Source organism: Mercenaria mercenaria, chromosome 16 (assembly GCF_021730395.1).
Source record: "Mercenaria mercenaria strain notata chromosome 16, MADL_Memer_1, whole genome shotgun sequence".
NCBI lineage: Eukaryota > Metazoa > Mollusca > Bivalvia > Venerida > Veneridae > Mercenaria > Mercenaria mercenaria.
Window position 1 is genome coordinate 29,043,442 of NC_069376.1, and position 66,559 is coordinate 29,110,000.

The 66,559-nt window shown below is 34.5% G+C and overlaps 1 protein-coding gene across 1 annotated transcript; it reads right to left on the reverse strand.

The window, feature by feature from the left end:
• Positions 1–3,133: 3,133 nt before the first annotated feature.
• On the reverse strand, positions 3,134–54,579 carry LOC128549565 (uncharacterized). The gene is made up of 19 exons (XM_053526513.1): positions 54,297–54,579; positions 46,809–46,869; positions 44,499–45,745; positions 43,756–43,849; positions 41,126–41,289; positions 35,682–35,828; positions 33,853–33,958; positions 32,338–32,376; positions 30,230–30,429; positions 24,732–24,891; positions 23,746–23,844; positions 22,997–23,268; positions 20,987–21,162; positions 19,859–20,048; positions 18,362–18,467; positions 16,156–16,206; positions 14,095–14,394; positions 12,888–13,033; positions 3,134–7,665 (listed from the first exon to the last, which is right to left on the reverse strand). Exons 2-19 carry the CDS (start codon positions 46,864–46,866, stop codon positions 7,492–7,494), a joined length of 3,729 nt encoding a protein of 1,242 aa, XP_053382488.1. The 5' UTR covers positions 46,867–46,869; positions 54,297–54,579; the 3' UTR covers positions 3,134–7,491.
• Between the last annotated feature and the right edge of the window lie 11,980 nt (positions 54,580–66,559).

Genomic DNA, 66,559 nt, shown 5'->3' on the forward strand with positions numbered 1-66,559 from the left:
TTCCATACAACAACAGGGAAAAAATATTCTCTCGGCCCCCTTACATACATTTTAAGTACAATTTTTTCGTTTTTTTCGTTTTTTTTTTAGCATGTCCCAAATCATTACATTTTTGTCTACCACTCAAAAGCAAGGGCATCAAAGTACAAGTAATCCCGGTACCGAACCTGGGGGTCCGTTTACTTTGAAAATCGAAATTTGACCCCCCATGAGAAACCAACATAGTGGGTTTTCGACCACATGGACCAGACCCCCTGCCATCCCCAGTCTGGTCAGGATCCATGCGTTCGTAACAGTTTCTCCAATTGCAATAGGCTTTTGAAACGAACACATGGGTCCTGACCAACGGGCGGATGCGCAGTTGGGCTGGGTCCCTCTGGCCCCAAAACCCCTTTTTGTTGGTTTTTTCATCAGGGTCATTTGACTGTGCGCGGGGCTTTAAAATGTCTTCGAATAGCGGAAATTTTGAATAACCATTCTAATATCGATTTTAGCTTATTTACCCCATTTTCAAAGGGAAAAAAAGTTTCTATAAAGGGCCCTTTATATATAACATTATACATTTATACTGAAATGTAGCTTTATAGAAAATTTATTCCATAAAAAAAAGAGTAAATTTTAACATAGCTAAAACATTCATAATGCTAAAGATAAAATACAAACAAATGTGTTTCAAAACCAGTTTTTTATATCAAAACCCAAAGGGTCATTAAAAGGGAAAAAATATCCCAATTTTATTTGGGGGTTCTATCTAAGACACCATGAAAACATCATTATTACTATTGGGGCCCCACTTCGGGGGAAGCAAGATTTTTCTATTTATTGCACGGCCTGGGGAACCATTTGTACTTCATTAGTACAGCAAAGGGAAAAATTAGTACTTCATTATATCAGCAAAGTGAAAAATTAAATAATTGTTATTGATATGAGCAACGGGGAAAAATTTTTTAATTGCCCTTCATTGCCAGGGGGAAAAATTATACTTGCGTTTTTTAGGCAGCATGGAGAAATATTAGTACTTGCATTGATAGTGCAGGAAAGGGGAAAAAATTTTATTTCTATTGATAGTGCAGCAAAATGAAACTTAGTACTTGTTTTTGATAGTGCAGCAAAAGGGGAAAAAAAAAGTAATTGCTATTCATAGTGCGCATAGGGGAAAAATTAATCTGCTATTGACATGCCAAAATGGGGGAAAAAAATTTGTACTTCGTTTGATATGCCAGCATGGGGAAATATTAGTACTTGTATTGATATGCAGCATGGGGGAAATTTTTGTACTTGGTTTTTATGGCGCAGGGGAAATATTGTAAATTTTCATTGATATGCAGATGGGGGGTATTAGTATTGCTACTGAAATGCGCTGGGGAAACATAGTACTTCGTTATAATTTCAGCAGGGGAAAATTAGTCTTTCTATTTTAAGTGCAGGAAGGGGAAACTTATACTTCCCATTTTAGTGCAGCAAAGGAAAATTAGTCTTGTTATGATAGTGCAGCAAAGGAAATATTATACTTTATCATCTGCGCATGGGGGGAAAAAAAATACTGGCTATGAAGTGAACATGGGAAACATTAGTATTCGTTTTATATGCACATGGGGGAAAATTAGTACTTCTATTATTGCAGCATGGGGAATATTATACTTGCTTTTATAAGGGTCAGGGGGGAAATTATACTTGCTCTGATAGGCAATGGGGGAAAAAATTAGTTTTGCTATTGATAGTGCAGCAAACTGAACATTATACTTGTTATTAATAGTGCAGCAGGGGGAAAATTAGACTTGTTATTATGGCCAAAGTGAAACATTAGACTTTTTTTGATAGGCGCAACAAAATTTAAAACTGTATTCAAGGCACAGGGGGGTATTTGTATGGCTATTGAAGGGCAACAGGGGGAAAAATTTGTAATTTCGTTTTATAGTGCAGCTGGGGGAAAAATTGTACTTGCGTTTAATGCAGCTGGGAAAAATTAGTACTTGGTTTGATATGCAGCATGGGGGAAAAATTTTTAATTGCTATGATATGCAGCATGGGAAAATTAGTACGCAAATGAAGTGCGCATGGGAACATTAGTATTGCGTTTGATATGCGCTGGGGAATATTAGATTCACTGAAGCACATGGGAAAATTAGTATTTGCTATGAATTTCAGCAGGGGGGAAAAATTTTATTGCTTTGATAGTGCACTGGGGAAACATTAGTACTTCAACGATATGCGCATGGGGAAACATTTTTACTTGGTTTTTAGTGCAGCTGGGGAAACATTTACTTGCTACGAGGTGCAGCAGGGAACATTTGTATTCTCCTGAAGTGCCATGGGAAATATTAGTATGCTTTGATGGCCTGGGAAAAAATTAGTATTGCTATTGATAAAACAGCAGCGGGAAACAATTTTTTGCCCTGATAGCATAGCATGGAAACAAAACTATTTTTAAAATTTATGACACAATGGGAAACCGATATTTGCATTGTTAGCAAAAATGGGGAAAAAATGATTATTTACTGCGATAGACAACAGGGGAAACAAGGTTTTTTTCTTTTTATACACAACAGGGGGAAAATGGTTATTTTTTTTGATTGCACACATGGAAACATGGTTATTTGCTTTTGATTGCCAGCATGGGGGGAAAAATGATTTTTGCTTTTTCTTCTATAGCACAATTTAAAGTATGTTTTTTTATTTTACAAACAGGAAAAAGAAAATTTGCTGCTGACAACACAGGGGAAAACCTGATTATTTGTGTGACGAGAACATGGGGAAACAGATTTTTTCGCTGATACACAAAATTGGGGGAAAATGTTATTGCTGCTGATTTCACAACATGGGGAAAATGGGGTTTTTGCTTTTGATACACAACAGGGGAAACATGGGGATTTGTTTGACTGCCACGGGGAAACTGGTTAGCTTTTTCTGCTGACCACAGCTGGGGAAAAAGCGATTTTTTTGCTGCGACAGCAAAACATAGGGAAACTGATTATTTTCTGCTGACGCACCGCATGGGAAAACCCATTTTTGCTGTGACAGCAAAAAATGGGAAAAATTATTTTCTGCTGAAGCACAACATGGGGAACATGATTATTTTTTGCCGATAGCACACAAGGGGCACACATCAATACGAAAAATGTTTATTTTTTTAGTTGATAGTACTGCACGGAAAAGCATGTTTATTTGCTGTCGATGATGATATACGAATTACATTTGTCACATTATTTGATATCACAGAGTTAAAACTTTATCACATAATTTCACAGAGATAACAATAAAAGACACAAGAAAGAACTTAATTGAAATTACCACAAGACACTGTGCAAACTGCCTGATATCTTGAAATAAAGGACAAAATAGCGTTACAATTAGTTCAAATTGTAAGTTATTTAAAGAAAAATTGTGCAAAGAATTAGCATAGACGAGATGTTCACCTATATAATCAGAGGCAGGTTTACTTTGATCCAGAATGCAATTGGTTTTGGTGAACCTCTTTTTCAACATAGTTATATTTAACACGGTCATGGCTATTACGGGACATATGTTGGTCCAGTCAATTTACTTTTAGTAATTTGCAGTCCCTTTGCCAAAAGCTGGGTCAATTCTGTAAACCAAAATAAGCATGTGTAGTCAAAAATGAAAATTATATGCGACTTTGCCAGAGACATAACCAATAGCTATTTTGTGTGCTGGTTTAGATATTAACATTGTTTCATACCAAACTTTATAATCTTTTATTACGCCTTAAATTATTCATCAGTTTCATAGAAAATCAACTTGATTCATTGTATGAAATCATGTCAAATATTTTTCTTGTCGTTTTAATCGCAACAATGATGAAGAAATGCTCCACTTAAAATAAACATTTAGCGGACGTCCTGGGCAGCTGTTAAAGAGATTTTTTGTTTGAAACAGTTGTTGACGTGCTGGGATTGATTGATGACAGTGCAGACTAGTTAGAACACCTAAAAAATAGAAAAAGTGTAGACTCCACACATCGCTTAACACGACAACAGCAAACAAGCTAAAACAAGCTAAACCTAAAAGCAAGCTTAGAAAACAGAGGAGAACATCTTTAATTAGTGTTTTTTTTTCATATCAAGGGCAATAAAGTTATTTGTAAAACAAATTTCATAAAGTGATAATTGAATTTTTATTTCTCTCATTTGCCTCAATCGCTTATTATGTGGACAGTGTTGATGTGTAAACATTTTAACCTACAAAAGTTTTACCAATGGGAAAAATCCTGTTTACTTGGAAACCAAGAGGCAAATATCGGTTCTTCCCAGGAAAGAGAGCTTCGCGTGTATCATTGCTTTACATCGGGAACATTAAAGAACCAGACTGTCTATTCGCAACGAGCTAGGCTAAGTTAGCCGTAAAGACCTGTATCTAAAAGGATTTATATCTCTCTGTTCTTGGGATCTTTGTCTCACTCTGTCCCTCTGGTCAGATCGTCCAGTATCTGTGATAGTAGAGGATGAACTCTGGGCTCTGAGCGGCAGCCTTTGCGCTATGTAAAGTGCCTTCGGACATTCTTATCAAGAAAATGGCCGTATAAAAATCTGGTAAAAACATATAATATAAATCCGAAAATGAAACTTAGTTCTGATAAGTTATTTCACAATATGAAATACAATGCACAGTCTGTATTAAAAGATAATTTGGAAGCATACAGAGCCTAATAATAACCTACTGGTTCGAGTCGTAAATTCGGCCACTTTTTGCGGGTTTTCATTAATATTTCTTTCGTTTTACAATTGATTTGTACAAAATTTCTACCATATGTGCTTTGATACAAGTAACATTGATTGTTATCATTAACGACCGTTTACGGTATGGTAAACAATACAACCGCGCTTAAAATAATAGACAGGTTAAGCCTCCACATTTTACCTTCTAGAGGTTGTAAATATTCGGCCACTTTTTAAACATAAAGTTGGTTGTATTTTCAACATTTTCTTCGAAATAAATCGATGCTACAGCCAAAATTGTTCTTTTTTCAACAAACTGCAATCAATTTTCAATAGCATAGCTCGTGGGAAATATCTGTCAACAGAAATTTAAAAAGCGTCTGTCATCCTTCTCACACCAGCATGACGTAGTTTAATTTTTACGTCACTGTTTGTCACACATTCTAGCATAAAACTGCTGTTCTTGTCACTTTTCGGGGGTGTTTCAACAGGAGAGTAAAGAGAATCTCTCGCTGACGTGCTATTATAACACCTTTCTATATATGCGTGTTCCGTGGAAAAGCATAAACGTATTACGGCCCCAAAACGGATAATTCATAAGGGAATGACGTCAACGTGAAAAAACAACGTAGCCAATGAAATTCAATGACGTTGAGGGACAATATATTCATTTTCTTGGTTTTAACGCGTTTAATGCTAGTTAGCGCATGTTATTTTTGTGTTATAAAGTTTAGATTTGAATTAACCCTTGCCGGGCCTCAGCATAAAACGAGAGCGTGAAATGACGTCACGAGACCCGCGAGACAAAATATTTGCTATTTAGAGTACACAAACTTTAGGGAAGGACAACTTTTTTTCTACTCACCTCAACTTAATGTTTTTTGCCGACTTTGTTGCTAACGCAAGTGCTTGTGATGACACAGATGCATTCTCAAGCATCTGGCTCGAAAAAAAGCTTTAAAGTGGGTGGCCGAATATTTACGACGTACATACAGATCGACCTGGCCGAGTTTACGACTCGAACCAGTACTCGAATTTATTGACTATATCCATGAGAGGTAATGAAATATGCAACACCTTAAAACCAGCATACGTGTGTAACGTTCACCAAAATTTCTAGAACTTTTGTTTAATTGAAAACCAGTGTGACGAAGTCTTCTCTGGGGTTATTTTATGATGGTAAAGACTTGTGTAGAATGTAAAAACATTCGACCAAGTAACAAATGAGAAACCAGCTTAAATATGCAAAATTTTCACTGAAATTTTATGTTTTAAAAATGACATGATTTTGTTAACGTTATGGGAACTGCTTTGTAAAGGCAAATTATAAATTACACAATTTTTTTCAATATGTGTATGTGGTTGAAAAACATTTTTGCTCTGCAGCTTATGAGACTCATTTGGGCAAGAAAAACTTTTGTTAAATTGACGTTGACGAAAGTGTGACAACAACAAATTAAAATGTAAACACAAAGTACGTGCAGACTAAATGCAAACACTTACAATGCAAAAAGCTCTTGCATACTAAAATATTACCAAAACTCCCACACTCATACTAAAACACTTGCTATACTTTAAGCACTCGTGTACTAGATCACCGGAAGTACTGAAAAACACATACCAAAACTAAGCGTTACGTCTTTAAAATACATTTCAAAATATTAGTAGTTTTAATCCAAAAATGTACATGAGCTCAACTCAACAGCTGACCACTCATGATTATTATAATAATTTTCATTATTATTTTTTTCTTCTCAAGAATGTCGAGAATGAATTAATTATAATAAAGATTATCATATTAGGCTTGCTCAAGAACGTTCCAAATGACTTAATCATAATAACAATCAATGTCTCTGTTTTACTCAAGATCGTTCCAAATGAATTAATCATAATAATAATCAATGTCTCTGTTTTGCTCAAGAACGTTCCGAATGAATTAATCATAAAAACAGTTACCATAACAGATTTGCTCAAGATCGTTCCAAATGAATTAATCATAATAACAATTAAGACATAGGCTTTGCTCAAGACCGTTCCAAATGAATTAATCGTGTTATTAGTAACAATTATTATATCAATTTTCCATCAATCGTAATAACAATTATCGTATCAGTTTTGCCCAAGAACGCTCAAAACGAATTACTTATAATAACAGTTATTATATTAGTTTTGCTCAAGAACGTTACAAAGGACTAATCATACAGTTTCTGGTTACCGAAATGATGGGTTACAGGTATACAATCAAAACTAAAAGCATTCCATTATTCCATGCGTCATTGAATAAAAATGGTAAAAAGGTTATTTAAAACATCGTCCCCTTAGACTGGCAAACAAGGAAATACTCGTTCAGGTTGTATACAAACGTATATTGGGTTGGTTATCTGATGTATTAAATAGAGTAGAAACGACGAATAGAGCCTTTATAATTTTACTTTAAAATGTTGCTCAAAACAAACAGAAAACCAAATTTGTGATTGAAACCGAGCTAAGGTATATCTGACTTCGACATAAATGTATGAACGAGACATTCAGCATTCTCTTTCCCGTTTCTTTGGTAGTCATTTATCGGGTTCGATATTGCCACAAACACAACAATTTTACAATATCATTACAATATAAGTTCATAGCACAACAAAATAAGATCTCGTTATTGACAAATTTATCAATAGTCTCAAAATGTAAAACATGGAAAAAAAAACAACAACAAAACTCACAAATATCACAAAACTAAATCAGTTGAATCAGCTAATATTGCATTATCAAATTAACATCGCCGTAAAGTAAGGTTCAGATTGTATTGACAGAAAGACGGACGTCAGGGCTGGAACACCTGCCGTAGATTTCCCATCAACATTCTGATGTCACGTGCTAGAGTTGTGAGATCTAGTAAGACCATGGTACACATCATTGCTACCAGGAATACCACGCCAACAATCCCGACGGCGGCGGCTTCTGTTCTGCCGTCTTTGGCGCTGCTTTTTGAGCGAATCTATACTCGAAAATGATAAAATCATTAAATAAGTATAGAACTGCATGAGGCAATACTCGAAAACTAGGAGTTAAAAGGGATTGTAAAAATAAAAAGTGACACAAGCCTATACTCGAAAATGATAAAATGATTAAATGAGCCGTGCCATGAGAAAACCAACATAGTGGGTGTGCGACCAGCATGGATCCAGACCAGCCTGCGCATCCGCGCAGTCTGGTCAGGATCCATGCTGTTCGCTAACAGTTTCTTCAATTCCAATAGGCTTTAAAAGCGAACAGCATGGAGCCTGACCAGACTGCGCGGATGCGCAGGCTGGTCTGGATCCATGCTGGTCGCAAACCCACTATGTTGATTTTCTCATGGCACGGCTCAAATTAATATGAAACAGCATGAGGCCATACTCGAAAATTAAGAGTTTAAAGAGATGTTATTAATAAAACGTGGCACTAGCCTATTCTTAAATATGATCAAATGATTAAATTAATATAAAATTGCATGAAACCATACTCGAAAACTAAGAGTTTAAAGAGATGCAGACACAAGCCTATACTCGAAATCGATAAATCATTAAATCAATATAAAATTGCACGAGCCAATACTCGAAAATTAAGATCTTAAAGAGATGAAACAAAAAGAAGTGACACAAACCTATACTCGGAAATAAAGAGTTCAAAGTGATCAATCTACGGAACTGTGACACGAACTTGTACCCGAAAGAATATTAAGCTAAAATAGATGGTCATGGTGATCCTTGATGGCTCAGATCTGGTAGAGAATCGCCAAAGAAAAAATGTTGCCTTACATTGTAAGCAGACATGCAAGACTGAACCACAAGGACTGGAACATTTGGTTATGGTTCATTTGATGTGAAAGTATTTTAGTTTTCAGTTTTTGAATACAAGGCCCCTAAAGGCATCTGCATGGCACAATAACAGTTTCTACAAAACAAGTCTCGAAACAGTTCAAACATATTTCAAATAATAATAATTCTATCTGAGCGTGACTAGACATGGGTAAATAAAAACTAAATATAAGTAAAATTTAATGTGAAGTTGAGCCGTGCCATGAGAAAACCAACATAGTGGGTTTGCGACCAGCATGGATCCTGACCAGACTGCGCGGGTGTACACACTCAAAAATATAATAAAACTCTTCCCCTACAGAGTGTTAAGCGTTGGTCGCTGGATTATGGCAAGAGTACTTTTTCCGGCGAAAATATTTTTCTTTCCAAAATTCGATGAAAGTGGGTGCTGAGAAAGTGACGGACAAATACTTTTGCACCTGGGTATAAGTTCCAATGCTCCTAATAATGTGTGGTTTGTTCTATTCGTCTTTAAAGAGTATACAGTAGTAAATAAAGTTACTTCATGTTCTAGATAGATTTAACAATCTGTAACACATAGCCAGGACAATTTTAAAAGAAAATGACTAGCCTAATGTTCTTAAATGATCTATCAACCACAAAAAAACACCAAGAAAAGTAGGTAAGAGGTCATGTATCTTCTAAGAGAGATTTGATTGTCTTATAGGTCAACACTTGTGGATATGAACACATGAGGAGTACTAAGGTATGATTATATTTCTATAAATGCAAAAAACAAAATCTTTTTGTATAGGTACATAATGAAATAAAAACAGGAACTGGCTTACATAAAATTTGAAAATGCCAGTTTATATATAATAACTGATAACCTGTGAGAAACAGTGGCTTTATCTAATGGTAGCAGCTTCATTTATGTAATAACAGTAGCTTTACTGCATGAAAAGGACCAAGTTTCAGCTGGACAAAATCATTTTCAAGGCTTTATGGCACTTCCACTAATGCGAGTTACTGCGGCAATTATTCTCAAAAATTGTTGTCGCGACTTTAAAGTTTTAACCATTTCTTCTTGTTTGAGCTTCTTTTGACCTATTTTTTTACTCCAGTTGGCAAGCAAAGAACACACCTATAGGCACTGTTAAATATACAAACTCCCAACTTGAGAGCTGTTACACATAGCCAGACCAAATTTTAAAAATAACTAGAACTGTCACAGGAGTGACTCATACCTCCACCATACGGTCTTGTCACAGAAGAATGGCAACCATAACAAATCTTAAAAATACTTTGGAGTACTTCATCCTGGGCTTCCACATATAAGTAATACTAGTATAATACTAGTATAGTTATACCAGTAAATATATTAAATCTCTAATATTAGAGATACACTAAAAGTGTATACAAAAATGTGTCTAACCGACCCATGTTACCACAGAAAAATGTTTTTATTTTTTACAAAGGACTTATAATAAAAAACTTAGAAAAATACCTAAAATATTGAAAATCTAAAAATAGGATTTCTAAAAATAGACTAATTCCTGGAATTTAAGGGGAAGAAACTCAGTACAAAAGTTAAAAAAAGGTTACTTCCCTTTAGCTCTAAGCCAATCAGAATGAGATATAGTGAAAATACATCAAAATTAACCTTAAATTCTAAGTAAAAGGGGACACAATTCAAGAAAAATTAGTGTCAGAGTTATGCACCTTGTGTCACATGATGTGGGTGATGAGGTGGAACATCTATTTTAAGTCTGAATCAAATCCATTCAGTAGTAACTGAGATATAGTGAAAATACATCAAAATTAACCTTAAATTCTAAGTAAAAAGGGGCATAATTCATGAAAAATTGGTGACGGAGTTATGCACCTTGTGTCACATGATGTGGGTGATGAGGTGGAACATCTATTTTAAGTTTGAATCAAATCTATTTTGTAATGATTGAGATATAGTGAAATTACATCAAAATCAACCTTAAATTTAAAGTAAAAGGGGACATAATTCATAAAAAATTTATGTCAGAGTTAAGCACCTTATGTCACATCATCTGGGTGATGAGGTGAAACAACTATTTTAAGTTTTAATCAAATCCATTTAGTAATAACTGAAATATAGTGAAAATACAACAAAATTAACCTAAACTTCTAAGTAAAAGGGGACATAATTCATGAAAACTTGGTGTCAGAGTTATGCACCTTGTGTCACATGACGTGGGTGATGAGGTGGAACATTTATTTTAAGTTTGAATCAAATCCATTCAGTAGTAACTGAGATATAGTGAAAATACATCAAAATCAACCTTAAATTCTAAGTAAAAAGGGGCATAATTCATTAAAAATGGTGTCAGAGTTATGCTACTTGGGTCACATGATTTGGGTGATGAGGTGGAACATCTATTTTAAGTTTGAATCAAATCCATTTAGTAATAACTGAGATATAGTGAAAATACAACAAAATTAACCTTAAACTCTAAGTAAAAGGGGACATAATTCATGAAAACTTGGTGTCAAGAGTTATGCACCTTGTGTCACATGATGTGGGTGATAAGGTGGAACATGCATTTTAAGTTTGAATCAAATCCATTTGGTAATAACTGAGATAATAGATTTCGGGACGCGACGGACGGGACGCGACGGGACGCGACAAAACTGACTCCTATATACCCCGCTCAAACATGTTTGGTGGGGGTATAATTACTAGCCTTATGTTCATAAAAATGACCTATAAACCACAAAAACACACCCGCAATAAGAAGGGGTCAATTATCTTTTAAGAGAGACTTTTGTCTGCCAAGTCAACACTACGGAATTTCTTTCAAACTGATAGCTAAAATAAGGGTATGAACACAGTTGCAATCAGGTTTGTTTATACATTTGTATTTCTATAAATGCAAAATATATCCTTGAAAATGTACCAAGGTATCAAGTATACATGTAGGTCCATAACGTTATAAAAACAGGAACTAGTTTACATTAAACATGAAAATGCCACTTCAACTGGGGAAAAAATGAGGATTATTTCTTTCAGCCATTATCCGAAGTGCTGCCTGATTACCATTTTAGTACTATTACACCTAAAATAAGAGTAAGGCTTTCCTATAGCTGTAACGGAAAACAAAGAACATATCCGATTTTTGTAAATATGGCCGTTTACATTAATATGTTGAAAAAAAAAATTGTGCAATGACGAGGTTTTCATAATTTGCATTACACTAATGGTTATATTTACAGTATAATTACTGTTTATGAGGTGAGGGACCTCCAGAATATAGCAAAAATTAAAACCCTCTCGGAAGTTTCTGCTTTTACAGTAGTTCAAATAAACCTTTTTATAAAGTTACAGTTATCCACTCAAAGAGACAGTGTTGACATTTTCTAAAGTCTCGTTCACTCACTGTTTTACATTGAAATAAACATGATAACAGTGTGTGCACCATTTAACATTGTGTAGAGACTTACCCTAAGCCTTCTTTACACAAGGGAAACAATCTATTTATATAGTGGAATTGTTGAGTGAACACCGTTTGTTAATCCTAATCCTGTACCTATTAGATCAGTGCAAAGGAAAAGTAACCTGTCTATGTTAAATGCCATGCATGATAACACAGTTATGCATCTATCAGTCCTGAAATTGATTTCTTTTATTTTGTCATATTTCTAGATATTTTCCCATACTTTGACGTATATGTATGGTTAGTTGAGATTGTTCTCTTTCCAGCAGTAGCCTTACCAACATGTTTCACCTTGTGAAATTCTGTGGATTTGACTCTTTTAAAAAAACCGTCTGTTTGTTGACAAATTTCATCACAGAAAATGTCCCACTTTTCCCAGGGCAATCAATTATTTGATCTTTACATAGTTTTGTATTCAAGTTGTTAATCAAAGTGGCAAGTATGCATGCTTTTTCCATGCCTAGAGGTAAAAAGTGCATAGTTTGCATGAGGTTCTAGGTCAATAGCCACCTAAGCCTATCATAGAGTCTAAGCGGAGTTGTCTCCATTTTTCCAAATATTTTACCCGGGATCATTTTTTTTTCAGCTCAAATAACTCTTTTTCATGAAATGATATTTTAATAATTGTTTGTCCTTGTATTTTGAGGCAGGTAACTACACATATATCTAATATAGAAAGCTCCTACTTGAAGTTTGTATTTTTAGTTACAATGCCTTCATTGTGTTTCTCATAAAGCCTTTAAGTTATTCAAAACATGAATAGATACACTAAAAGTTCTTCGAAATCTATAAGAAATAGTAACTTTCATTTCAGATTATGGTTTAATACAGTTTGAGACACACTGAGTTACTAAACTATTACTTTTTTCGCTTTCTATCTGAACTTTTAACTGGCATAAAGAAAACGAAAAAAATCACCCAGAACACAGAGGAAGAAAAATATTTAATCATACCACTGCGCTTAGCGTGTTTTTGGTCACTTTGAGTTTTTCTTGAATCTCGATAACAACAGCCTTTAGTTCCTCTGCTGTGTAGTTTTTCGGCGGGTTGACCCAGCCACAGGGACACACACAGTCAGTTGAACACGTCTCTACTGGAGCTTGAAATAAAACAGTAAACAGTATTCTTTTTCTGTAATCTTTAAAGATACTCAACGACCATCTTTCACTTACTGAGTACTCTAGATATCTACTTGAAATGTAGAAACTACTCAAAACTTAATGTTTTATGAACAAAGGAATCTGTATTCAGATTCCTTAATTTCACTTCAAACCCCCCATTTTTACGCTCTTTTTTGACAGCTGTTTTTAACTTTTTGTTATATTTTCTGGCCCTTTGGAATCATAGAGTACATTGGTTTCTAGGTTTCAACCGTTTTAGAATTCCGCTTAAGCCGGTGCTATGGCGGCATGAGGGGTGTTGCATATTCCATTACCTCTCATTAATAGACTCAATCACACCGTGTCTGTTATTACTAGTATGTTGCTAACTTGCATTCTCTGCTTTCAAAGGATCTTGTCACATATTTTGTTTACTAAATATATGCATTAAGTGTGTATGTAGGGCTACATTCATAATCAAACTTATAGAGTTTTCTTGCGAGACGTAGGATATAAAAAGTTCAATTAAGATGAAAGGTATGGTGGCATATTTCTGCCAACCATATTTCCTCCATTTAATTGTGTCGTTGACTTTCTTTCAAATGCTACTTGTTCAGCTTTACATGTAGCAAGCGGAGGGAATATGTCTGTTATCTATATACGTATTTAATATGTTCGGACCTCCCGTCTTAAAAAAGTCTATTTTTAGCTTTCTGACTAACAGGTTGCCGCTTATTTATTGCAGTCGTGGATACTTAAAGCAGTTTTGTTCTGTTAAAATAATTATATGATTAAAAGGATTTTTCCCACTTGCCAGACAATAACTGGATATGGGACATTTTTGAAAAAAAAACGGCACGGTAAAAGTTGTTTAAAATTTGCAACACAGTACGAACCATGGTCAACTTTAAGAATATACCAAAAGCAAATGTTGTTGCTGTTTGTATATATGGTATCGTATTACTACAGAGGATTCCGTATTTTAAGAATGCCATGTGACTATTCTAAATAAACCAATCAAATCTTTTGAGACATATTTATTTTGTTTTGTACAACAAACCTGCCGCTATACCAGACTCCCCAGGGGCTCCAGTTGTTGTAGGCGTTTCTGGTAATACAACACTGTCTCCAGCATTTGCCATAGGTTGGTATGATGGAGCAGATCCAAGGGGTATTATTGCATTCGGATGTGACGCTGGAGGGCTCATACCATTCGCCATACCATTATCAATAGTGATACTGCTCTCTTCACCGTCAGCTGGACTACTTCCGGATCCACTTCCGGTTCCGGTACCTGTGTTGGATGGACAGGTTATCGTCGATGTAGTTAGAGAGAGATTTATGGCTGACGAACTTGGTGCTGAAAAATATATAAAATGCGAAATAAAGGGCTGGGAAGTGCATATTCTATCTGGCAAATTTACATGTATTTCTTTTTGCACAATATAGCGAAAAATGTAATCATTATCTCAGTTCATATTGAGATATACATTCTGGCTTTGAGAAAGATTTTTTTTTTCATTTATGTAATCACGGCGAAACATATAAATCTACATGGACAGTTACAATATTTGCACCAACTCACAACATTTAGCCTGTACATAAGCTCCAAGTCTTAAAACACACTGAATACAATTGCTGAAACAGCTTTTGTACATGTTTTTTAAGTAAAAGAAACAGCCAGTGAAGTGAAATTTTCGTCACTGAGATACCAATATTGAAGGACTTTCTTTATGATGAAGATTTCTCTTTATAGCCTCTATCCGACTTTTTTTATTACTTTTTAGGCAGAGCTATAAATAGACCAGCTTCTTAATAATCTGAAATTTCACAAATATTGCGCATGCGTATATTCTTCATGATATAAGTCTTAGAAAATAATGTGTGTGATTGGTAGAAAAGGAACGATAACGTGCCACAGTTTTTTTTACACTTGTTTCTTAGCAATGAAAATAAAGTTTGCATTACGGATGATTTGTAAAAAAAAAGCAAATGCAAAAAAAAAAAGATATATGTGCCGTGCCATGAGAAAACCAACATAGTGGGTTTGCGACCAGCATGGATCCAGACCAGCCTGCGCATCCGCGCAGTCTGGTCAGGATCCATGCTGTTCGCTAACAGTTTCTCTAATTGCAATAGGCTTTGAAAGCGAACAGCATGGATCCTGACCAGACTGCGTGGATGCGCTGGCTGGTCTGGATCCATGCTGGTCGCAAACCCACTATGTTGGTTTTCTCATGGCGCGGCTCAATTATAATTTTATAAGCCCTTTTCAGAAAGAACTTTGTATCAATGAGGCAAAACATATTTTTGTATCTATTTGTGCATGTCCATAAAAAGCTGTACGAATGACAACATATACATACAAATGTACTTCGAAAATGAAAGATTTCTAAACTATCAATCTGACAACGATAATATATGATATTAAGCAACATATGAGCCGCGCCATGAGAAAACCAACATAGTGGGTTTGCGACCAGCATGGATCCAGACCAGCCTGCGCATCCGCGTAGTCTGGTCAGGATCCATGCTGTTCGCTAACGTTTTCTCTAATTGCAATACACTTTGAAAGCGAACAGCATGGATCCTGACCAGACTGCACGGATGCGCAGGCTGGTCTGGATCCATGCTGGTCGCAAACACACTATGTTGGTTTTCCCATGGCACGGCTCATGTATTCTTAAATATAAGGATATTCTGTATTCAGAGGATGTTTAATTGTTTCAGTGTAAGATCAAAAAAAATTCTGAGTGCACACCATATGCAATATTTTCATAATTAACGCAGTCACGAGTGATTCAAATGTAAAATTTGGTGTTCACAAATGAAATATATTTCGATCTTACATGAAAAACAAAGAAATTTCCTTTATATTGCATGTTTTGACAAAATTTACCAATTTTTCAATTTCTTACTAATGAAAAATATATTTGATCTATTAATCTTTGATATTTCGATAATTCACTGAAAAACATAAAAAGGCATGCTCACGTTTTGATCGTCTTTTTCGTAAAGAAAGCAGTAGAACGAAAGCAGTAAAGAAGAGCCGACTACATGTACAACGGTTTTTAAATAATGTTAATGTTACGACAAAATAAGCTACTAAATGAAGACTTACGAGTTGTTCCATTAGCGCAATCTTCGTTGAAACTTCCATCAATATCAGCATCTGAAAATTATGATTTGAGCCACACCATGAGAAAAGCAACATAGGTCGTTTGCGACCAGCATGGATCCAGACCAGCCTGCGCATTCGCGCAGTCTGGTCAGGATCCATGCTGTTCGCTTTCAAAGCCTTTTGCAATTAGCGAAACCGTATGCGATAGTATGTATAGTGGGTTTGCGACCAGCATGGATCCAGACCAGCCTGCGCATCCGCGCAGTCTGGTCAGGATCCATGCTGTTCGCTAACAGTTTCTCTAATTGCAATAGGCTTTGAAAGCGAACAGCATGGATCCTGACCAGACTGCGCAAATGCGCAGGCTGGTCTGGATCAATGCTGGTCGCAAACACACTATGTTGGTTTTCTCATGGCGCGGCTCATTTATTTAGATGAAGTGATTAACAATGTCTGCTGTTACTGGGTAACAACAGTGAGACGCATTGGTTTATGGAACGCCGTACTGACAATTTGATTTGTTCGATTATCGCTTATCTTTTATTTAGCGGAATAAGAAATTTGGATGTGCACTGTATGATCCATCTAATTTATGATAGTGATTTCTTTTCGGAAAATGCAGTTTTACTTTGCAAGATCCTGATGAAAACTATGTATCATTCCAAAGATCTCCGAGTGTGGTAGTAGGATCTTTTTATTCTTTGATTTTGTTTAAATACTGTAAGAATGTCGATTTTTGCATGTTGTGGCGAAAAATTATTTTACCCATTGTAAAAGTCGTACAAAAATTCATAATTTTACATTATTTTTTTTACAAGAAAAATATTGCTTTTATGCAAACTAAGAGGTCGTGAAAGTTTTATTACCACCCATCAACAATTAAAGCCAAAATAAAAATTACAAAATGTTTGGTATTCAAAATGGCCCAAATTTACAAAATCGTTTTTTCTTCTTATATGAATCATGTAATTAAAACATTTTGAAAATTGAAGCAATTCCTTTTACCACCGTTGGTATACTTTTTAATGATGTTTAAACTCAAAAGGGTATTGTCTTATATTCAAAGAATATTCAAAGGGAAAAAAACGCTGTTACAGAAAATGTGGACCGAACAACAGAAATCTAGTACAGATGTACCTGATATAGCTGAACATGAGTGGTAGAAACCTAAATGTAAATACGGAAATGAGCTCGTACTTGGCGGAAACACTCGTAAACACTCGTATTGTAATGATCGCATAATATTTGCCGACGCTATTTTTGGTGAACTGTATAATACGAAACTGTATGCATTTAGCATTGACCAGAACAACTTACGGACACTCCTTGAATTGTCGATTTTACGTCATATTTGCGTTTTGGGTGTAATGGCAGATGAGCAGGTGGCGTTTGGTGCAAAATATCTTGCAACACTCTCACCTCGGGTTCAGCTTAACAATTGTAAGGTTGGGTAGGCCGCAATCTGACTGAAGTACTTGATCTTCTAAACGAAGATCTGAGAACGACCCATTCACATACGTCTTCTGTATATTTTGGATTTCCAGCATTGCTATTTCTATTTTAACCAATGAGACGACTTGTTGGAATGTCAAAGAGTAAGAAAAATGTGCAGTTATTCCAGGGCTCGAACTCGGGACCCCTCGATTGCTAAGCAAGTGGCCGACCAACTGAGCTAACCGGCTATCTGACATATTACAACATAAGAATTGTAAATATCAAAAGACAAGGCTACAGGTAATTTGCTAAATTTTGTAAGTTAAGCTCCGATTGGCTAGCAAAAGGGTCGTCAGAACGAGGCTATGAATAGGTCGTTCTCAGATCCTATGCGTAGCGTAATAGGAGATGTACTTAAGTCAGATTGGGTAGGCCGTCACGCTAATATAATCATGATAACGATTCCCATGTACACAGTAACAGACTAATCACAGTCATGGCCCTGGTAATAAGTAAAACTGCTTTAGCCCTGCTCAATCGGCAAGACAATTACAAGCAGGAAACCAGTAAACCCGTCCCAGACATGGGTTAGTAGTGTTCTGCTCTTCTATGGAGGAGGTATGATTAGTAGTAATGGAGCAATCTTAGTCCAAGTCTAAGAGTTGAACTCCCTTACTCCCTCCTAGCGTTTATCAATATTTCCCGACAACAAACCTAACACGGACTACGTTTATAAACATTGTAAAGACTGACTTCATGTAGTGGGATTTACCTATTTCTCCTGGTATGATATCAGCTGTACATTGCTCTTCATCAGTCAGACCATCACAGTCGTTATCCTCTCCGTCGCCTGGTGTTCCTGGTGTTCTCACGCAAACCTGTTTATCAGTAAAAAAGGCCGTGAAAACACATAAGGCTCTGTTATCTTCTTGCACAACTGTGCAGGAGCAAACATACCTTGAAAAGTCATTTGGGGCATGTGTCATCTTGCGCATCTGTTTATCAGTAAATTGCTTTTAGGAGACATTAGAGACTGTACTATTTTACACATCTGTTTATCAGTAAATTGCTTTTAGGAGACATTAGAGACTGTACTATTTTACACATCTGTTTATCAGTAAATTGCTTTTAGGAGACATTAGAGACTGTACTATTTTACACATCTGTTTATCAGTAAATTGGTTTAAAAAGACATTCTAGCATGAAACTGCTGTTCCTGTCACTTTTCGGGGGTGTTTTAACAAGAGAGAAAATGTGTTAACAGCGAGATTCTCGCGCTCACGTGCTGTCATAACATTTTCTATAAATGCGCATTCCGTGGCAAAGCGTAAACGTATTACGGCCCCAAAATGGATAATTCAAATGGAAATAACGTCAACGCGAAAAAAAAAACTCAGATATTACCGCGCATTTCATTGAAATTTAATGACGTTGATGGATAATGTATTCATTTATTAGGTTTTTTTTTTCATTTTATGCTAGAACAGCGTTAGCGCATGTTCATTTCGTGTTATGACATCTTCAGAATTCCTCGGGATACGTTGGTACCCTCCCCCTACGGGCTCTGGCACCAACCAATCCCCCGGGATTCATCAGATGTAGAAGGATAACACGAAACAACATGCGTTTTCCCTACCATAGATGCTTTACACATCTGTATATCGGTACATAGTTATCAGTAATATAGTTTTAAAAAACATTAGGGACTGAGCTAATTTAAACATCTGTTTATCAGTAATTTAGTTTTAACAGACATTAGAGGTTATGTTATCTTGCCCACTAGTTTATCAATAAAAAAAAGACGTAATGAAAGCTTTAAAATAGCTATGGTAGATGCTACATTAGTGTGTATAAAGGTAAAATGTCCAAACTATTAGCTCGAGGTGTTTAAAAAAGCTCTTTGCCGTTTTGTGCATCTGGACTGAAAATTAAGGTCCCATACAAACAGTACGACTGTGTTTATGAAACGTCGTATTAAAGACACGACGCAATTGCTTATATATCCTGTTTTTATTCAGCAAGTGCATTTTGCAGTACAGGCAATACTGCATTAAGCATGAAGCTAAAAGAGCGACACAATTTTGCTATTTAAGGTAGGTTTTCGCTTAAGACAGCTTGAGACAGTTATAACACAAACCCAATCTGAGAAGCTGACCGACTTCTTAAGGCAAGTTTGCTGCTTAAGACATGTTACTGTTTAAACTAATACAACTGCATTCACATTACAAAACTAAATCTGTCAGATACCAAACCAGATATGAAGACAAACCTTGTTTATGTCGTTGTACAAAACATCACTTGCAACTATAAATTTTGTGCTGCCCGACGTCGCTTTTAATAACGTAAGAGAAAACGTGTTTTCTGCATAAGTTAGTGTTTGTACAACTAAGTCACCAAGTGTTCCTCCTTGGACTTGGCTCGTAACTGAATCACCATTTGCATTTACTGCCGAGCTATACCTTAAAACATAATAAACTATAGTTAAAGCAACTGATCATTGACAAACTGCACCCTATCTTGATTTTTTTTTGTCACAGCGACACAATCCTAGGTCATATAGGTTATATGTCGACTTTCCAGCTTTGATGGTGGAGGAAGATCCTAGGTGCCCCAATGTGCATTATATCGTCACAAGCGTGCACCGACCTTCCGTAAAGCCAGCCGGATGGCTTCCTCACATGAGGTTTACAACGCCCTGAGTGAGGCTCGAACATACATCTGTGAGGGGCAAGTGATTTAAAGGCATCGACCTTAACCACTGGGCCACGGAGGCCCTTACTCTATCTTGATGCATTAGTGTTTGCAAATTGATCCCTTGCAGATCTATATATTTAGTCTAGAGGAAGTTGCACGTAGCTTCAAAAGTTTTTTTTCCGAATTAGTAGTCACAGTAATTAACATTTGCAGATTTGAAATTGTGATAGGATTTTTGATGACGACTTAGTAAAGAAACAATTTAAAAGTAGCACCTTAGAATTTAAAGTAATGTTTAGGAAGAAACAAAGTTTTGAGGCGCTTTTGAAATGTTGAACACAATTAATATACATCACTATCATAAATTTCTAAAAGACACGCTTTCGCTTCTTTTGTTTCTCGAAATCTGATATAAAATTTACATTATACTTTGTGTAAATTAAGGTGAACTTTTATATCAGTACAAACAATGATTTTACTAATGTAAACTGAAAACTAATGTATGTTTTAACAGTCGCTGGCATTTTAAAATAACTATTCTTATTATAATTTGAGAGTTGCAGATTCCGTTGAAATATAAAAGTGTTTTTTTTTCTGCTAGTAAAAATACATACATGCACATTTGCTCACAGATGTAAGTGCTTAGCTATCATCAAATTTATAGTCTTTAAATACGACATAAATATGGAAATGATGCTCTTACGCAATTTCAAGTGGAATGGGAACGGGTAAACCCAGATCGCCAAGTTTTCCAGGAAAGAAATGTTTTGACTTGTACTGTTCTGCCGGTGGTATGACGACAACAGAAGCCCAGCTCAAATCCTTCGACCGTATTTGTAGATGTACTTGTATCGGTTTCGTTGATGAGATGTTGTACAGCTGCAATGTAATACAAAATTTTAGTGTTTTTGTGTCACTATTATTCAAGTCGCGTAACCACTGGAAAATGTTTTATTTCTGTTTCTTTTCTGTGATGTTATCCGGCTTACTTCAGACTACACTCTACATGTAGAAATAAAGACAGACGGGCAGTAAAAGTGTTAGGATCATTATTTTTATCCTGCATCATCGGCGCACGTTATTTTGTTTTCTCTCAACGTGACGTCATCAACCGTTGATAGGTTAGAGACCACCAACTGTTTTCTCATGGACTTCCATTATAATGTAAATTATAATATAATGGTGTGTACGACCTTCCGTAAATCGAAACAAGACTTTAGTATATCTAATAAAAACCATGTCATGAAACATTTTTCAATACATATCTAATCAATAATGTGGCAAATATTGTCAAAATGTGTAATAAAATACTCTTTACCACTTAAAAGGCTAGATTTTAAAGAATAACTAATTAACTTCTCTGGTTTATTTACATTACTCACTAAACTTTCCCAGGTATACGATTACTTTCCATGTACTTTTTTGAATTGGTGATCTCTGACCTTGATTTATGACTGTTGAACGTTCCGCGTCGGACGTTCCACTTTATTGACGGTTGCAGAGATGGAAATGAAGAAGGGTGACAACTTTTATGAAAGACGTTGATTCCTGCCAGGAAACGGGACAATTATTTGTGCCAAATTTATATCAAAATATATTCTGCTTTTTTATTTTATGGACGATGAACATTTTGTCAAAATTGAAAAAGAGCTATTGTCGCCTGTGTTTGTAAACTAAAACAAATGTTGCAAAGTTGGTCAGACTTTTTTCCTTCACTGGAATGTTTCATTACAACTGAATGCAAAAATATGGCGCCCTATTTAGGACATGTCGCGTCGGCGCGAAGCACATTTTATGATGTCGTCCTGGCGCGCGCGCAAACCTGTCAATACGAAGTTTTTAACGTTTTTAAGTCATCTAGGTGTATACACCACTGCGACAAAAACGAAGATACCAAGACAAAGAACGAAACAAGGAATATGGGAGTACGAAATATAATGTTTCTTGCGCCCGAGTCAAGAAGAAAAAATTATTTCGCTGTTTCACGTTGGTGTGTGTGACATTGATAAAGATTTCATAATAGGGTTTTGACGCATGAGCCAAGACATATTGAAATGTTTTTTATGTTGCGTTGGCGTGCCCGCGGCGTGTGTGGTACATACCGTTGTGTCGTCCTGGTGCGCGAGTCGTCGCGATACAACAGGTCATTTTATTTCGTTTTTGCATGCACGCCGACACGGTAGCATTTAGTTGATGGCGCACGAGCCAGCGCGAAATGTGCTACTCAAGCTGCGGGCAAGCATACGCAACATTACGAAACATTTCTTTTCGTCTTGGCGCAACGTGTATGGCATGCGACATTATAAAATGTCCTAAGTCAGCCACCATATAAAAAGGATGGTACTGCTAAGAACAAAACAGTTTACCTTTTATTTACCCATTATTTGAATGATTAGAATATAACATTCCGTTCATTAACTGCTCAAAGCGTTTTTCAATAAATGAAATTGAAGTTGGAAGATTTTGATCATGATGTTTTCTATTGACAGACAGGCGATGTCTACAATGCTAAGCAAAAGGCACCTCAAAATTATCTACAAAAGGGGCATAATGTAATCAAAGATGCAAGGGTTATGGAATCTGTGTTGTAATCTCAGCATTATGATGGCGAACACATGCATGAATTTCACGCGCTGACTACAAAGCCGACGACAACGTCAGCAGTTAGCACCCTTGACTTGCGCCACAGCCAGCAAATAATATCAAGACTCACCATATCCGGCACTACGTCTCGGGTGAATGTATTTCCCGTGAGTTCGACAGTATCTAGGTTGTCATAGTTTCCCCTTATAATAACGACGGTACTGTCTTCAGTTGCCACTAGACGTATTTCCGCTTCCTCAACTGCGCTGTCAAATGCTAATGGCGGAATATAGTGTAGTTCACCTAGTGTCTCACGCGGTGGCATCTGCGCCCTATTATCGTCTGCACCACAAAACACAGCTATTGGACGATTAGCTGTTAGCAACTTTTGATGTCCCAATGCTATAACGACACAATCAACATCACCTCGTGTAAAATGTGAATCTTTAATATAAATGCAACATTACATAAAGTTTGAAAAATGACATATATACCTTTTTACGATGCTATTGGTTGCCCTGATGTTTTGCCGGATGTTTTGATTTGAATGCGCATGCGCTTTTAACGTGTGGCAAAAGAACGCTCAACAACGTAAAACGTAAAACAACGGCAACACTTCATCAATATAACTAAATCATAAAATTGATAAAATAGTTGCAGTACTGTACATGAAATACAGTACGACCTCGTTCGGGCTTCTTTGACTAGTATAATGTGTGTGTGTGTGTGTGTGTGCGTGTGTGTATGTGTGTGTTATTTTAGTTCAAATGGTATTGCTCTGAAAGTGTTAAATTACCAAGACGTGGGAAAGAAAATGCCTGCCGTTGTATAGTGGTATATGCCCTTCGGAGGAGCTGTAAATAGAGACTGTACACTTACCTGTATTATACATATCTTTAGTAATATCAACAACGACAGGTACAGGTCCAACGTTCGATTCGGTGTTATCAGTAATTGCATAGCCACTGCAAACTGTTTCTGTAAAAAAGACAAATTGAATCTGATATGCAAGGAACCGATTGTTGCAGCCGTATACCCCAAGAAGAAAATTACTATGTACAGTATAATCTAATCTGTAACACCTGCCTTAGGTGTACACAACTCATTCTTAAGTAGTTGAATTTATTTTCATGATGGCTGATTAAGGATATTTCGTTATGTCGCGTTGGCGCGCATGCGACTTTTGAAGCGCATTCCACTGTGTCGTCCATATACAAGCAAAGGCAACAGAATGAAACATTTCATTTCGTCGTGACGTGTGCACCAACGCGCAACACAACAATTTTGCTTATCTCGCGCGCGCCAACACGAAGTAAAATGTTTGATTCTGTCGCTTTCTATGTTTTGTTATGTCCCGTTGTTAGTTTCGTTCTGTTGCGTTGGCGTGTGCACGAAAACGACACAAAGTTTCAAAATTTCGTTTTGGCGCGCGCGCCAGGACGACACAACGAAATTTGGTGCATAAACCGCGCGCACACCAAGGCGACATAACGAAATATCCGTAAATTAGCCAGCATATTCTTTTAACTTCTTGAATTAGACGGATTCCTTGCATTAGTATATACTAGTTTGTTGTCAGCAAATCTTTTTGAAGCTCAACATGTAGTTACAGTACTAACCATAATAAGGACACACCTAACAAACCATTTGAATCTGAATTCGAATGCTGCCTGCATTTGAATTCAATGTTCAGTAATTAACTGCCTTAATTTAATACGAGGAAAACGTCTGCTCTGCTGCAAATGTGGACACTGCACGCATCTTTCAGAATTGCTAAAAAAAGGTGTACATTATGCATATTAACTAAATTAAACATTTTTTAACGAAAAAAAAGTATACATGTTCGAACTATCAAAAACAGATACCAGAAAGGGGAGTGCTGAGGCCCTCAAGACTTTTGTCTAAAAACACGTGGTAGTTGGGTCCAAGTGTGTCCACCGGAAGTACTGAATGGCCCACTGTTTTGCTTGAAACAGTTGTGCGTATCACGTATACTGAAATTTCATCTGTAGCCTCAATTTTGACCTGCATAAATACACAATATTTATGTAACTGGAAAATGGGATGGACAGTACGATCAAGATGAAGAATTTTTGAATTTTTCCGTAGATAACTTTGAAAACGTGACCTTGCTAAATTAACCGGAAGTTTTCACACAAAAAAAGATAGTATACATAGAGGATATTACATGAGTGTCTTTTCATATTGAATTTAATACACGAGTTGAATAAAATAATAAAATGCGAGTCTCTGCCGAGCATTTTATCAATTTTATTCAACGAGTTTAATAAATTCAATGCGGAAAGTCACAACTGTAATATTCTTTTTATCACATGTTAGCCTTTACTGTCGAAACATTAAAAATTCTACTTTCTTTTTCTATATAAGCAAGTCAATTTGACCAACGTCTCCTTTACTACAAACGACGTCAACGTCAAAGCTTTATTACACTAGTGTATTATCGTTTTCAGTGTGTCCATACCACGTGAATTTGATGTCATTTTATGGCTAAGACGGCAAGCCAAATTCCGTCGATTCGATTCTTCAAAGAGGCGTAAGTTCTTTATTTTTTGATCAAATATGACCAAATAAAGCGCAGGCTAAGGAAAAAAGTGAGTACTTCACTCACAAGTAAACGGTTTTATCAACAGATGAACAGTTTTGGCCTGAAAACGGGAAAACTGTTTTATTTAGAGAAAATGAGCATGGTAAGACGGCAAGCAAGAGCCCTTTTTGACAGAAAACGGATGATTGTACACATCAGAGATGTCGCGCGTATTACCGATTCACAGGTATTTAATAACGGCTCTGCGGGAGGCCTTAATTGACAAACATGTAGCATAATTATTTAAAAACATCTTTAAAAAATCCAAAATATGCTAAGACAGCAAGTCCGCTAAGCCGGCAAGTCATTTTTATTAGATATATCTGGTTGCACCAACTTACGTAATTCAACACGTCCGTGGTTACAGGCTATCCATCCTTCTATCGATCCGTCCGTCAGTAACATTTTTACTATTTTTCATCAATGCTTGTAAAATAAAATAGAGAAAAGTGGAAACTTTACAGATCGCCCAACACGACAAAAACAAAAATGTTGCAGGCTCGGTTTGATTGAGCCTATTCATGGACGGTAGTAGAAATGCATGCTACCGCCCACGCCCTCTAGCCCCGGGTTGAGCAGAACTCAACATTTACACATGCTAAAAGTACAATAGGCAATTTAGAGACATCCACAGGTGTATTCAAACGGCAATGAACATGGAAGTTCAGTGACATTCATTGACCATCTTTCATTTTCTCCTTGAATCACTAGTGCTGGGCAAAAGAGATATGAACGGTTTATCCTCACTGTTTTCTCATTAAGTCAAAACAATTATTTTAACTTTGGACCATACACCGTTTTTGGTGGAATTACACATTATCATTGAAGCTACCATATGCATCGCCGAATGAATACATCATCAGATGTTGCTAAATTGATTTTTAGGTTGAAACCACGAAGTGGTTGAGACTAACAATTACCGTATTCCAGAGCATGCAAAAATATCAGACTAACCATTTTCACTGAAAAACAGACTAATCCGCTATAAGGTTTTTGCCCGTTTTTTTTTCTCGGGCTAATCGACAGATATTCTTATTGATGTTTTCTGAACATTGTTCTACAGTCGGTTGATATTTTCATACATATGTAAATACAGTAAGGTTAAAGAATGCGTCATTTCGTATTAAAATTATGTTTTCAAGTCTGTTGATCCATCGAGCATGATTAAGTTGAAAAGCGAACGTGTATTTCTTTAAAACAATTTAGAAAATCCGCAGACGTGACCGAAGCGCATGAAACTATGCCGTGAAAAAATAGTTCAAAACGTATAAGAAAGACTTCTCTAGTTTAGCCTTAAATTAATACATATTGCACTCGACAGTAAACAAAAAGCATATGATCTGAATCATTCATTTTTCTAGTTGTATAGGATATAGATCTGCATGCGATTCTTTCTACCTGTCCTGATTCGAATGACAAGGGAGATCACTCTATAGGAGTAAGCTAAATGATAAACTGCTTTATTTAATTTAAAAATAGATTTTTTTGTACAGCTTTTATAACGACCGATTCATATTATTTATTATTTAACATTTTACTTTATCATTTTAATATCTCTGTAAGGCTGATACAAAACTGAATCAAAATATTTGTTTAAGATTTCCTTTTTATAAATAATTATATCTGTAGTATATTAATTGCTACAGTGCTCCACTGTAACATAGGAAGCTACACGTTACAGGTTAAAGCCCTGCATCGCGGCTATTCAAATTCTTTTGTGTGTATGCAACTCATGATTACAATAGGTAACAGTTAACGGCCACGCGCCAACCTTTAGCACTCAAAACCACAGGTATTTCATATAGAATTTCATATACAATAGACTCTATTTTGACAGACGTCACTGTTCATAGTCAGGATTTTCATGCTTTTTCAGTGACAATCCAAGCTTTAAGGAAAATGGTCGTGCTGCAAGTACACGTCTGGTTAACTTAACTATTTGTTTCGATATTAAATGAAATAACCTATATTAATACTTACAAGATAAATAATTGACATTCCTTGCAAATCCTGAATACATTTAGATGTTAGGGATACTTTACTATGACTTTTAACAACATTACATCACTTCCGGATTATGATAATTGTTATTGAATTGAAAAATTTACATGAAAGTTGTCATTTTGATAAACGTTAATAAAACAGAGTAAAAGCTACAGAGTTTTTTTTTAATAGATTATGAAGCAAAATAGAATCAAAACAGTACATAACGAGAATTTATAGTCTGTTAAAAATCTCATCAGAGTTAATGTTACTTGTAATTTGACTTTCCGACTCAATTAATAATCTTATCTTAGAATATCAAATGTTGGTGTTTGCCTGATGTGAAGTTTCTATGTATGTGTTCCCGATAAATGAAACTGTTTGATTTCTTTTAAGCAAAATTGAATCAATGCATATCAACGGAGCATTTGCGTCTTCTCCCGATTGTTTTCATGTGTATGGTTCTTTTTCTCAAAACTGCACGGAAGTCGAAACAGCAGGATCTTGTGGTAGATACAGGTCTAGTTTCCAGTTTGGCGGACCCCACTGACTTCTACTGTTGTTGTAGAATTTAATGTTTTGGTGTCACGATTACTTAAGTCGTGACATCAGTACATTTTATTTCTAGGCTCGGCCAAACAAGAAGTTGATTTTGCAGAAATGTGTAGAATTATACAACCCTTTCTCCAAGAATTTTGAAAGTTGGTGTATTTGTGGGTGGTTCCAATACTCCCGCTTTCATAGCCTTGGGTATTGTTGAATTACCCCTTGGATATGGTGCCTGCTTTTTAATTTTGTCTTTTGACTGTTCTTGTGATACAAAGGCTCCATAACCTCAGATCCCCTTCCTAAATTCCAGTTTGTTTAGTTCTGTCCATTGTTTTCTCGTTTGGGGCAAACCCTTTATTTTATCTGGGAACCAAACGCCGCTCTTCATGGAATTACCGCCTCAACACGTGTATCATAGAAGGTTCCATGTTCATCATCGTTTGAATACATCTGCGGATGTCTCTAAATTGCTTTTTATACTTTTAGCATGTGTAAATGTTGAGTTCTGCTCTTTGATGTTTTCCTATAGTTTTGACAAGAAGTAGAATAATCTACTATTGGTAAACACCTAGCCTGGCTCCCTGGCTGCATGGTTATTTTTTATATAAATACAGGAAACATTTTGTTAGAAAATTTTAAGCCTCTAAAATAGCACAATTTTATCTGATGGCTGAACCATACAGCCTGGTGAAAGTTGGCCAATGTAACCCTAGATTAACCCTGTGAACTGTTAACTACTGAGAACCCTATCAATTGTAAAGTAATTAACTATCCAATGTAATGACAAGTTCTCCTTACCAATTTGATAAGGGTCATTTGAGAAAATATCAGTTGTTGTTATTTTCTAGAAGAGTATGATCTTGAGACCATCCATGATTCCGGCCAAAACTGTTCATCTGTTGATAAAACCGTTTACTTGGGAGTGAAGTACTCACTTTTTTCCTTAGCCTGCGCTTTATTTGGTCATATTTGATCAAGAAATAAAGAACTTACGCCACTTTGAAGAATCGAATCGACGGAATTTGGCTTGCCGTCTTAGCCATAAAATGACGTCAAAGTCTCGTGGTATGGGCACACTGGTTTTTATGTAATGACTTTATTACACTCCCGCGACGTCAAACATGTGATAAATGATATTCATTTTCTTTTTCACGCGTCTAACCGTAATGCGACGCTGTCGTCGCCGGTAGCTCTGATATTAAATGAGTATGTTATAACGATTTCTATCAAACAATGCGACAAGTTGTTATATAACATAAAGAGACCAAGTTTTAACTGAGGAAAACCTTGTATATGTATAATAATCAATTTTGAATTCATGGAGATAATTGCCAAAATTGTTTTTGGCCAAAGATATGTTTACTAGTTTTCGTATACATTATGACAAAAAAAGTTGGCTTTTATGAAAATAAGACACATTCATTGTTACACTATACTGCCGCTGTTAAAATGACACTTTTAACGAATACTGCCTTGTCAGTGGAAAACTATTTTTTGTGCTGAAAATGACATTGATATCTTCGTTGTTTTATTTTCGGCGGGTTGTTACACATATGGGCGCTAATATGCCATGGGAATGATGCACATTTTAGGTTTGTTTCTTGCAATCTGTGACAGAAAATGTCGAAAATCCCTGTTACCAAAATTTTATTTTAGGTCTTACAGTTTCTTTTTTTTTCAATCAAATTTATAACAACAAGTTTTACGACATTTTCTAGTTTCCTGAAAAAACTTTTTCCCAGTTATATTATATTGTCTTGTCCCATCGATTAGCTGACCTTCCCGCCCGCTTAGCTCAATAAGGAAAGCGCATGGAATTAAACCTAAAACAAGCATCTCTCAATAATATTGGGCATAGGCCTACTATTAGCGTTATGCGGTATCACAGGATTCATAATATGGTCTACAAATTTTATTGTTAAGAACTGAATGCTATTTTTGTGCAAGTATATATAGCCTAGTTTTAAACCATAAAAGGGCTTCTTGCAAATCCATAAATCGCACCGGAGATTCTAGGATGATTTTCAAGAAGTCACAACGTGGTTTATGTCTGTCTAAGTGCACACAAAAATATATATACGGAAAGGGCCAGCCTTGTTCTTATTACACCAATGTTGTTTATACGAAAACATTTTTATTTCTTCCTATATAAAACATGTAGTGAATGTAAATATATATAATATTATAGTATATGTTTATATATATAAAACTGATGCCATAACTTACCATAGAAGAAGTACCAAAATCAGTTTTCTTTGCATTCTCTGTTTGTAAAGCACCAACTGTTTTAGAAACAACACCGGTCTGATCACCACGAAGGTCAACCACAACAGGTGCGGTATTGGCATTCACGAGGAATATGCTATAAAATTGATCATTTGCACCAACTGGGACCACGAACTCCAACCCGAAATTGTCGTAACCACCTGCAGTTACATAATTCAAGCTAAATAGTGATTTCATTTTTGTATATTTATCAGCCAATGATAGCATTTACATGACAACTATGACTTTATTTCAAAATTGTCTCAAATTAGCAACAAGAGAGAAATTGATGTCGCTATAATCATTTTTTTTTCCAACTGATGCTCATGAACCAACATTGCGGTATATAACAACTGGTATATGACATGTCATGGAAAAAAAATCTTCAGATTTAAAAATGTCTAAAAGACTTACTTTTTTTATAGTTTAAACTCGTTTAAATTTGGTTAAACATTAATCTTAATACAACTTTGTTTTTATTTTGGTGATAAAATTGTAAAAAAAATAAATAAGCGCAGCGATACTTTCAAAACCCAGCAAAATTCACAAAAAAAGTCGAGAGTATGAAAAATCATTCCTAGACTGGTCACTTAATATGGGATGAAAATTCCCGAGACGGTAACGTCCGTACATAGTTATTCGTCTTTGTTGTCTGCATATACTGAGACAATTTTTTCGATGTTTTCCGGTTCCGGTTTATGTACAAAACGCAGACTGGTTGTCTGCAAGAACATCCGAGCACACCGAATCAGTCACAGAAATTCGTAAACCGCGCCAACATGATTCTTTTTCGTAATGAAAACTGTACATGCAACTTAAAATCACTTTCAAACAGTGAGAAAGTGTAAAGGCCGCCAAGTTTCTGCGTGGCGTGCAAAAAAAACAAACAAAAAATCCTAAAGCCAGTGCGAGAACGCGGTGAATGACGTCACCGTCACGGCTTCCCATAAATTTTGCAAAGTATGATATTTGCTGTAAAAGGTATGATGACACTAAATGTAAACTTCACTGTTTAGAGCGAAGTTTCACTTTCTTTTGAGTGTTGAATATTTCTTCGTAAGTAGATATTGTAATATATATCGTCATTGTAATATATATGTATTGATTTATTGAGGTGGCTTATTGACACACAAACAGAACAAGACCCGAAGGATGGTTTATATATTTAATATGTGTGTTGCATCCAAAGTATTAACTCACACTCTCTCTATAGAAATATGTATATATCTTACATACAGAAACAATAAAGAAATATGATATCATAGGCGGGGCTTAATCTATCTTGTAGACTTGCTTACTACAGATATATAAAAGATAAATCCCCATGCTAGGCAGTGCCTTAATTCATATTACCAAACGTATACTCGTATAGGCAGCCATTTTGAATGGGAACCACCGCATGGCAGGGAACCAGATTAGAAATGGCATCGACATGTCAACAATTCAAAGCACCACTCTACCAAATGCTCTGTTACCATGGTTACAAGTGATGATGCACTAATAAAGCTGATATATGCAAGGCCTGCATTGCTTTTCTCTAGTCCTTACCCTGCTCAATTTCCATAATGAACTTGTCCATCTTTCAATATGAACAGTACCATTAACTCTTAAAAGGGGTGCTTACCAAAAAGAGATTGAATAGATGGCGAACATTACAGTTCTTGATCAGACTGCACGGATGTGCAGGCTGATCATGACCTGCACTGTTCGCAAATGCAGGATCATTTCTTTATTCATTTTGTTGGGTTTAACGTCGCACCGACACAAATATAGGTCATATCGCGACTTTCCAGCTTTGATGGTGGAGGAAGACCCCAGGTGCCCCTCCGCGCATTATTTCATTACGAGCGGGCAACCTGGGTAGAACCATCGACTTTCCATAAGCCAGCTGGATTGTTTCCTCACATGAAGAATTTAACGCCTCAATTGAAGCTCGAACCCACATAGATGAGGGGCAAGTGATTTGAAATCAGCGACCGTAACCACTCGGCCACGGAGGCCCCTCAAATGCAGGATCAATCATGTCCAGCATGATAAAGGGTTAAAATCAAAAGAAGTGATTTGCATACCTCCACTTTTTATCTTGTTGCAATCCTTCTCCGGCAACTCTGAAATTGGTAGATAAATGAGCCGCGCAACGAGAAAATCAACATAGTGGCTTTGCCACCAGCATGGATCCAGACCAACCTGCGCATCCGCACAATCTGGTCAAAATCCATGGTGTTCGCTTTCAAAGCCTAAGGCAATTAGAGAAACTGTTAGCGAACTGCATGGATCCTGACCAGACTGCGCGGATGCGCAGGCCGGTCTGGATCTATGCTGGTCGCAAACGCACTATGTTGGCTTTCTCATGGCACGGCTCAAATATTTATTTCAACAGTATATTCTGACACAAATATGTTGACAAATATTTTCAAAAATAAAATCGTCAAATAATTTTGACCATACTTATGGAATTTCATTCTTGTTGTTGCTAGTATATTCTTACTTATTACATACTCATTTTACAACTCCCGTTAAAATTTCAATGGAACCTGAAACGTCAATATGTTTTCATATTTACGATATTTTCAATAACATTTATATAGTAATATTAAGTATAGATGCGTATGTACTAAAAACAATTATTAGATTTGCATCGAGAAATATCCACTCGTTCTTTCGTGGAATAATATCGCGTAAAAGTCGCGCAGTATTTCCGCTGCAAAACTCATACATATTTCTCGACACAAATCAAACATATAAATACTTAAGGCCATTTTTTTTTATCGAACCTATAAATGGGTAATTTCACATGATACAACTGACTGTATCTCGCAAATAATTGAATAAATTGTTTAAGTCATAATTCAAAAGTATTTAAAAGTATTTATCCAATAACCTAAAGAAAGGTTATTCATTCATTTGAAACAAGTTTCCTATAAGTTTAAACAAATAATTAGTTGACGTCAAAATTTCTTAACACGAGGTTTCGTCAAATAAAATGAGGATTTCTATCACGGTCATGGAATTTGATTTCTTAATATTTTCGACCTAGACAGAATTTCTAAGAAGGTGATTTTATTTTCTCTAGCAGTGCTTGTTCTAAAGACAAAACATTTCAATGATCATGATGAACTGAATTCATTTCGGTAAAAAATATCGAGCATTTTTAATTTACCGAAATTCGAATGCACTAGGGTTTAAGTTTATTGTAGAGGGGGTGGGGTGGGGTTGGTATGTTAGTCCCAGTACTTTGTTTGGCGATTTTCTTTCGATTTGACTCCTAAACTGATTTATCTATGTATTTGTTTTGTTTTTCAACAGTATTTCAGATATGTAACGGCGGGCAGTTAACCTAACCAGTGTTCCTGGATTCTGTACCAGTACAAAACTGTTCTCCGCATGTAACTGCCATCTTCCCCAAATGATTCAGAGGTGGAGGACGAATGATATCAGACACAATGTCTGTTATCAAATCGTCACGGAAAACATACATGTACGCCCGCCGGTGATCGAACTCACGACCCCGAGATCCGTAGATCTGTGCTCTCCCTATTGAGCTAAGCGGGCCTGATGTGATTTAAACGTTAACATAAATTTACCTATGACAAACTGAGCAGTCTGTGAGAAAGCGGTTACAAACATCACATCATAATCGATCTCCCTGCCGGGAATTTCCATATAATGGTCTCCGTCGCTCTCTGTTTCCTGAAAAAAGAAAAACAATCAGTTTCTTTTACTTAACATATGAACTGCACCGCACATGTTGAGCTTTCTTAATAATAATTAGTATTCAAAATACAATGAAATGTTTATAGTACTAGGAGCTCTTCATCAAATATAAAAAAAAACATAACAAGATACAGAAATGCACACTGAAATGTTTACAGTACTCGCAAATCAATGTAATACCAGTGTGCAAAAGTGCCTAACGTAAATAAAGTATCCAGGATACAAAGAAATGTCTTTATCTTGTATTTAAATCAAGAAACAATGGAATGTCCAAAATAATAAAACCGTGTGCATGAGTGCCTGAATCAAAATCTTTATATAATGAAAACTTCAAGACACTATAAAATGTTTAAAGTACTCACAAATCTGTGCGTAGTATCGTATCCCCATAGGTTGTGCTCAATGTTATTGTGAATAAAGACTATGAAATGTTTAAAGTACTCACAAATCTGTGCGTAGTATCGTATCCCCATAGGTTGTGCTCAATGTTATTGTGAATAAAGACTATGAAATGTTTAAAGTACTCACAAATCTGTGCGTAGTATCGTATCCCCATAGGTTGTGCTCAATGTTATTGTGAATAAACACTATGAAACGTATAAAGTACTCACAAATCTGTGCGTAGTATCCCCGTTGGTAGTGCTCCCTGTTACTGTGTATGAAGACACTATGAAATGTTTAAAGTACTCACAAATCTGTGCGTAGTATCGTATCCCCATAGGTTGTGCTCAATGTTATTGTGAATAAAGACTATGAAATGTTTAAAGTACTCACAAATCTGTGCGTAGTATCCCCATTGGTTGTACTTCATGTTATTGTGTGTGAAGACACTATGAAATGTTTAATGTACTCACAAATCTGTGCGTAGTGTCGCCATTTGTTGTGCGCAATGTTATTGTGTATGAAGAAACTATGAAATTTTTAAAGTACTCATAAATCTGTGCGTAGTATCGTATCCCCAATGGTTGTGCGCAATGCTATTGTGTATGAAGACGGTATGAAACGTTTAAAGTACTCACAAATCTGTGCGTAGTATCCCCATTGGTAGTGCTGCCTGTTACTGTTGGTGGACGGATAGCTCAGTGGTTTGCACACTGGCCTTCCAATCCTGAGGTCGGGGGTTTGATCCCCGGCAGCTACTCGGGAATTTTCAGAAACGCTTTTCAGTGTTTCCCACCCAACTAGAGGTGTACTGGTCAGGAACCCAGGCAACCCTTGCGTGTATCAGTGCTATACACTGGACACGTTAAAGAACCAGGCTGTCTATTCGCAACGAGCTAGGCTAAGTTAGCCGGACAAGCCTGTATCTGATTTCTGATCTCTCTGTCGTGGGGGCTTTGTCTCACTCTGTCCCTCTGGTCAGATCGCTCTGTGTCTACTAGTAGAGGATGAATTATGCGCCCTGTGTGGCTGCATTTGAACTATGTAAAGCGCCTTTGAACGTGAAATTGATCATGAAAAGGGCGCTATATAAATCTGGTATAATAATAATAATAATTACTGTGTATGAAGACACTATGAAATGTTTAAAGTACTCACTAATCTGTGCGTAGTATCCCCGTTGTTTATGCTCCATGTTATTGTGTATGAAGAAACTATGAAATGTTTAAAGTACTCATAAATCTGTGCGTAGTAACCCAATTGGTTGTGCTCAATGTTATTGTGAATAAAGACACTATGACATATTTAAAGTACTCACAAATCTGTGCGTAGTATCCCCATTGGTTGTGCTCCATGTTATTTTGTATGATTGTTCAGCAGTACAGTTTGCAACAGCTATCGAAAGTGTTCCATTCTCATGACATTTTGGCGTGCACACTTGAAATATTACGTTTGTTGGCGTTATCTAAATAAATAAGGAAACTGCTTTATCTGGGGTGTTAGATTTGTGAAGTAATTACAGAAAAGGCCGTAGTCAAACCTTGATTTCGCAGGGGCATGCAGCAACAGCAACTTCCCAAAGTCACATATCTAAAGTTTCAGTATAAAGAAAATAAAAGACGAGTGTCGTTCCATATAAGATCTTTTTAATCATATGTTAGCTTTTTCTTCTTTCTTTAAATAAAATATATAAGGAAAATTCGACAAAGAGATTTTGTTACTAACTAACGAACTAACTAACTAGTACATAACTAGAGATGCTTTTGAGAAAAGCGCATGTTTCCCACAACTGCCCAATGAAAAATGACTGGTTTCTCTGGATGGTCCAGACGAGTGGATACAATTAGATGGTCTAGACAAATGGATCCAATCAGTAATTCAAGGGCCATAATTAAAAAGTGCCTAAGCGGATTTGACTAGTTATCGAACTTGGCCGAGATCTTATAGTCAAACACATTTTGTTCAAGTTTGGTGAAGATCCGATGAGAAATGTTCGACTTAGAGTGCGGAAAAGCTTAATTGTGGCAGACACACACATACACACAGACTGGAGTAAATCAATATGTCTCCCACACCACTGTGTGGTGGGAGACATAATTATGACATGACATTAGTTCACTTTTACGACTTATAACATGTCATAGCACATTTGTATTGAAATGTTATTTTCTACATTCTGCTAACGTATGAAGATGTTGTAGTGGCAATTTTCAAATACCCTTGGTAGTAAGCAAAGGTACCTTGTAAACTCATTATAATGTGGAACATTTATGCCAAGTAATTTTTAATTGTTTTTTGGATGGCGGAATATTTGAGCTGACATGAAACAAATCCTGTTAAAAACTGACCTCAAAGTGTGTGACATTGACCTTAACCCCAACGGTCTTAGAGTTAGCTTGATACGTTGCCTTATTAAACATTAATGGGGGACATTTGTGCCAAATTATATTCCATTGTAACAGTTATGGAACGAACACAAAACAGACAGGATATTGATAACCTTTGACCTCAAAGTGCGAGCCTGATGTTTAGACTAGGGTTCAGGGCTTTGCACATGACACACTGTTCTGTAATGATAAATTTTTGTGCCAAGTTCTTTGAATGTAAGTATGGCAAAGTTAATGACTTGACTAGAAAAATACACAATTTCAAAAATTTTAACCTCTAAGTGTGGCTTTGGCTTTTAAGGAAGTGGTCTGGGTGTTGGCTCGACACGTTGTCTCATTATGGAAAAACCATTTGTGCCAGATACTATTTATATCCCTTGTTAGATAGCAGACTTATGGAGCAGACACGAAACATACCATTATTAAATACAATTTTCACCTATAACCCCCACATGTGACCTTGACCTCAAGTTAGTGAAATGGGAGATGCGTATGTCGCATTATGTTGTTATAGGGAACATTTGTGTCAAGTGATAATTAAATTTCTTGATTGATAGTTGAGTTAAAGAAACTCTGTTGACCTCTGACCTCCAACAATAAACTTGTCCTTTAAGCTAGAGGTCTAGGGTTGCGTATGGCAAGGCGTATTGATTTTGGAAACATTTGGGCCAAGTTATATTAAAATCCCTTGATGGAGATGGCAGAGTAACGGACCAGACACATTTTTTTTTGACGGACTGCCATAACAGAATGACAGACGGACGGAATAAATGCAATCCTATAGTTCCCGAAACCGGTCTTTGGATCGGTAGGGGACTAATAACGTGAAATATGCACGTCTGTGTTAACGAATCGTAACGAAACGCTAAAAAAAACCCTCTAAAAAGGTTTGTTATGCCGGTGTGATTCTGACGACATCCACAAAATGATAAACTAGAATGTGTCTGTAGGACACAGGGCATGCCCCACTGGAACATTTGTCACAAATAAGGAGAAATAATTCAAATGTTTGCAGTCTTAATGGGGTAAAGCCTAAACAAACATTTCATGAAAAGGATTCATTATTCTAGGCCATATACTTTTTGAGCTATGAGCATCACAAACATAAAATCCACTATTTTGGTTATTTCAAGGGCCATAACTCTGTAATAAGCGCTAAGATTCTCAAGAAGAATGTCAAGTGTGCAAGGTAACATTATGATAAAGACTTTAGCAAGGTTTCATGAATTTACATCAAATACTTTTTCAGATAGGCACATAATTAGCTGAAAATGTGCATTGTTTTACTATTTCAGTCATAACTTTAAAAATAGGGAAAAAGAGCCAGCCAAAAAATAAAAGTTGTGCAAGTTTATATCATGATAAAGACTCATGCAAGTTTTCATCCATTTATATCTTATACTTTTTGAGCTAGGTGCATCGCAAGTAAAGGTGAAAATGTGTAGTTTTGACTATTTCAGGGGCCATAACTCTGAAAATAGGGGGCGGAGGCAGACAAAAATAGGAGGTGTACAAGTTCATATCATGATAAAGACTCATGTAAGGTTTAATCAATTTATATTAAATACTTTTTGAGTTAGGCGCGTCACAAGGTGAAAATGTGCATTTTTGACTATTTCAGGAAATAGGGGGCTGACCCAGATGAAAAATAAGAGGTGCGCAAGTTCATGTCATGACAAAAACTCATGCAAGGTTTAACAAGAGCCATGTCAGACATGGCTAATCCCCCCACCGGGCATATCATAATTGAAGGATGTGGTCCGCATCAGGGGTTTTAAGATGTGGAAGAAAGAATAAGTCAGTAGTGAGGTGGTTTACTGCTAAATTTTATTAATTTTCATGAAGAGTATAACTATGATGTTTTTCTATATGGCTACTGTAAAAAGAAGGAATGGAAAGCTAACAGGGAACAAGAGTGCCAGAATGTCACAATATATGCCCGTCAAAGCAAATTTCTTTACTCTAGCAGCTGTATTTGCAAATGGAATGTTAATTTTGTGGTTGTTTAGTAATCATTGTAAGTCTTTTGTTTTTTAAAGTCCACAAAAAAACTCCTTACTAGGTAGAGATACCTTATATATAATAAAATTAATAAAATACACCTAAAACTGGAGAGTAACATCTATGCTGTACCACAGAAAAGTGGTCTTGTTTTTTCCCTAGGGTCAATTATAAAAATGTTACAATATAAGTTATTTATAGTAACAACTAAGGGAAGTTAATCTTTATAAAAAAAAAAAAAAAAAAAAAAAAAAAAAAAAAAAAAAAATTGCAAGTCCACACAAAAATCTTTATCAGGAAGAGACTGGTCAAAATACACCTCAAAATTGGATTTAGCATGTTTGTTGTACTACAGAAAAGTGGTCTCGATTTTTCCCTACGACTTGTAATGAAAAAGTACAATAAAAGCTATTTAAAGTAACAACAAAGGGAAGTAATTCTAAAGAAGGGAACTGCGCATGACACTTCATCTCATGATGGTGTATAATTGTGCCAAGTTACATCAAAATCCCTCCATGCATGAAGAAGAAATGCTTCGGACAAAGTCATTCTTGTATCTGACCTTTGGCCTCTGTGACCTTGACCTTAGGCCTAGTGACCTGGATCTTGCGCACGACACTCCGTCTCGTGGTGGTAAACATTTGTGCCAAGTTATATCAAAATCCCTCAATGCATGAAGAAGAAATGCTCCGGACAAGGTTTTTATTCTTGTATCCTTTGACCTCTAAGTGTGACCTTGACCTTAGACCTAGGGACCTAGTTCTTGCGTATGACACTCCGCATCGTGGTGGTAAACATTTGTGCCAAGATATATCAAAATCCCTCCATGCATGAAGAAGATATGCTCCGGACAAAGTTCATTAAGAAAATATGATAAAGGGGAATAACTCAAAAAATAGGCAAGGTAGAGTTATTGTTCTTGCACACTGCACTTCCTCCCAATGTGTTCTATCAGTGTATGAAGTTTGAAGAAAATCCCTCCAGTACTTTTGGGGTTATGCTCCGGACAAAATGTTTTAAGAAAATATGATAAAGGGGAATAACTCAAAAAATAGGCAAGGTAGAGTTATTGTTCTTGCACACTGCACTTCCTCCCAATGTGTTCTATCAGTGTATGAAGTTTGAAGAAAATCCCTCCAGTACTTTTGGAGTTATGCTCCGGACAAATTTTTTTAAGAAAATAAGATAAAGGGGAATAACTCAAAAAATAGGCAAGGTAGAGTTATTGTTCTTGCACACTGCACTTCCTCCCAATGTGTTCTATCAGTGTATGAAGTTTGAAGAAAATCCCTCCAGTACTTTTGGAGTTATGCTCCGGACAAATATCGTTGCGGACGCACGCACGGACGGACGGACGGACAGACGGACGCACGGACGGAGAGCATTTCTAATATCCCCTTCACCTTTGGTGGGGGGATAAATTAATTTATATTAAAACCTTTTTGAGTTAGGCGCGTCACATGGTGAAAATGTGCATTTTTGACTATTTAAGGGGCCATACCTCTGGATATAGGGGGCTGACCCAGATGAAAAATAGGAGGTGCGCAAGTTCATATCATGTGAAAGACTAATGCAAGGTTTAATAAATTTATATTAAATACCTTTTGAGCTAGACGCGTCCAAGATGAACATGTGCATTTTTGACTATTTCAGGGGCCATAACTCTAAAAATAGGGGGCTGACCAAGATGAAAAATAGGAGTTGCGCAAGTTCATATTATGATAAAGACTCATGCAAGGTTTCATGGATCTACATCAAATACTTTTTGAACTGGGCGTGTCACAAGATGAAAATGTGCATTTTTGACTATTTCAGGGGCCATAACTCTTGAAATAGGGGGCGGAGCCAAACGAAAAATAGGAGGTGCGCAAGTTCATATCATGATAAAGACTCATGCAAGATTCCATCAATTTATATCAAATACGTTTTGAGCTAGGCGCGTCACGAACTTCGGACGGAAGCACGCACGCACGGACAAGACCAAATCTATACGCCCCCACCACTCATGAGGGTGGTGGGGGGCACAAAAACGCTTCGTCTCTGCTGCTATATACACATATTCATTTGTTTCAACACTGTTTGATTGAAAAGATACTTGATATCTTTTATGTGTCTCTTTTTGTGGTTCTTTTCGCCTTTTGCTGATGTATTACCGCAAATCATCTATTAATGTCGCATTTCGGCGTTGATGGTTTAAGGACAATGCCGGTTTTATTAACCCCAACGCAGTGATCTCCCTTGCCTCTCAATGAGAGCGCAGCGGCAAGGGAGATCACTGCGTAGGAGTTTGCGGCTTTATATGTGTAATTTATTATATTAGTGTGCAATGCGACTTATCAACCATTAAGCGAAATAAAGAAAAAATTAAACCTACTATAGCTGTGTACGATGTGATTGGCTCACTTGTAGTCTGAAGCGATACCACGACAATGTCGCAACTTGTAACTCTGAAATCAACGGGTGACGCTCCTTTGACATTTATTGATTTGAAAGTTGTCTCCCCTGTACTGGCGTTTTGCGTAGAAGTGAACTGAATGGCTGAAAACGTGAAATAGAAATTCTATGAAGTCGTAAGTTTACGCTGCAGCCTAATCCCAAGGTAATGTTTATTTGTGCTTATTCAGCGTGTTAACTTAGGAGTAAAGCTAACCGACCGGAATAAAAAAATATATATATCTGTACTAACAGGAGTTTTGACTACGAATAGCTGCACCTACATGCAATTTTAGACAATGGATAGCTCACTTACTCTCAAACATTTTTCAGGCCAAATAGCTGTACTCGCTGATATTTAAGACTATAAATAGATTCATTCACTGTTTCTTAAGACTGTGGATAGATTACTTTATTTCAAAGACAACGAATAGATTGACTGTCTATTAAGACTATGAACATATTATGCTGTAAATACATTCATTCCCCGACCATTTAAACTATGAATTGCTAAACTCACAGACATTCTAGACTATGTATAGTTATACATACAGTTACTTAAGACTATAAATAGATTCACTCCCAGACAATTTAAACTATGAAATCCTATATGTTCACACATTCTAGACGATGAATAGTTTTACTAACTGTCATTTAAGACTATAAATAGATTCACTCCCAGACAATTTAAGCTATGAATTGCTATATGTACACACATTCTAGACGATGAATAGTTTTACAAACTGTCATTTAAGACTATAAAAAGATTCACTCCCAGACAATTTAAGCTATGAATTGCTATATGCACAAACATTCTAGACGATGAATAGTTTTACTAACTGTCATTTAAGACTATAAATAGATTCACTCCCTGACAATTTAAACTATGAATTGCTATATGCACAAACATTCTAGACGATGAATAGTTTTACTAACTGTCATTTAAGACTATAAATAGATTCACTCCCTGACAATTTAAACTATGAATTGCTATATGCACAAACATTCTAGACGATGAATAGTTTTACTAACTGTCATTTAAGACTATAAATAGATTCACTCCCTGACAATTTAAGCTATGAATTGCTATATGCACAAACATTCTAGACGATGAATAGATTCACTCCCAGACAACTTAAACTGTGAATTGCTAAATGCACAAACATTGTAGACGATGAATTGTTTTACTAACTGTCATTAAAGACTATAAATAGATTCACTCCCAGACAATTTAAACTATGAATTGCTATATGTACACACATTCTAGACGATGAATAATTTTACTAACTGTCATTGAAGACTATAAATAGATTCACTCCCTGACAATTTAAACTATGAATTGCTATATGCACAAACATTCTAGACGATGAATAGTTTACTAACTGTCATTTAAGACTATAAATAGATTCACTCCCTGACAATTTAAACTATGAATTGCTATATGCACAAATATTCTAGACGATGAATAGTTTTACTAACTGTCATTTAAGACTATAAATAGATTCACTCCCAGACAATTTAAACTATGAATTGCTATATGCACAAACATTCTAGGCGACGATGAATAGTTTTACTAACTGTCATTTAAGACTATAAATAGATTCACTCCCTGACAATTTAAACTATGAATTGCTATATGCACAAATATTCTAGACGATGAATAGTTTTACTAACTGTCATTTAAGACTATAAATAGATTTACTCCCAGACAATTTAAACTATGAATTGCTATATGCACAAATATTCTAGACGATGAATAGTTTTACTAACTGTCATTTGAGATTATGAATAGATTCACTCCCACGAATTGCTAAACTTACAGACATTCTAGACTATGACTAGTTTCTCTTACCGGCAGTCTTAAACTATGAATTGCTAAACTCACAGACAGTCTAGACTATGTATAGTTTCACTTACTGTTCTTTAAGACAATGAATAGATTTTAAACTATGAATTGCTATACGCACAAACATTCAAGACGGTTTATAGTTTCACTAACTGTCATTTAAGATTAAGAATAGATTCACTCCCACGAATTGCTAAACTTACACACATTCTAGAGTATGACTAGTTTCTCTTACCGACAGTCTTTTAACTCTATAAATAATTCACTCCGAAACAAATTACGCTATGAATAGCTGCACTCCCAGATTATGTAGAATATGAAAAATAGCTTCACTTCAAGATCATAGTTTGACTTTCAGTTGTTTAAGACTATAACTTGATTCACTCTCAGATGATGATGACGATGAAAAGTTTCACTTACAGTCATTTTAAGACTTCGTATAGCTTTGCTCTTATACAATTTAGATGATGAATTTAGATACTTACTGTCGTTTAAGCATGTTAAGACTATGAATAGCTTATTTTGAAGATGATAAATGATGTAAAAACTGCATGCGCAGATGATGAAAACTATGAATATCTTCTTTGCTGACAAAATCAAATCTGTATTTTTCTTATCTTTTTTTCTGACATTTAAGTATATATAAATATCTTCTTTAACTTTGAATATATTAACATATAAGACTATTATTAGCCACATTTAAGACTATTATTAGCCATGCTTACCAATGTCCTCTTGTGTACAGGTGTCCTCGTCTATTTTACCATCGCAGTCATTGTCCACACCGTCGCCAGGTACAGGAGCAGTGGGAATACAATCCTGTAGGTCAAATTATAGGTCATTTACATTCATGTAGGTCAATATACAGGACATTGTTATCTAGAAACAATGCATGCTACTCTCCTAATCGAGTTTGTTACATATATTACTAACTGACATTGCTGATACCTCACAGGATATACTTTTTGACAGGAGTACTAGCATTTAAGGTTGTAGTTCCTTAAATGCGAAAATCGCATACGGAGAATTGCTACCCTAAATACTTAAGCATGATCAAATTTCAAGTATTAGAAAATTTTGAAGAGTAAACGAAATATTGATATATTAACTTTAAATCAAATAACTGGACACTCAGCGCTGTGTATTCGAATTTTTTTTCTGAGATCGATTTATTTCCAATTAGACTCCGTCAAGCGTACATGTCAAATGTTGCTGGTTTTACCGATGGTCCCCCGTGTCTTATATATTTTGCGGACGGTTTCTCGGGATTTCCATCCCAAATTAAAGGTATTTCGCCGTAAGGTAACTAAAAAACACAAAAAAACTTAAAAGTAACCAGATATGTATTGCCGAGACAAAGTATTACTAACCTAGAACCAACTGTATGTCTCGCGTTTCCTTTCAATTAATTTTCAAATATATTTGAAGCACTTGACAAAACAGACTCAATCATAAAAAGGTACTATACCTCATTTTCCCAATCCCATTTTGCAGCTAAAAGTACTGCCGATTTTCCATCGCAATATCCATAGGAGCTGCGATTTACTCCGTGTGACACTCTTTCCACACTTTCAGGAGACGCGAGTCCGATTTTTAGGACGCTGTAATCGGAACCTTCGATAGTTATCCAAGGACTACTAGCCGGCACGTTCCAAAGAAGTGATGTTTCAGTACCCGTTTCTGTTACCACATTTAAAACGCTCTGGTTCTCGGCTTTTTGTAAACAGTCAGAATACACCTCTTTGTCTGTCCACTGCATAATATGGGGAACCAGCACCATAGCTGGACTTCCGGTCACTATTGTCGTGTCATTGTAGATGTTTAGAGACATGACTTGGACAATAAGGATTGGTTTCGATGCATGTATACTGCTGTGCATCTCCCAGTCGATTCGCCACTCTACTGATTCTCCCTTACCAGAAATATCAAATGGTGAAAATCCGAGAATATGGACGGTTGTTTCTTCACTTTTAGTCACGATTTTGATGATGTCGCCCGCATCGTTTAGATAATTAGGGGCTACAACAAAGTCTGTTCCCCATTTGTTGACTGGAGGGATTTGTTCAATCATATAGGCTGCAGATCCGCTAGCAGAAGGAACGTCTCGTGCGCCAACAAAAACTGCTACTTCGTGGTCCGATGCTATGTATGTTCCTGATAAATCAGTTTTACTGTCACTACTCTCAATATGCAAAACCTCGTTCTCATTTAGACTGAATGGTATCGGTTCGCCAGGCGGCGCGTTGACCGGAAGTGGTACTCCATTACAAGTAAGTGCGGCTGGCGAAACTGGTCGAGGAAACACGATATTAACCGAAGTTTTATCGACAGTTCCCACCACAGCAAACTGACAGAAACCTCCTAATGAACAGTAAGTTATGACGTAATACTCTCTACCAAGGTGCTCGTCTGGAATTGCAAGAAAACCGTCCTCGAGGGTACCTGTTGTATCCGATTGATACACGTGCAAAATAAAGTCATCAGGCGACTCTACTTTGAAGCCAGCTGCGGAAATGCCAACTAAATCTGGAATAAGCCCAGGACAAGTTCCATTCGGAATTAACTTCATTATGTTAGTAGTACCTTCCTCTTCCCATATGCAGCCGACTTCGTTTGTTACAGTTGGCGTATCTGTTGCACCCTGGTAATGTAGCTCTCCAACTTTGGGTTGACTGCTATTCCGACCAAGAAAGGTCACGTGGTATACCATACAATCTGAAAACGTTGCAGACACTATTATTCATATAACTATAGTTATACAGTTCCTTAATAGTCAAACAACAAATCTGATAGACTGATAATCATGTCCTAAAAACGCATTTAATGTCTCTAGTTCAGCTTTTGTACTGTACTTTACTTTTTCCGACATCGTAACACTTAAATAACGCCAAACAAATATTTATATTTGCAAGAAGTCATACAAAATGGTCATATTACAAGATAATCATGTCAAAAATATTTCATATATTTTTCTTCTTTCGGATATTTGTTGTTTTTTTTTCATTTTCCAAGGGAAACTTCACGAAATGGTACATATGTCACTCACTCTATACCCCGCTTACGGATACACCGATCACATAAAGAGATGGTTTCGGACAATCCTTTGTAACGGATTCCGGGAACCTTTGTAACGGATTCCGGAGCAAAGTGTCACGGATTTCAGGACGATTATTTTAATTTACCGTTATCGAAAACGGAAATAACTTGTATTTTTCGTAGAACTGATATGAGCCGTGCCATGAGAAAACCAACGTAGTGGGTTTGCGACCAGCATGGATCCAGACCAGCCTGCGCAACCGCGCAGTCTGGTCAGGATCCATGCTGTTCGCTAACAGCTTCTCTAATTGCAATAGGCTTTGAAAGCGAACAGCATGGATCCTGACCAGACTGCGCGGATGCGCAGGCTGGTCTGGATCCATGCTGGTCGCAAAAACACTATGTTGGTTTTCTCATCGCAGAACTGATTTGTCAGTCAAATAACTTATTTTCGATAATTAAGTGTTATGTTGCCATAAAAAGTGATTATTGTAAATAAAACTAATGCCATTTTGTCTTTTAAATATTACGGATTTCATGACGACTCATTTTTTCCATGTAACGGATTTCTGTCTACAATTATCTTACCATTATATATGTGCAATTTGGACATTTTCTTTATTTGTAGTTACGATTAATGTTCGTTCCAGCACAGACATCGGTGTTTCAGAACTGAATACATAGCTTTTAATTACTTATCATATGTGCCTGCACACTCTGAACACCGTGAGTGTTAACTTACCTGTCATGTGAAGTCCAGCTGCCAACATCATGCCCATTACCAGCACAAGGCCAGCCATTTTCTGTAATGAGGAATACATGCATCATGTTTAAGGATTAAAAAAACTACAACAGTTACTATGAATTTTGTTACCAGCAGTACGGTCATTTTTTTTTCTGTAATAAAAAGGCACAGAAAAACGTGTCTGCATTTTAATAAAAAGTAAAAAAAAATATTAAAGGTCTTCGTCACTTACTAGAACACCAAAACAACTTTTACATGTGTATTTATCTCTATGAGACGATTTACTCTAAACTTTGAATTAGTGCATGCCAAAACGGAAGCGGAAGTTGAACACATAGCAAGGATTACTAGCCTTATGTTTTTAAATGACCTATGATTTAAACAACAAAAGAACACCAAGGAAAGTTGGGGGCATGTATCTTCTAAGAGAAGTTTTTTCTGTCTGACAGGTCAAAACTATGGAAGATCTTCCAAACTGACAGCTAAAATGTGGGTATGAACCTATGTGTGATTGGGTTCGTTTACATTTCTTTGAAAGCAAAAATATCCTTGAAAATGCTACCAAAATGTCAGGTATAGGTCTACAATGAAATAAAAACAGGACCTGGCTTACATAAAACATGAAAATGCCACTTTTGGCCTGACTATAGTAAAGGAACCAGCATGGGAATCATCTGGTCTAGCGTAATGGCGGACAGATTTTTGAACACTAATTTTTCACTTGGCATGGCCAGAGAGGACTAAATTAAAGCTGGTTTCTGTTTAAATTTCATTGTGGGTGTATTTTTGACATTTTGGTAGAAAAATTGGGAGAGGAGGTTGTATTTGGTGAAGTGGAACTCAGTATTAGTAGGAGTAGTACTTCCAGGTCACAGCAGTGTGATTTTGATGTGATTTTACAGTTAGCAAATGTGACAAGAGAAATCTCTCTTAGAAGATACACGACCATTACTTTTCTCTTCATTGTATGTCAGTTTTATCATAACTCTTTAAAATGAAGTTAAAATGGGTCTAGCTATGTTTGGTAGCTCATTAAAAAAATGTCAGTTTTATATAGAATATATAGGGAATACTAATTATGCTAGTTTAACCTTTAACTGGGAAAAATGGATGATCATTATCCGATTACCTATTTAGTACTGTTGTACTTTTATAAGTACATGTATATTTATTTATAACTTATATATTAATTTTGTTTATTTGTTAAACGTTTAAAAGTACCTATTTGAATGAGATCAGCTGAGCGCAGAAATTTTCGGATGCACATATGAACAGACAGTCATGTTTTTTATTGTTATAGTTAACTGATGCTGAAGGAGCAAATTTAATAATAAATGTGTCCCGTGTGGTGGCGGGTTGGTCTTTGAAGTTCGAAGTCGTCGATAATTTATGTTGTGTCTATAAAACATCAAATATTATGTGTTACGTAGATTGGCATTAATTGGTGCTAATTTGAGTTTACTAAGTTCTGGCCATTAATTTGAGCCGTGCCATGGGAAAACCAACATAGTGGCTTTGCGACTAGCATGGATCCAGACCAGCCTGCGCATCCGCGCAGTCTAGTCAGGATCCATGCTGTTCGCTAACGGTTTCTCTAATTACAATAGACTTTAAAAGCGAACAGCATGGATCCTGACCAGACTGCGCGGATGCGCAGGCTGGTCTGGATCCATGCTGGTCGCAAAGCCACTATGTTGGTTTTCCCATGACACGGCTAATTTGTCATTAGAAATTGGCATACTGAAGTTCAAGGCTACTAACGGGGATATAACGAGAAAACGACCGCATGACAACTAGACAAAAAAGCTAAAAACTGAATTGTTGAATTGTCGCGCATGAGAGTCGGCGCGGCGTTAAAATTACCATTTCATGTATTTCTTTTACAAGAAATAACGATTTTTAAAGGTCGCTGAACAAACAGAAATTTTCATCTACCAGTTACGCTCTCGTTATGTCTGAACTCCCGATGTGTGAGTTTGATGCGGGATGCGCACCGACTGAGATCCAGCTCAGTTTGAACTCACGCTATAAATTTCCTGATGTTTGGTTATGTTAAATATTTATTTGATGAAAAATTCAAAATCTGCCAACTATGAAAATATTTTGAAACGTACTTAAATATACTATTACTTTTTCAATTTAAGTTAATGAAACTATAAATATAGTTAAAACGTCCATTTTCAAAAAAAACTATTATCAAATTACTAATTAAAGTCAACATATAATATATCAATGTAGGCATTTTTGTGACAAATGAACTGTCTCATATGAGTTATCAGTTTGAAATTCAGAAATGGAAGCATAAAATAATATGTTTTAGATTTAAAATTCATGAAATTACATCCGACTGTCAAAAACATGATCTAAATTGTGATAAAACACCAAGATGCCAGAAATGTGCGTTTACTTGATGAATATCTACGGTGCCCCTAAAGTGACATGTTACACACTTTTTTTCCAGTTAGGTAATGTGAGACTTTTTTTTATTTCGTTTAAACGAAATGATTTCGTTTAAACGAAATAATCATTTCTTTTAAACGAAATAACTTATTTCGTTTAAACGAAATCATTTCGTTTAAACGAAATAAAAAAAAGTCTCACATTACCTAATTGGAAAAAAGTGTGTAACATGCCACTTTAGGGGCACCGTAAATATCAAATGAAAAAAAATGTAATTATACTGAAAGCAATTTGATATATAACTAATGAGCTATTTGAAACGCAAGTCATAAAACACATGGTGCATTTCTAATGAAGAATATTTACAATTTGAGATAGCACATATACAAGAGCCGTGACATTGTATTTTAGCTGTACGACTATAAACGTTGTCACTTGCAATGTTAGATTTTTACGTAAAATACTTTTTTCATAGTAGCTGATTTTACGAAATGTCACAAATCAGTCACCACAACTTTTAGCATATTTGTTCATACATAGTAAGCTTTTAACCCTTATCATGCTGGACACGATTGATTCTGTCTTTGCAACCAGTGTAGATAATGATCAGCCTGCACATCCGTGCAGTCTGATCATGATCTGCACTGTTCGCCATTCAGTCAGTATTTTTTTTTTTTGGTAAGCACCCTTTTTCACAGTTAATGGTACTGTCCAAATTGAAAGACGGACAAGTTCATTATAGAAATTTAGCAGGGTATGGGTTATGAATTATATAACATTCGTTTTATTACCTACTATATAAAACGTGTAATATTTACGCTTAATGAATTGCTTAACTGAGAGCATGACAAAGATCCCCTTCTTCCCGCCTTCTTTAACATGAAGTTCCCAGTAGCGTTGTGTGGAAAACATGCACATACTATTTTTCAACTGGTCGGCGAATGTAACCCAAACTAGCTAGTCGACTTAAAGCTACCCAACTCCAGACCAATATCATTTTGATAAACCCATCACCGTTGTTGTTGTCGTCGTCATCATCAACAACATTATTATCATCACCTTTATTATCGCATTTTTCTTATACGTTTTTAATTTCATCATAAATGTTATGAAACATTTTGTCACCTCGTCTGGACTGACCCTTTTTGAAAACGTACCCGCTAAAGTAACGTTTTTGTTAATTTTTGAAAGGTCATGTTACAGAACTGAACAGAACAGAATAGATACTTTGAAAAGAACTTAAATTCGTCCTCTACGCCGCGTCATACATGTATCATCTCGAATACAAATTTCTAAAATAATGCCTGGATAGCACCTGGAGTCTTCCTTCACCATCAAAAGCTGAACATTTACCTTACATCCGGACATTAATTTAGGTACGAGCGGGCACCTGGCTGAAGCCACCGACCTCCCGTAACCTGGCTGGTTGGCTTTCTCGAATTAATGAATTCTTCACCGCAAACGAAGTCTCAGACCAACAGTGGTGAGAGGCAAGCAATTTGAAGACAACGACCTTAACCAATCGACCACGGAGGTCCCTTGATAACCCCCCCCCCCCCCCCCCCCCCCCCCCCAAAAAAAAAAACAAAACATTCCTATGCAAAATCAACGACATGACTGTAAGTATTGTCGACGCTGCAACGTCGAGATGAACTTACAAATTCTTCTGGGATGTAGACTTTATTACCAAAAGTCAGACATTTTCATATTCTTAGAAGCGGAATATTTCTTTAAATAGTGAGAGCAAGCGGTGTGTCCCCAGGGGCAATTCTAAACCATTGATCTAAAACGGCTAGTGCAATTTTCAGCCATTTTGTGAGTAAGTCCCTCAATATCATTATTTTTTGCCAAACTAACGCTCCAGTATGGTAATCTCTAATCAGTTATTGTTGAACTCAATTATTTACGACACTGTTAGAGATCGCAGGGACACGGTAACACGGTTCATATGACACTTAGTTACCTTAACGTTAAGCGCTGGAATATTTAAATAAATTCCCATCGGACAGAGAAACAGATATTCATGTAGCCTAAATGACGGTTATTATTTCAAAGAAAACAATATTGATTATTGAAAATATCTCGCAGTATCACTTTTGTAACATCATTCAAATTAGGCAGCCGAGACAAATATGATTTATTTCAATACACTATCGATTCTAATCTAGTTTCCGTTAAAATCATGAAATATTCAAGCAGTTTCCTGCGAGTTCATTTATCTTATTTGAAATAAACAATAACTGCGCAGAAGCTAACAGCGTGAAGTGATAACTTCAGAAAATTAATATTTTCTTTTTTTTTTCATTTTAACGCACGTACATTCGTTTATAAATTATACTCCCTTTTAATGGTATTTCATAATTGTTTTCCTTTCAGTATTCAGTTAATTGATACAGCAATCGTTTTTGTACGGTGGTATGTTTAGGACATGTTTAAGGTTAAATTATCTCGTGCGTACGACATCTTATCCCGTGTGCACGACATCTTATCTCGCGCGCTCGTCATCTTGTCTCGTGTGCACGACATCTTATCTATAAAATAAGATGTCGTGCGCACGAGATAAGTATCTATAAGATAAGTTGTCGTGCGCACGAGATAAGATGCAGTGCGCTCGAGATAAGATGTCGCGCGCACGAGATAATTTAATCTTAACAAAAATGCATCGTCAGTGCCATCGGTAGATACGTGCGTTTTTTTTCGACTAAGGAAAATTGATATTGCACGACGATATACAGTGATATTGCACGCCAGTGCCGTATTGACTCCAGTAACCAACATGGTATTTGTGAAAATACCGACAACAAAACAATATATTAATTTCATTTATCATAGTGAAAATTCGTTGAATCAATTATGTTGACAATCTATAGCCTTTGTGATCATATAGGCTATTATTGTTAACAAAATCAAATCAAAGAGTTTTCACTAACATCAAGTTTTTTTTATGTTTTAAAAGAATACTTTTAAAGGACAAACAGTTAGTAGCCCAGTTACTGTTGTGTTCTTCGTCAATGTTTTTGTACTTTTCCAAGTTGTTTTATTGAGCGATGAAAACAGTATGCTAATTTTGTCAATAATTAACAGATAATACTATTTGTTTCCAATAATTCACCAAACATACTATGTCAGCAATTCACCAATATACTAATTCTGTCAGTATTTCACCAGAAATACTAATTCTGTCAATAATTCACCAGTAATACTAATTCTGTCAGTAATTCACCAATAATACTAATTTTGTCATAATACACCAATATACTAATCCTGTCAATTATTCAGCAGTAGTACTAATTCTGTCAATAATTCACTAGTAATACTAAGTAATACCAATTCTGTCAGTAATTCGCCAGTAGCACTAATTCTGTCAATTATTCACCAATATACCAATTCTGTCAATACTAGTTCTGTCAATAATTCACCAGTAATACTAATTCTGTCAATTATTCACCAATATACCAATTCTGTCAATACTAGTTCTGTCAATAATTCACCAGTAATACTAATTCTGCCAATTATTCACCATATACCAATTCTGTCAATCATTCAGCAGTAGTACTAATTCTGTCAATAGTTCACGAAGAATATAATTTTGTAAATATTTCACCAATAATACCATAATGGACGCAGTTATAGTTTTGTAACTGTCAAAAAAATTAGAAATTTCCACAGAATGAAATGGTATCGTTATCTCAATTTCGATCAAAATGTGACCCCACCCCTTTCTTGCTCTAAGCCCTAGAATTCATTACGGATACTGTTCACGTAGAATGTGTATTTCGTTTATACTGAAAAATTCTATTTTTGTTGAATTACACCGACGCATTGACCTTACGTACTGTTGCATAACGGTGCTCTACGACGAACTGCACGTGCGACTTAGCCTACATAATTTGGATTAAATAAAAGACAGACAGTCAGACAGACAGACAGGCAGATACATACATAGATATTTCCCCAATCATGAAGAGAACAACACGAAGCATTATAGATAAATTCAAATATCAAATACAATATTACAAAATGAATATGAATCCATCACTAACACATTCAGTAGTTTTTACATTCTTTTATTTATTATATACCTATATAAATTCTGTAAAAAAATCGGCTTGTATTTCACAATTAAATATGAACAGACAGACAAAATTTCCGTATTGTACCCTTTAAATTCCGTATTGTACCTTCCGTATTGTATGCGGTATATAATAAAAGGGTCATTATAACAGTAGCTAGATCTGGGACTTTGTATTCGGCTTTCGTGGATTTTGCAAGGTCGGATTACACTCGGCGCTTGCGCGCCTCGTGAGATCCGATCTGGCAAAATCCACTCGAGCCAAATACTACATCCCAGATCAATCTACTGTCATAACAACCCTATTATATTGTATAATGTAAGAAAACTGAATTTTATATTTCATGTCAAAAGTCCTAAGTCAGTTACGATTTCTACATCAGTGTACATTAGTGTTGTCAAACACGTTAATGATTGTAGTCATGATGGTAATTTCAGCAACAGTAATATAAATGAAAATTACAAGAAATGAAACATATATGTTACACAATGAAGAACCATTAATACGCAAATCAATGTATATCATAGAATGCATTGCAATATGCATGCCATTCGGAATAAGAACCCAAGAGAACATTTTAAATGCACCCCACAAAAAATCGCTTTACCTGTAAAGATTTTAGATTATTACATATCTATTTTTTTTTTCATTTTTGGTACTAAATTTGCGCTTATTTACAATGTGTATACTAAATTACAAGCATGTAAAATAAACGAAATAAATTAACATCATAAAAAGACTTCAGTATTGATTTATAATACAATAACTTACGAAAATTTCTACACGCGTTCCGCATTATTTCTAAGTTATATCAGGCTTCTTTTGTTATAGAATAATGTTCAGTTTGTATCTAGATAGTTCAAAGTAAAACCACAAATTCACGAAAAGAAAACTGCTACGGATTATGCAGAATAAGGTGCCCAAACTTACAAAGGTAGAATTACAAAATGTCACTGATTAAGAAAAGTATTTTATCTTATCATTAAGATAAAGAACAAAATACGGGACTAACCTTTAAGTATTAAAGTGTGTCTTTCTCTCCGTTAAATATCTCTCTCTTTGTATATAGCTAACTTTACGCCGCCATTCCTCGAATCCTTCTACCGGCTCATTAAAATACCTCATAATCAAATTGACAGCACATCACTTAGTCAGATATGCATAATACATTGTCTCCGAACCAGTGAACCGTAAATTTCTGTATATGATAACAGTATCCGCCAATGTCTATGTATTGATCTTTGAAGAAAAGCCAATCAATTTCAATTGTTTCCACAGAATATTTAATAACACACAGCAAAATACGAAACACTTAAAGTAAATTGAAAATTAATAAATGAGTTATATATATATATATATAATCGTTGTTGAATGTTGTATATATTTTGGAGGCGAGCCTTCATAAGATTTAATTAAAAGTCACGTTTTTCTTATGCTTGTACTACAACCACTTGGCGTGAAACTATTATACAAGACTTTCGCGCTAGGCCAATTAATTAGTGTGCTACGCGGCAGTCTGTTGAGATTAAACATTTCTAATTCTATCTAAAAAATATGTCAACGGGCCCATTCTCTTTCTGTGCTCCCCTCCCTTTACTGTGGCTTATCTCAACACGTTAGAAACAGAGGCAAAAGATTTTTTTTTTCAGAAAGTGCTATCAGAGAGGATTGATTTTATGGCCAAGTGGCACTTTACATTTAGTGACTCTGTCTACCCGGCATCTTACAATTTGAAAAGTTTCGGGAAAAATTATTGAAGTATATTCAAACGGTTTACTATAATTTCTAACACGACCAGCAAATAACCTATATAGGGTAAATCCGTAGAAAGTTGGACAAAATTCGAATAAACAAACCCGACAGATTGCTGTACTTTACTAAATGGAGATAACCTACTTTGGATTACTTCCCTTTACTTTTAACAGCATTAGTTTCCCATTTCGTATCCAATTGCACTGTAATGTCTAAACAATTCCGAAAAATACGAAGAAAATTACCTTCGGGTGAAATGGCATGACTCGGACAGTGTAGCAGAGATTCGGACATACTGTAGTAAAAACTCGGACATGTATTTTTCAGTTGTCAAAACTCGAACAAACACGATTTTTTAAAAATGAGCAACTGCAAGCACAGGGTTATCATGAAATAAGTTGAGTGTAGCCTATATGTAATTGTCTAGGGGTACGGATCCGTACCTCTAGATTCTGATATAACTATGTTATTTTTAAAACCTACAGCTTTTGCTAAACAAATATAAAGTAGAATTCTACACCAACGTAACAACCGTGTGACCCTTTAGCAAAGTATTTCAGTATGGCGTAAAAATGTTTGTTTCTTTTAAAATGCTAAAAAATTTAGGGTAGGTAGGTTTTGTTAAAAAGCTGAAAAAAAAAAGATTTCTCCAATGCCTTAAAAACATCTAGGGTAGGTCGGGAAACCGGAAACAAACATTATTTTACGCCTATTTCTTACTTCTTAAAATAAAAACAAAATCATACAGTAACATTTTTATATTTAGACTGAGTCATAATTGATTGTAAGAAAAAAACAACATTTTAAAACTTGCAAATTCTGAAAATAAGAACAAGATCCTTCAAATAGTCTCATTATTTTTTCTTCTTAATTCTCTTTTACAGTCCTTTTCACTTCTGTTTCATTTTTTTCTTTCATAACTCTCTGCTTAGTTCTTTTCACTTTTTGTTTTCTTTTTTTCTTAATTGAATTTCTCGTGACGTTTCTGAATATGTATTTCATCGCTGGTCAAAATTGTTTATCTATGACTTTGTTTTTGTTGTTACATGTTTTACAAACCTGTCTTTTTTTTTTTAATTTTTGGGGTCAGAAACATCTGCTTTATACTATCGTCAACATCAGGAGGGATTTTATGTTCTGTTTATTAGATATCAGACGTCGATACATTCATCTTGCTGTTTGGAAAGCTGCATTTTCATTCGTCCGACTTTTAACTACAATGCAAAATAGATAGTTAAACTAACTTCGCGCATTTCAGGTTTTCTCTAATTTTACATTTTTTCCCTGTTTCTTTTATCATTTTTATAACATTTTCAATAATTATGGTTTCGATAAGATCAATATGGAAGCTTTTGCATATTTTTAAAATAAGATGAAAATCACTGAATGCACCCAAGGATTCAAAGGACCAGCCTTGTGAAATAGTGCGAAATCTTCGTATGGAGTGTGTGTGTTACGTCACTTATTAATGTGTATAGTTACGTAAACAGTGTCAATGTAAAGATAATGCAACTGTGTTACTAGATAAAGCAAAGGGCTATATGACACTAAGTATAAGTCTTTTGGACCTGTAACGGTGGAATTAATTAGATAAACAAGTTTTTCTGTCAACTGTCCGAGGTTCTACGATGTCCGACTTTCTACGGATTTAGAAGAACATCAGTCAAAGGTTATTTTGCGATAACCCATGCGCGTGCAGTGAGGTCAGCCGATCCAGGAGCGTAGCACGGTCGTAAAAAGTAGTTACCATTTTTTTTCTAAAACTGTTGATTCTAGTATGACGTGTTGGAATTGAAATAACAAGTTCCCAAGCGTGATTTATCGTAGAATAACCCGAGTTTTTCGTTCTTATGCGAAACAATATATCACTCAGGCCTACGGCCTTCGTGATATATTCTTATGCATTGTAACTCAAAACACGGGTTATTCTATGATAAACCACGATTGGGAACTTATTATTTCTTAATCAGTCACGAGTATGAGCACTCAGCTAACGAGAATTTTGTCCAGTATCATTGCACCGGTTGTGTGAAGGTATTCCAATATGTGTAACGTAACCGGGTTGCGTATAAAGAATGCTTCAAAATTTGTGACGCCACCGATTACGTATGAAGGGTACTATGAAATGTGTATCATAAGGGTCAGTTCAAAATGTGTAACGTCACCGATTGCGTATAATGGATTCTTCGAAATGTGTAACGGCACCTTGTTATAGACAGAGTTTATGAAGTGAATTCTTCGTGAAAAAAAAACGATATCGAGGGAAACGGAGCGTAGCGGAGTGACCCACCGAGGTTTCTTTTTCTCAAAGAATTCTCTTCATGGACTCTTCATGAACTCTATCTGACATAGTGTGAAATCTACGTTTGACCAATCAGAATTGCAGTCAGTCGTGTCGGATTCCCTGCCTTCCTTTGACTAACGAAAATGTATCGGCTTCCTATGAAATACGATGAAGGGGCAGTCATTGGAACGCATGCGCATTCAGTCGACGCTCTTCAGCGCGTAGAGCTGTTCTTATTATTGCCACAGTCACATTGGTCTTAAGGAATAAGAAGCCACATTTTTTGAAAAATAACTCGCTCTGATTTGTCAAAAATGTAGGTTGCACACTATTTACATTTGTACGTAAAAGACTACTCCTAAATGTGTAACGTCACTGGTTACGTATAAAGAGTTCTTTAAAATATGTACCGTCACGTAAAAGACACCCGAAATGTCTAAGGACGATACGTTAAATATGAAAACGTCGTTTAAATGTCCTGGCCCCATGTACACAAAACAATTTCGGTCTCGCTGTGTTTGTTAATGACACTTTATTTGTCATTTATATCTAAATTGCATGTTTAAAATTCAATGTTATGTTTATGACTATTTTTGAGTGACTGTTTAGTACCGATTGTCAGTCTCAATTGAAGCTTAATCAGTTTGGAGCTGAAGTAAAGTTTGCAATCAAAATTTCAATTTCCACTCAGTTCAGACCGAAAAAAAAATGTGGTTTTCCATGCGTATTACGTTTACTTTCAAAGCTAATCAGTACTAAGAATAGAAAACTTCGCCAGACAAACTCAAAGAAGTACGGTGTGAACTGCGAGTCATTTACCGCACGGAGTCTTATCTTTACTGTAAAGGGTTTGATGTTTGCTAATGGCGTGGCGGTGTCCATTAGATAATTAATAGGGCTAGCAAGGAATATTCGCATATTAATTATTTTAAAATTATGATTTAAAATGGAAGTAAAATAATAATAATAATAATAGTGCCCGCCCGCTAAGCTCATTAGGTAAAGCGTTGGTCTACGGATCGCGGGGTCGTGAGTTCGATCCTCGGGCGGGGCGTATGTTCTCCGTGACTATTTGATAAACGGTTTTGTGTCTGAAATCATTAGTTCTCCACCACTGATTCATGTGGGAAGTTGGCAGTTACTTGCGGAGAACAGGTTTGTACTGGTTTAGAATCCAGGAACACTGGTTATGTTAACTGCCCGCCTTTACATGACTGAAATACTGTCGAAAAATGGCGTTAAAACAAACAAACAAACAAGTAGTAGTAGTAGTAGTAATAAAATTCCCTTGATGAATGGCAGAGTTATGGACCGGGCGGGCACGAATTAAGCCCTTTTAACCTTTGACCTCTAAGTGTGACCTTGAACTTGAAGCTGGGGGCGTGAGTCTTGGCATGACATGTCCGCTCATTATGGGGAACATTTATGCAAAATTATTTCAAAGTTTTTTTAGGGATTGCAGAGTTATGGACCGGACACGAAGTGTGACGGACGGAAGGACGCAGCCTATCCCTATATCCCCCTTGTTTTCTTCGAAAAAGGCGGGGGACAATAATAATAATAATAACAATAATATAGTTTAGATGATTGTATAGTTCTACTGAAAATTCTGTTGTATTTCTAAAACTATTTTATTTTCTGTACATGTATATTTGTGTCTTTTTGTGAATAAACTGCGAATGTGCAATTGTAATCAACAGAACAAACAAAGTTAATCTAATTTCAACAAGTATGAGAGGACTTGTCAAATTTCAAATGATAAAACAATTACCGTAGTTACTCCAAAGTTAAAGAAGGAAAGCCAGTTCAACACCAAACTCCCCGCAGCGATTACTTCCCCTTACGGTACATTAAAAATCAATGCAATCACGAGTTGCTTATAATATAATAACAAGATTTGGTTAACAGAACAGAACGGAACAGAACTGATTTTAATTGCATCATTCGCATCTAGATGGTAATATTCGCGCACATAATTGTTCAAATAACAAATTGAAGTGATTTTGTCAACAAGATAAGATAAATAAATAATTTGCTGGTAAGGGAACTCCGCCATTTTGCTGTGTCATGTGATTTTTCATCGTCACGTGGTATCTTGTGAATGCAGCGGTTATAATGAGCGCGAGGGAAGGTAATCGCTGTGAGGAGTTGGTTCAACGCTTGACTTTTAACACTTGTACAACTATGGATATTATAGGCATTGTAACTGAAAATACAAACTTCAAGTAGGAGCTATCTATATTATATGTATGTGAAGTTAACTGCATCAGAATACAAGGACTGAAAAAATTAGTAAAATATCATTTCCTGAAAAAAAATTTTTTTTCCAAAAAAAAAATTTGGGGGAGAAAAAACCCCAAAAAAATTTTTAAAAGGGGGGAAAAAAATTTTAAATTTTTTTTTTAAAAAAAAGGGGGGGGGGGTTTTTTGGGGGAAAAAAATTTTTTTAAAAAACCCGTTTTTTTCCTTTTTTTTTCCCCAAAAAAAAAAATTTTTTTTTTAAAAACCCCCTTTTTTTTAAAAGGGGGTTTTTTTTTTAAAAAAAAAAAAATTTTTAAATGTTTTTTAAAAATTTCTTTTTTTTCCCTTTTTAAAAATTTTTTTTCCCCTTTTTTTTTTTTAAAAAATTTTAATAAAAAAAAAATTTTTTTTAAAAAAAATTTTTCCCCTTTTTTAACAATTTGAAAATTTTAAATGTTTCAAAAAAAAATTTTTTTTTTAAAAAAAAAAAGGTTTAAAAAAAAAAATTTTTTTTTTAAAAAAAAATTTTCCCCCCTTTTTTTTTTAAAAAAAAATTTTTTCCCCCAAAAAAGTTTTTAAATTTTTTTTTTCCCCCAAAAAATTTGGGGTTTTTTCAAAAAAAAAAGGGGGGGGAAAAATTTTTTTTTTTTTGGGGGGCCCCCCTTTTTTTGGGGTTTTGGAAAAGGGGGGTTTTTTTAAAAAGGGGGGTTTCCCACTTTAATAACCGGAAAAAATTTTTGGGGTTTTTTTTCAATTTAAAATTTTTTTAAAATTTTTTTTTTTTTAAAAAAAAAATTTTTTTTTTTTTTTTTTTTTTCCCCCAAAAAAAAAAAAAAAAAAAAGGGAAAAAAATTTTTGAAAAAAAAAAAAATTTTTTGGAAAAAAAAAACCCCAAAAAAAAAAAAAATTTTTAAAATTTTTTTTAAAAAAATTTTTAAACCCCAAAAAAAATTTTTTTTTTAAAGGTTTTTAAAAAAAAAAAAAAATTAAAAGGGGGTTTTTTAAAATTTTTTTGGGGAAAAAAAAAAAGTTTTTTTTTTAAAAATTTTTTTAAAACCCGGGCCCAAAAAAAAAAATTTTTTTTTTTTTGGGGCCCAAAAACAAAAATTTTTTGGTTTAAAAAAACAAAAAATTTTTTTGGAAAAAGGGAAAAAATTGGTTCAAACGGGTTTAACCCTTTAAGGGTTTTTTTTTTTTTTAAAAACCCCTTTTTTGGAAAAAAAAATTTTTTTTTTTTTCCCCTTTTTTTTTTTGGAAAAAAATTTTTTTTGGGGTTTTTAAAAAAATTTTTTTTTTTTCCCCCCCCTTTTTTTTTTTTTAAAAAAAATTTTTTTTTCCCCCCCCCTTTTTTTTTTTTTAAAAAAAATTTTTTTTTTTTTTTTTTAAAAAAAAAGGGGGGAAAAAAAAAAAAATTTTTTAAAAAATTTTTTAAAAAAAATTTTTAAATTTTTTAATTCAAAAAAAAAAAAAATTTTTTTTTGTTTTTTTAAAAAAAAGGGAAAAAAAAAAAAAATTTAAAAAAAAAAAAATTTTTTGGGGGGGTTTTTCGGGGGGGAATTTTAGGGGGTTAAAAGGGGGTTTTTTTAAAATTTTTTTTTTTTTTTAAAAAAAAAAACCCTAAAGGGGGGTTTTTTCCAAAAATTTTTTTTAAACCCCCCCGGGGGGGTTTAATTTTTTTCCCAAAAAAATTTTTTTTTTTAAAAAAAAAAATTTTTTTTAAACCCCCCGGGGGGGGGTTGGGGGGGCCCCCCGGGGGGCCCCCCGGGGGGTTTTTTAAAAAATTTTTTTTAAAAAATTTTTTTTTTTTTTCCCTTTTTTTTTTTTTTAAAAAAATAAAAAATTTTTCCCCTTTTAAAAAACAAATTTTAAAGGGGGGAAAAAAAAAAAACCCCTTTTTTTAAATTTTTAAAAAAAAATTTTTAAAAAAAATTTTTTTTTTTTTTAAAAATTTTTTTTTGGTTTAATTTTTTTTTTTTTAAAAAAAAAAAAAGGGGGAAATTTTTTTAAATTAAAAAAAAATAGAAAAAAAACCCCCAAAAAAAAGGGTTTTTTAAAAAAAAAATTTTTTTTTTTCCCCAAAAAAAATTTTTTTTTTGGTTTTAAAAATTAAAAATTTTTTTAAAAAAAAAATAAAAAAAAATTTTTTTTTTAAAATTTTAAAAATTTTTTTTTTAAAAATTCAAAAACCCCCTTTTTTTTTTTAAAAAAAAAATTCAAAAAAAAGGGGAAAAAATTTTTTAAATTTTAAAAATTTTTTAAAAAATTTTTTTTAAAAAATTTTTTTAAAATTTTCCTTTTTTTTCCCCCTTTAAAAACCTTTTCCCCTTTTTTTTTTTTTTTAAAGGGAAAACCCCTTTTTTTTTAAAATTTTTTCCCCCTTTTTTAAAATTTTTTTTTTTAAAAAAATTTTTTTTTTTTTTTTTAAAATTTAAAAAAAATTTTTTTAAAAAGGGGAAATTTTTTTAAAATAAAAAAAAAAAATTTTGTTTTTAAACCCCCCCCCCCAAAAAAGGGGAAAAAAATTTTTAAAATTTTTTTCCCCCCTTTTTTTCCCAATTTTAAAAAAAAAAAATTTTTTTTTAAAAATTTTGGTTTTTAAAAAAAAATTTTTGGGGGGGGCAAAAAAAAAGGGGTTAAAAGGGGGGGAAAAAACAAGGGGGGGGAAGGGGGGTTTAAAATTTTTTGGGGGGGGGGGGCCCCCCAATTTAAAAAAAAAAAAAAAACCCCCCCCCCCGGGGGATTTTAAAAAAATTTTCCAAAATTTTAAATTTTTTTTTTTTTTTTTTTAAAAAATTTAAAAGGGAAAAAAAAAATTTTTTTAAAAGGGGAAAAAGGGCCAAAAACCCCTTTTTTTTTGGGGGGTTTTTTTTTTTTTGGGGAAAAAATTTTTTAGCCCAAAAAAAAAAGGGGGGTTTGGAAACCCCCCCCCTTTTTTTTTTTTTTTTAAATTTTTTGGAAATTTTTTTTTTTTAAAAAAATTTTTAAATTTAAAAAAATTTTTAATTTTTTGGGGGAAAAAAAAAATTTTTTTTTTTTAAAAAAAAAAAAGGGTTTTTAAAAGGGAAAAAAAAAAAAAGTTTTTTTTAAAAAATTTTTTGGGGAAAATTGTTTTTTGGGGAAAATTAAAATTTTTAAAAAAACCCAAAAAAAATTTTTTTTTTTTTAAAAAAAAAATTTTTTTTTTTTGGGAGGGAAAGGGTTTTTAAAAAAAACCCCCCCTTTTTTTTTTAAAAAATTTAAAAAAATTTTTTTTTTTTTTAAAAATTTTTTTTTTAAAAAAGGGAATTTTTTTTTTTCCCCCCAAAAACCCCCAAAAAAAAACGGGGAAAAAAAACCCCCTTTTTTTAAAAAAATTTAAATTTCCCCTTTTTTAAAAAAAAAAACCCCTTTTATTTTTAAAAATTAAAAAATAATTTTTCCAAAAAAAAAAAAGGGGAAGGGAAAAGGGAAATTTTAAAAATTTTGGTTGGATTTTAAAAAAATTTCCCCAAAATTTTTTAAAAAAAATTTTTTTTTAAAAAATTTTTTTTAAAAAAACCGGTTTTTTTTAAAAAAAAAAAATTTTTTTTTAAAAAAAATTTTTAAAAAAAATTTTATTCCCAAAATTTTAATTTTTTTAAATTTTAAAAAAAATTTTTTAAAAAATTTATTAATCCTTTCCCCACAAAAAAAAAAATTTTTAATTTGAAAAAAGGGGAAAATTTTTTTTCCCCTTTTTAAAAAGGGGGGAAAAAAAAACCCCCCAAAAAGGGTTTTTTCCCCCTTCCCCAAAAAGTTTTTAAAAAATTAAAAAAAACCTTTTTTAAAAAAAATTTTTTTAAAAAAAAAATAAAACCTTTTTTTTTTTAAAAATTTAAAAAAATTTCAACCAAGTTTTTTTTAAAAATTTTAAATTTGGGAAAATTTAAAAAATTTCCCGGTTTTAAATTTTTTTTTGGGGTTTTAAAATTTTTTGGGGGGGAAAAAAACTTTTTTAAAAAAAAAAAAAAAAAACAAGAAAAAAAAAAGGGAAAAGGGAAAAAAAATTTTTTTTTTGGGGGGGGGGGGGTTTTTTTTTTTTTAACCCTTTTTTTTGTTTTTTGGGCCCCAAAAAAATTTAAAATTTTTGGGGGGTTTTTTAAAAAAATTTTTAAAAAAGGGGAAAAACCTTTTTTAAAAAAAGGGGGTTTTTTTTTTTTTTAAAAAAAAAATTTTTTTAATCCCAAAAAAAATTAAAAAAACCCCCCTTTTTTTTTCCCCGGGGCCCCCCTTTTTCCCCTTTTTTTAAATTTTTAAAAGGGGTTTTGGGAAAAAAAAGGGGTTTTTAAAGGGAAAAAAAAGGGGTTTTTGGGGGGTTTTATTTTTTTTTTTTCCATTTTTCCAAAAAAAAAAATTTTTTTTTTTGGGAAAAAAAAAAAAAAATTTTTTTTGGGTTTTTGGGGAAAATTTTTTTTTTGGGCCCCCAAAAAAAAAAAATTTTTTCCCCCGGGGGGAAAACTTTTTTTTTTTTTTTTTGGGGGGTTTTTCGTTAAATTTTAAAAAAAGGGGGGGTTTTGGGGAAAAAAAAAAAATTTAAAATTTTTTTTGTTTTTTTTTTTAAAAAAAATTTTTTGGGGGCCAAAAAATTTTTTTTTTTTTTTTCCCCCCCCCTTTTTTCCCCGGGAAAAAATTAAAAAAAAACCCCTTTTTTTTTTTCCCCTTTTTTTTTTAAAAATTTTTCCTAAAAAAATTTCGGGGGAAAAAAAAACCCCGGGAAAAATTTGGGGGGGGGTAAAACCCCAAGGGAAAAATTTTCCCCAAAATTTTTTAAAAAATTTTTCCCCCCTTTTTTTTTTTTTAAATTTTAAATAAAATTTAAATAAAAAAGGGGAAAAAAAGGGGAAAAAAATTTTTAAAAAAAAAACCCCAAACCTTTTAAAAAAAAAAAAAAGGGTTTTTTTTTAAAAAAATTTTTTTTAAAAATTTTAAAATTTTAAAAAAGGGAAAAAAAAAAAACCCCCCCCCGGGGAAAAAAAGGGGGGCCCAAACCCCCAAAAAAAAAAACCCCAAAAAAATTTTTTTAAATTTTTAAATTTTTTCCCCCAAACCCCCCCCCCCCGGGGGCCCCCCTTTTTTTAAAAAAATTTTTTTTTTTTTTTTTAAAAAGCAAATTTTTTTTTTCCCCCGGGGGAAAAAAAACCCCCTTTTTTAAAAATTTTAACCCTTTTTTTGGGGGGTTTTTTTTTAAAAAAAAAATTTTTTAAATTTCCCAAAAAATTTTTTTTTTTTTAAAAAAAAAAAAAAAATTAATTTTTTTTGGGGGGGTTTTTTAAAAACCCTTTTTTACAAAATTTTAAAATTTTTAATTTTTTTTAAAAAAAAAAAATTTTAAAAACCCTTTTTTTATTTTTTTTTTTTTTTAAAAAAATTTTTTTAAAAATGTTGGGTTTTTTTTTTTTTTTTTTTTTTTTCCTTTTTTAAAAAAAAAAAAAAAAATTTTTAACAAAAAAAATTTCCAAAAAATTTTAAAAAGAAAAAAACCCCCTTTTTCCCCAAACCCAAATTTTTAAAAATTTTTTTGGAAAAAAAAAAAAAAAAAAATTTCCTTCCTTTTTTTTTCTCCCCCGGAAAATTGGATTTTTTTTTTTTTTTTCAAGGGCAGAAAATTTGGGGAAAAAAAAATTTTTTTTTTTTTTTTTTTAAATTTTCCCAAAAAAAAAGTTTTAAAAAAAAATTTTTTCCCAAAAAATTGTTTTTTTTTTAAACTTTTTTTTCCCTTGTTTAAATTGTTAAAAAACCCCCCCGGGGGGTTTTTAAAAATTTTTGGAAAAATTTTTTTTTTTTTTTTTGGGTTTTTAAAAAAATTTTTTTTTAAAAAAAAGGAAAAAAAAAACCCCCCCTTTTTTTAAAAAAAAAAAATAAATTTTTTTAAATTTTAAAAAATTTTAAAATTTTAAAAAAAAAAATTAAAAAAATTTTTCCCTTTTAAACCAAAAAAATTTTTTTTAAAAAAATTTTTTAAAAAAGGGGAAAAAAACCCCCCCCTTTTTTTTATTTTTTAAAAAAAAAACCCTTTTTAAAAAAAAAAATTTTTTAAAAAAAAAATTGGGGTTTTTTTTTAAACCTTTTTAAAACCCCCCCTTTTTCCCGTTTTTTTGGGGGGGGAAAAAAAAACCCCCCCCCCCCAAAAAAAAAAAAAAAAAAAAAAAAAAATTTTTTTTTTTTTAAAAAATTTCCCCCCCCAAAAAAAAAATTTAATTTTTTGGGCCCCCCCGGGAAAAAAAAATTTAAAATTTTTCCCCCCCGGGGGTTAACCCCCAAAAAAAAAAATTTTCCCCTTTGGGGGGCCTTAAAGGTTAAATTTTTAAAAAAAAAATCGGGAAAAAAAAATTTACCCCCTTTTTTAAAAATTTTGGTTTGGGGGGGGTTTTTTTTCCCGGTTTTGGGTTCCCAAAAAATTTCCCAAAAAACCCCGGCCCCCCCAAAAAAAAAAACCCCCCCCAAAAAAAAAAAAACCCCCAAAAAAAAAAAAAAAAAAATTTTAAAAATTTTTTTCCCCCAAAAAATTTTTTTTGGGAAAAAATTTTTTTTTTGGCTTTTTAAAAAATTAAAATTTTAAAAAAAAGGGGGCCCAAAATTTTTTTTTTAAAAGGGGTTTTTTTAAAAAAAAAAAAAAAAAAGGTTTTTTAAAAAAATTTAAAGGGGGAAAAAAAAAAAATTTTTTTTTTAAAAATTTTTTTTTTTGGGGGGGGGAAAAAAATTTTTTTTGGTTTAAAATTAAATTGGGGGGGGGTTTAAAAAAAAACCCCCCCGGGGGGGGGCCCCCTCTGGATTTTTTTAAAAAAAAAACCCCAAAAAATTTTTTTTTGGGGGGGTTTTTTTTTTTCCCCCCCCATTCCCCCAAAAAAACCCCCTTTTTTTTCCCCCGGGGGTTTTTTTTTGGTTTTGGAATTGGGCCCGGGGGGCCCCCCCCCCCTTTTTTTTTTGGAAAATTTTTTTTAAAAAAACCCAAATTGGTTTCCCCTTTTAAAAAGGGGCCA

Bases quoted from the DNA above. Each gene is read 5' to 3' on its own strand.
- LOC128549565 (XM_053526513.1), bottom strand. From the start codon at position 46,866: ATGGCTGGCCTTGTGCTGGTAATGGGCATGATGTTGGCAGCTGGACTT. The intron at 20,049-20,986 runs GTAAGAGCATCA...TTATGTTTTAAG, and splicing joins CCCATTCCACTTGAAATTGC to GTATAGCTCGGCAGTAAATG. The intron at 7,666-12,887 runs GTATGATTAAAT...TTTCGAGTATAG, and splicing joins AAAACACGCTAAGCGCAGTG to ATTCGCTCAAAAAGCAGCGC.